The sequence below is a fragment of the Pseudorasbora parva genome, chromosome 18, assembly GCF_024679245.1.
Source record: "Pseudorasbora parva isolate DD20220531a chromosome 18, ASM2467924v1, whole genome shotgun sequence".
Taxonomy (NCBI): Eukaryota; Metazoa; Chordata; class Actinopteri; order Cypriniformes; family Gobionidae; genus Pseudorasbora; species Pseudorasbora parva.
The window spans coordinates 28,547,008-28,619,096 of NC_090189.1; the positions used below are offsets into that span (position 1 = coordinate 28,547,008).

The 72,089-nt window shown below is 43.0% G+C and overlaps 5 protein-coding genes and 1 pseudogene across 5 annotated transcripts; all 6 read right to left on the minus strand.

The window, feature by feature from the left end:
- Positions 1–3,076: 3,076 nt before the first annotated feature.
- LOC137046242 (olfactory receptor 5B17-like) lies at positions 3,077–13,073 on the minus strand (annotated as a pseudogene).
- A 12,004-nt stretch (positions 13,074–25,077) lies between these two features.
- LOC137046248 (olfactory receptor 5B17-like) lies at positions 25,078–26,022 on the minus strand. Its single transcript, XM_067423378.1, has one exon. The coding sequence runs from the start codon at positions 26,020–26,022 to the stop codon at positions 25,078–25,080; it is 945 nt and encodes a 314-aa protein (XP_067279479.1).
- Positions 26,023–27,755: 1,733 nt separating this feature from the next.
- Positions 27,756–28,697, minus strand: LOC137046261 (olfactory receptor 8G17-like). The gene has a single exon (XM_067423399.1). It carries the CDS (start codon positions 28,695–28,697, stop codon positions 27,756–27,758), a length of 942 nt encoding a protein of 313 aa, XP_067279500.1.
- Positions 28,698–34,108: 5,411 nt separating this feature from the next.
- Positions 34,109–35,053, minus strand: LOC137046037 (olfactory receptor 1L4-like). The gene is made up of 2 exons (XM_067423090.1): positions 34,708–35,053; positions 34,109–34,578 (listed from the first exon to the last, which is right to left on the minus strand). The coding sequence occupies exons 1-2, from the start codon at positions 35,051–35,053 to the stop codon at positions 34,109–34,111; spliced, it is 816 nt and encodes a 271-aa protein (XP_067279191.1).
- Positions 35,054–54,019: 18,966 nt separating this feature from the next.
- On the minus strand, positions 54,020–54,946 carry LOC137046260 (olfactory receptor 8G17-like). The gene has a single exon (XM_067423398.1). It carries the CDS (start codon positions 54,944–54,946, stop codon positions 54,020–54,022), a length of 927 nt encoding a protein of 308 aa, XP_067279499.1.
- Positions 54,947–60,058: 5,112 nt separating this feature from the next.
- Positions 60,059–60,988, minus strand: LOC137046245 (olfactory receptor 8G17-like). Its single transcript, XM_067423376.1, has one exon. It carries the CDS (start codon positions 60,986–60,988, stop codon positions 60,059–60,061), a length of 930 nt encoding a protein of 309 aa, XP_067279477.1.
- Between the last annotated feature and the right edge of the window lie 11,101 nt (positions 60,989–72,089).

Below are 72,089 nucleotides of genomic sequence, written 5' to 3' on the forward strand. Positions count from 1 at the left end.
ATCTTTCAAATAATCTTACGAATGTCTATTGATCTAATATGACTTCTGACCTGTAATGTTGCCAGAATCAAAATTATGCATTGTTTGTTTGTTGACCAGAGGAGAACTGGCACCCTGACTGAGCCTGGTTTCTCCAAAGTTTTTTTTCACCATTCAGGCCCTTAATGAGTTTTGGTTCCTTGCCATCGTCACCTTTGTATTTTGTCTTGCTCAGTTGGGGACACTTAAATTTCAACTATATTACCAATCTGCCTGCAATGACTCTATATGATAATTGAAATGAGCTGGATAACATCACTGTTTTGTCATGGCTGTACAGCTGAATACAATTCTGTTGAATTATCTTCCTATTTACAGTGTGAAGCTCCTTTGAAACAATTAGCATTGTAAAAAGTGCCATATAAATAAAGGTGACTTGACTTTACTTGACTTTAAAGGTTCACATTCATTTCCCTAAGAAAATTATTGACATTGTAGAGACCTTTCCAGATGTGTAAGCTGCCAACGCCACATGCACTCAAGCAAACCCCATACCATCAGAGATGCAAGCTTCTGAACTGAGCGCTAATAACAACTTGGCTTCTCCTTGTCCTCTTTAGTCCGGATGACATGGCATCCCAAATTTTCAAAAAGAACTTCACATTTTGATTTGTCTGAACACAGAACAGTTTTCCACTTTGCCACGGTCCATTTTAAATGAACTAATTGGCCCAGAGAAAATGCCTGCGCTCCTGGATCATGTTTAGATATGGTTTCTATTTTGACCTATAGAGTTTTAGCCAGCAACGTCGAATGGAATGGTAGATTGTGTTCACCGACAATGTTTTATCGTAGTATTCCTGAACCCATGTTGTGATTTCCATTAAAATAGTATTCCTGTATGTGATGCAGTGCCATCTAAGGGCCCGAAGATCACTGGCATCCAGTATGGTTTTCTGGCCTTCACCCTTACACACAGTTCCAGATTATCCTACACTTTGGATGATATTATGCACTGTAGATGATGATAACTTCAAACTCTTTGCATTTTTTTCTTTGAGAAAACTCCTTTCTGATATTGCTCCACTATTTTTCGATGCAGCACTGGGGGAATCCTCTGTTCATCTTGATTTCTGAGAGACACTGCCACTCTGATACCCCTTTTCCACCAAGGCAGCAGGTGCTAGTTTGGAGCCAGAGCCTAGTTTAAAATCAGTTCTTTGTGTTTCCACACCCAAAACACAAGCTCCGAGGCAGGAAAAGTAGTTCTTAAGTAGCACCAAAACATTGCTGGGCTCGAAGTAAAAAACGATTACGTCAGGTGCTGAGAACACAAGATGAATACGAACTTGAGATGCTGCAATTTTTAAATAGTAGCTAATGGAGCTAAAAGCTGCTTGCTTGTTTGTAATCATTGTCTATACAAATTACTGCAAACTGCATGAATGCGTTGGGTTTGCTATGTTCTCGCTGTGTTTTAATGCCAATGTTTTACGATGTCGTAAAGCCATGTGAATCAATAGTAACGCACCATTCGCCATTGTTGATGGAAGACTTGTTCGAGATGCATCGGCGCTGTGCAGACCAATTGCCATATGACAACGAGTCCAGCGACAGCATATGACTCCTTATGCTTTTGATTCACTCATGTGTTTTTTTTTATTTCATACACGGGTCTGTCTGCACAGAGTCGATGCATTAGAACATGCCAAATTAATTTGATCTTCATGACAACTGTGAGGGGGGTGATTTTTTTATAACCCATTCGTTTACGTTATATAAAGCCTTAAAATTCTGCATGATTAAGGGCGTGGTTACAGGTGGATAGCCGTCTGCCATCTATAGTTATAGTTTATCTGCCGTCTATAGTTATTGCGTCACCTCAGTTCTGCACACATCCCGCCTTTTTGCCCATTTTCTGTTATCCGGGAGTGACACGCGATGACTCGCTCACAAGGTGGCAACGCCCAGCTCGCCCCTACTTTACGCTTCAGAACGGCTTATCGGAATCCTATGGGTGACATCACGGACACTACGTCCATATTTTTTTACAGTCTAAGGATAAGACACAATTATGTTGCCAATTGACCTAACAAGTCCTCCAGCCCGGACAAATTGGTCCTCCAGCTGTTCCTTATATGTATATTAAAATTTTCCGGCCTGCTATTGCTACCTGTCCCAATTTTTTTGGAATGTGTAGCTCTTATGAAATCCAAAATGAGCCAATATTTTGCATGATATTTCAAAATGTCTCACTTTCAACATTTGATGTGTTATCTATATTCTATTGTGAATAAAATAAAAGTTTATGAGATTTGTAAATTATTCCTTTTTATTCAAACTGTGTACAGTCCCAACTTTTTTGGAATCAGATTTGTACTTACAGTTTAGTTTAAGGGAAATGCATGGGTTATGTTGAGTCTTATGGGTTGGTTCAGTTTATGTCAATTAAACAATGAGTACATATATGTTCATGCGAAACAGGATAGTAAAATAAAGTGCTACCCGTGCCATGTGTGATTCATTTGAGGAGAAATTATGAATTTTATTTGTGAATTGGTTACTAAAGATCCTGAATGATCTGATAACCTATGTGTGTGATTAGTGATTTAACAAAGGTTCTAGTGAGACTTTTCTTTTAGACATAAGTTTGAACAAAATTAAACATAGCTTGGTAAATACATATCAACATTACACATTTTATTTATCTCTTAGAGAAACCTGCAGGTTTAAAATTTTTAAAAACTAAAGAGTGACAAAGATGGTTAGAATAGATAAAACATTGTTTTTGCAAATATAATGTTCTGAGACAGCATTTGACATTACAGTACAATTTTTAAATATCTGTGAATGAGAAATTACTTTTTACAGTTCATAATATATTTATTTGGGATGAAAATAGAAAAACACATGTTAAAGTACATCAGTTAAACTAACCAGATGTCCTGGGTTAATTATTATTCATTTAATTATTATATATTTGTTTAATGTTAATCAGTTAGAAAGAAAATAGTATTATTTATGAGTAGACCAAACTAGATCCAAATAGACCTCAGGAAGTTACTTATGAAAGCCATTTTTCCCATAAGAAAAATAATCACTTTACATTAACTTGCTTTCTACAGCAAAGTTTAACAGTCTTTTGTCTTATCTCTTTGGTTTGTAAACCATATACTAAAGTATTTAGTCCTGGTGGAACAATATGGAACATTATACCAGCTAGTTTCCTGCTGTCGGAGTATTCAGGAAAACGATGGAGAAAAATCATGATGGCACAAGAAACAAACATTATTATATATGCAGCTATGTGTGTGCCACATGTTTTTATGGCTTTACTGTTGAGTGATTTGTTTTTCCTACTTTTGCATACCGCCACAATCTTTCCATATGTTATGAATACAGACCCAAGTGAAAACGTAAAGATAACCACAGTAGAAAATACTCCATAAAAAATTATTAATAACCACACTTTCTTCACAGGACAGTTTAAACAGTGAGGCATTGTCACAGAAAGGGTTTTCAATTTTAGATCTGCAACGAGACAGGCGTACAGTGAGTCCTATCAGAACAGACACTCCAAGTACTGATAGTCCCCACGCTGATGCTGATAGTTTAACCACCATTTAATTGGTCATTATCGCTGTGTATCGCAATGGATTACATATAGCCACATACCTGTCATAGGCCATGATCATTATAGCAGTGTGGCTTACTGTTGCAAATATGTGTACAACAAATGCTTGAACAACACACTCCACATATGTCATGTAGCGCTCTGAGGGTTCCCTTAAAATGTTCTGCAGTAAGCGTGGCAAAAGGACAGAGGTTCCAATTATATCATTGACAGGCAAGTTACAGAACAGAAAATGCATTGGGTGATTCAGATTCTTTTCAGTTGAGATCAGGATTATAAGTCCAATGTTACATCCCATTATAAAGACATAAACCAAGAGAAGCAGGATGAAAACAGGATAGGAAGACTGAGGTGTAACTTTCAATCCTTCCATGAGGAGAACACTGTTTGTGACTGTCAAGTTGTCCATTGGCTTCTCTACTTAAAACCTGCAAAAGAATAATAGGTTACAGATAGTATCAGACATGACAATGCTTCCTCGTTGTTATGATGCATATTTTATGCATAATAAACTTTGTTTGGTGTCTGATCAGTTTTTTACAGTCTGCACTAATTGTTTTGTATTTGAAGCCATACAATCATTCTGAACTGTATTTAACACCACAAGTAATTTGAAAAATCAAATTCACTTATTAAAAGTCACTTAAGTTACAGTATGTAATACCACTATTTAACAAAATTTAACTATTGCTTCACAGATGACAAGTTGTCAAGTTGACCAGTAGTATTCAGTATCAAATATACTTGATTTTTTTAAGAAACCTTGATCTGTCCTTGCCTTTTAATACTGTATGTGGCTTGAAAAGGTTTCTTTGATGATGTCATCACCCAACAAGGGAAAACGGCTCGGGTTATGTATATAACCCTTGTTCCCTGAGAGGGAACGAGCACTGCGTCGAAACGCTTTGGGGATGCTCCCTAAGCATCAGCGAATCTGAAGTCTGAATAAACACTAGTCCAATCCGATTGGTCGTGCGTGATGACGTCATTGTGACGGCGTACCCGGAAGTATAAAAGGGGAGCCGGCGCATAATGGCGGCAGTTCTTTGCTCTGAAGCATGCGCTCCAGGCGTGCCGAGGTGTGGCGGAACGACGCAGTGCTCGTTCCCTCTCAGGGAACAAGGGTTATATACATAACCCGAGCCGTTCCCTTATCGAGGGAACTTCCCACTGCGTCGAAACGCTTTGGGGAACGAGTACCCACTAGGCCACACCGAGGGTAGCGCCTGTCCTAGTGTGAAGCCGGAAACCGGGCACAACTAGGGTTGGAGCACCCTCACGCCAGGCGTCGCAGGGAGATCCAGGCTGTAAAACCTGATAAAAGTGTGTGGGGTAGCCCACCCTGCCGCCTCGCAGATATCCTGCAAGGGGACCCCAGAAAGGAGTGCCACCGAAGAGGCCATACCTCTGGTGGAATGTGCCCTCACGGCTACAGGTGAAGGCAAACTGCGCACCTGATAAGCCATGGTTATCGCCTGGACAATCCAATTACTGATTCTCTGAGTAGACGCAGGCAACCCCTTCTTGGGTGAGCCGAAACACACCAACAGTTGTTGTGATCTCCTCCACTGTGCAGACTTCGATACACCCTGAGTGCCCTGACCGGGCAGAGTAGGTGAAGTCTCCCCTCTTCCGCCGTCACGTGAGGCGGAGGATGAAATGCCTGCAGAACCAAAGACCTGACCACCCTCGATGGGACCTTAGGCACGTAGCCTGGCCTAGGGTGTAAGATGGCCTTCACTCCACCCGGGGCAAACTCCAGGCAAGTCGGCGTTACTGCCAAGGCCTGGAGATCTCCCACTCTCCTCAGAGAGGTAATGGCGAGGAAAAAAGCCACCTTGAGGGTCAGATTTTTCGGTTCTGCTGACTCCAATGGCTCGAAGGGGGCCTCAGCCAGCCCCTCGAGAACCACTGCCAGATCCCAGGTTGGAACTGTGGACTGAGCCACAGGCCTCATCCTCCGAGCCCCACGGAGGAACTGTACAACCAACTGGTGCCTACCCAGAGGCCCATCACCCAGAGGAGTGTGGAAAGCCGCAATGGCAGCCACGTACACCTTGAGTGTGGACGGGGTTAGGCCCGCAGAGAAGCGATCTTGGAGGAACTCCAGAACTGAAGCCACTGGGCAGTTAACTGGGTCCACCTCACGCCCCCTACACCAAGTGGAAAACACATTCCACTTGAGGCTGTACAGTCTCCTTGTAGACGGAGCCCTGGAACTGAGTAAGGTCTCTACCACCTCTGCCGACAGACCAGCCTCTAGGTACCTGGCCCCCTCAGGGGCCAGACCCAAAGGTTCCAGATCTCTGGCCGGGGGTGGAATATCGTACCCGCCGCCTGAGACAGGAGATCCCTCCTCAGAGGAATCTGCCATGGATGACCTGCCAGCAGGGCTATGATATCTGAGAACCAAACTCGAGTCGGCCAACGGGGCGCTACCAGAAGTAGACTGATCCCCTGCCAACGGACCCTCTCCAGGTCTCCCGGGAGCACAGCAATCGGGGGAAATGCGTACAGACGCAGCCTCGGCCACGTCTGCACCATGGCATCCAACCCCAGCGGGGCTGGATGCGTGAGGGAGAACCACAGTGGACAGTGGGACGTCTCTCGAGACGCAAACAGATCCACTTCCACTGGGCCGAACCTCTCGCACATGGCCTCCACCACCTCGGGGTGGAGCCGCCACTCCCCGGGCCTCAGCCCCTGCCTCGACAGGATGTCTGCTCCCTGATTTTGAACCCCCGGGACGTACATTGCCCTGATGGACAACAGTTTCCCCTGGGACCACAGGAGGATAAAATGCGCCAGTCTGCACAGAGGGCGCGACCTTAACCCTCCCTGGCGATTGAGGTACGCTATGACAGCCCTATTGTCTGTCCGCACCAGGACATGTTGGCCGCGGAGGTCCGGAAAAAAGCTCCTAAGAGCTTTGTAGACAGCCATCATCTCCAGGCAATTTATGTGCCAGGAGGAATGACGGCCCTCCCACGGGCCCCTCGCAAAGCGGCCGTCCATGACCGCGCCCCAACCAGTGAGGGAGGCGTCTGTTGAAACGGATTTCCGGCAACAGGACGCTCCCAACACTGGCCCCTGGGACAGAAACCAAGGTTTCTTCCATATGACTAGGGAACGAAGGCATCTGCGCGTTACCCTGATCATACGAAAGGGATTCCCTCTGGGGGAAAACCACCACTGGAGGGGTCTCATGTGCCCCAGCACTCTCTGAAAGTGCTTCACAGTGGTGTGCTTAACAGTGAGGCCGAAGGGAAGAACCCGATATTGGTACGCCTCGCCCCCGAAAGCGAACCTCAGGCCTCCTGTGGGCAGGAAGAATGGAGATATGAAATATGCGTCTTTAGATACATCATGACGAACCAGTCCTCGAACTGGATCTGACTCACGATGGGAAAGTGAGCATCTTGAACCTGAATCTCCTCAGAGAACGGTTCAAGTACCTCCGATTTAATAATAGACGCACCCTTCCATCCTCTTTGGGAACCATGAAGTAGCGACCGTAAAGCCGGACTCCCTGTCTGGCGGAGGGATACACAATATAGCCTCCTTTACCCTCAGGGAGCACACTTCCTGTTCCCTACCTGCCACTGGGCTGGGCACACCACTATTCAGGCCACACCGATGAACCCCGGTGGTGGAACGCTGAACTGCAGTCTCTACCCTTTGCCCAAGGTACACAGGGCCCCAGCAGATATATTCGGGAGCATAACCATGCGCCGAGATATTCTACTAGGGGAACCAGCCTCTCAAGGCTGGTCTCTGGTACCCACCAAACCTCCTGCCCGACCCCCTGAAGCGGCCACCCGGCAGGGCTTAGTCGGGGAGGATTTTCGGTGTGCGAACACGTTCGCTGCCCAGCCGAGGTCTCCCTAGAGGCGGCTAGAGTAGCATGTGTTCGCAGGAAGTCAATGTGGCCCGAGCGTCATAGACGGCGGATCGCAGCATCGACTTCCAGAAAACTCCACAGAGGAGGCGACCTCGATCGCTCCTCTGGAGAGGGGGCTGGCCAGCAGGCCACTGGGCTGGGCACACCACCACTCAGACCACACCGATGACTTCGGTATTGGAACACTGAACTGCAGTCTGCACCCTTTGCCCATGGTACACAGGGCCCAAGCAGATATATTCAGGAGCATAATGACTATGCGCTGATATATTCTACTAGGGGAACCAGCCTCTCAAGGCTGGTCTCTGGTACTCAAGCCCGACCCCCTGAAGCGGCCACCCGGCAGGGCTTAGTCGGGGAGGATTTTCGGTGTGCGAACGCGTTTGCTGCCCAGCTGCAGTCTTTCTAGAGGCGGCTAGAGCAGCATGCGTTCGCTGGAAGCCAATGTGGCCCGAGCGTCGTAGACGGCGGATCGCAGCATCGACTTCCAGAAGACTCCACAGAGGAGGCGATCTCGAACGCTCCCCGGGAGCAATAAATATACAAGCGAACACAATTTGGATGATAGGCTGAAATACCTAACTCCTCAAAGTCAGATAAATCCCATTTAATTGCACAGAATTAAATGCCACCAAAAACACCAAATAGTGAACACAACTGGGATGATAGGCTAATAATCTAACTCCTCAAAGTTAGATAAATCCCATTTAATTCCTCAGAAATAAATGCCACAATAATCACCCATCACGTGAACATGCTGAATAATAGGCTGAATAGACATATCTAACTCCTCAAAGTCAGATAATGTTTAATTTAAATTCCTCAGAATTAAATGCAGCCCTAATCACCAGACCATACTGTTTAAATATGTATTCAACTACTCGTCATCTACACGCTGCCTCAGCAACGCGAGATTCGAATCGTTCCCAACATATTTGGCTTTCATCCCTCGAGATGAAAGACCACAGGCGCGAGGCTGAAACACTCGAAAACGCACATTTCTGTACGCTACGAGACATTTCTCAACGACCACAGCCAGCACCCTCAGGAGCTGACTGCGAGCCTCGCTAAACAGTATCACATGTACACATATAGCGTGTGTTCACTTCTGTTGCAGACCCTTAATGCACGCGCTGCCTCGGCAACGCGAGATCGAGCCTGCATTATGAGGTGGCGAGCTCTCGTTTGCTTCACTCCGTCGACGCTGAGCACATCTAATTCCTCGGAATCAGATCGCTCAAGCATCTGGTTCTCCCTCCCGGGGAAGAGCCGCATCGCGGGCTTCCGCACGGGAACGGAGAACACCGGGTTACTACAGGCAGCCCCCTCGGGGACTGCCTGAGCACCTTATTTTATGAATGAAGCAGTGTGTATGGTGTTTTATTGTCACCCGCCTCGATGCTGAGCACATCTAATTCCTCAGAATCAGACAGCTCAAGCATCGGACCCTCCAACCCGGGGGAAGATGCCGCCAAGCATGCTTCCACACGGGGAGGAAGGTCGTCGGAACTGTCAGAGGAGGATTGGGAAAGTGCCGCGGCAGTCCCGAAACCCTCTGACAAGTCCCGCTGTGAGCCCCATGATCTGCGACGCCGAGCCGCCTCAGCGACCGCGGGTCCAGAACCACGGGGCTCACGAGGCTGGCCGGTCTCATCGAACACGGCCAGCCGAGAGCGGAGCAGTCTGAGTGTCAGCCGCTCGCAGTGTTCACAGGCGGCTCCCTCGAGAGCCGCCCGAGCGTGCTGAACACCCAGACACTGCACACATAACAGGTGTGTATCCGATCCCGAGATGTAACGGGGACACGGATGCACACTGCACTCCTTCTCTCTTCCATACTTTTTAAATAAATCTTTCACACACACACTCGCAACTGGACAGACAACAGTAAATAGACAGACCAAACAGAGAGCGCTATGCTGAAGAGCAATAACTGACGCCATTATGCGCCGGCTCCCCTTTTATACTTCCGGGTACGCCGTCACAATGACGTCATCACGCACGACCAATCGGATTGGACTAGTGTTTATTCAGACTTCAGATTCGCTGATGCTTAGGGAGCATCCCCAAAGCGTTTCGACGCAGTGGGAAGTTCCCTCGATAAGGGAACTAGTATGCTTACATCAACTGATATTTGTGGTGTTTATTTTTACTTGACTCGCCTATAGGGGTCATGTGACTTTGTTACAGTTGTTGGCCCTAGACTTCTCATGTTATCCATTTAAGCAGGCAGTGTAATGTGTATATTGCTCAGTATAGTCCAGTTGGGTAGTAAACATATTAGATAATACTGTTACTGAGGTAATAAAATAATCAAATTTTACATGAAGCTTCTTAGTACCTGCTGAATGATTTCAGCCTAGGAGCCCAGCTGAAATATTTAAATTTAGTGTCAAATAACTTAAAAAACAATATTAATGAAAAACGTTTATTGTTTTTTTCCCCCTCTCAAATAAAACTTTCAGTTAGATCTTCATAATTGTAAGTGTAAAATAGGGTACCAAGACACCTTAAACCTAAAAAAAAAACCCTTCAAAAAGCCCTGTATAACAGGCGGAATTATTAAAAAAGGCAGCAAAAATGTTTAAAACTGCACCCGTAACATTTTGCTGTCACGGTTCAGAAAGAGAAGGATTCAATTTGCAGGGCAAAATGTTTATTAGAAACCAGGAGGGGACAACAGAGGAAGAGTCAGGAGTAATCAATGGCAGAAATAAGTCCATAGAGCAGTAACGCTCAACCCCGAGAAGCCTGTTCCGAAGATCCAGGACGCAGGATGAGACTGGGTGTGTGACAGGCCGAGGTGGCAGGAGAGGCTGGCAGGAAAATGAAGAGGCAGCGGAGGAGCTGATGGTGGCAGTTGGTGAACACCACCCAGCAGCCTGAGTAACTGGAGAACTGGAGTGGAGTGGAGTGGAGAGAGAGAGAGAGAGAGAGAGAGAGAGAGAGAGAGAGAGAGAGAGAGAGAGAGAGAGAGAGAGAGAGAGAGAGAGAGAAGAAAAAACAAAACCTGACCTGAAAGAAGACACAGGGAAAAATAGAAAAATAAAATCCGAAATATATTCTTATAGAAAAAAGGAAAATACTTAAATATCAAGCTGAAAAAATAAAATAAAAATAATATAAAAAAAACCAAGACCAAAAGCTAAGTTTAAGGACAAGCCAAAAACACAAAGAAGGCTAAGCCACAAAGCTGAAGAAATAAACCGCGTTCTAGACAAAAACTAGACTTTCTAAATAGGAGGAGCAAGACGTGACTGACACAAAGAACAAACACGATCTGGCAGGGAACAAAAAACATGAAGGGAATATATATATGGAGTCTAATGAGGGAAGCGCGTGAGTGTAATGAAGAACTAACAGGGTAACAAGGGGGCGGGGCGACAGCTGACAATGCACACAGCACACAACACTAATGACGAAGCACATGGCGAACGAACACAAACACCACACGCAAAAGCGTGTGCACAGAAAAGACGAACAATGACAAGACAAGACAGTTCAAACCGGCGTCCTGACATTTGCACTATAGCAATTAATAAACAGAACTGCATGAGTCTTTTGGAAGAACATTGCAGCTGGATCTACTTCTCTCTGTTTATGTCTATGGCAAGTCACACAGGGACTGTGCTCCTCCGCAGCAGATCCTACCAGACCGGTCTGAAATAGTCCCAATATAAACACTTATTATAAGTGTACCATAATCATTTAGGATAACACAAAAACAAGATTTGGAAAATTGATTCATGTTGTGCATTGTAATTAAATAATTTTTGTAAATCTTGAGCACAAAAAAAGTTAAGGACAGCAGCTTCAAATGTTAAGAGAGATCTTGGTTTTCTTTTTTCTTTTTCTGTTCAACTAGGTAGCCTAATGTATATAGCTTTCTACTTAGTTCATGGTTTGGTCATTAATTTGATGTCAGGCTGCATTAAATCACATTAAATCTTATTTATGTGTGACAATAAATGTACTTTCAGTCATTTTGGTTTCCTATTGTTGCAGGTCAGAATGTCTTGATTCGTTCATTCTTTTATGCTTACATAACATTAGTTTCTGAAACTTCAACATGGAGCTGAACTGGGCTCTATGTATTATTTGCCAGAAAGACAAATCTGAACCCCTGAGATGTCCCTCACAGACACCTGGGACAAGTGGTGATAATTCTGATGCCTATATAGATCATTTCTTGCTATAATGTTAAGCAATAGCCTGACAAGCTAGACCTACATCAAAATGTTGGGTCTGGGAACTCATTGACAGAGCTCAATCCGAGGGGTGGGATAAACGGTTGTCTTTTAAACTCCCTCTGCACACAATTGGATAGCGCTACCACTAACCAGAGCAACGTGAAGCAGGAGCTAGTTGACAGATTAAACTTTTGCCGTATCTGGACGGCAAAACTCTGAACACATCTTCCCTTCTTAAAAATGACTTCAGTGACGTTCTTTGTTCTTTCCTCAAAGAAAAGCTTAACTCCAAGTGTTCCAGAGTCGTGGTCAAAGCTGATTCGAAAGGCCGCTGTTCGTCAGCTTCTTTGTTTACAAGTAGCACACAACTCTGCCATCATTATGTTAAGCCCCACCCACCGACTCTATTCACGATGTGATTGGCCTGACCAGAGATTAGTTTCCCAGCCCTCAAGTCTATTGAGAGTTGCTAGACTACACTCGCTGCAATTTAGATTTGCTGCTGCTAAGGTGTGTCTAGATTCCTAGGCTAGTCAAGCAATTCAGGCTGACAGAAAATCTTCCAACTAAATTTTATTTTGGGAATTATAAAACTGCTAGCAATTTTGCTTCACATTCTGCTTGTTGGCACAAATCTTGACACCTAAAGTTTAACAATTCAAAGCGTATGAAAGCGTCATAGTCTAACGTACAGAATGAATCTGGAGGGGGAAAGCCAATGAAACCCCAACGACTGGATGCTCGAAAAATCTTCTTCTGTGAGGGTGGCATAGATGGCTCTCCACACCCCCTGTTGCGAGTTTTGCAAGTGTGGCAGATACTAATCAGTCTCTTCTATAGTTAACCTAAAAACTTTGCTGGGATTTCTCTAAATTGGGAATATGACAAATGCGATATGCTATTAATAAATACTGTAGTCTGTCAGAGACTTGACGTCTTAGTCTGTGAAAATACCATGTCAGACAGGCTACATAAATATTGATCTTGAAATTGTTAGCCTCTTGTCTTTTGTACATTTTACAGTGTACATTTAATGTAATGCCTTGTTTTATGGGTTTCCTTCCAAATCTCTTCATAAATTACAGTTGGTGCAAAATGCAGCTGCTCGAATTATTACCAAAACTTCCATTTCTGATAATATTACTCCTGTTTTACAAAATTTGCATATCTTGATTTTCTTCATTTACACCTTCCCGCCCTCTAAGATCAACTTCTGCACTTATATTTGCTCTTTCACGCACTCAGACAACTTTTATGTGATTTTAATGATGTTGTCGTCTGTTGCTGTATTGTCTTTATTGTTTTTTGTGGATTTTATAACTTGAGTGCCATGAAAGGCACCTAATTTATAATAATAATAAAAACTCATACTCATTGTAAAAGTATCAGTAACTCATTGCAAAAAGTGCATAAAGAAGACTAATATATTTCACCATAGACCATGTGAAAAATGGGATGTTTTTGGCCAGATAAACCAACATATTCACTTTATCTGTCTTTATTAATCTGCGGATTGGAGTAACTACAACTTTTTCCCCCTTACATGCAACCTATAGGAATGCGCGGAAGAATCATTAGTTGGGTTAGTAAAATAACAACATAGTTTTTAAGTAGAAAATAGTATTTATGTTAAGATATATAGTATCTCGACGATATCATCGTCCATCGCTGGGTTATGTTTTACTGTAAACATTGTCAACTGCCAATTTAGGGAACATCACCCAACCCTTCTTTAGTTATGTAAAAGTTCATAAACATAAATAAACATAATATTTTTACTTAATTTGAAGTTTCATTTGATTCACTTGAATACTTTATCTTGTACAGTATCTTGAAAATTGCAGTTTTTTTAAGCATAATTAATTGAATAATGATATTCTTCTAATGTGACATGTTACAAAGTTTTTTTTTTCGAGGGCTCCTAGGTCAAAATTACACTATAGACCCTAAGGAAACACAATGCAAAATTTGGTGCTTTTATCACCTTGGTAACGGTATTTTCATTATGCCACTGGACTAGTAGTCAGTAAATAGTATGTTAATTTCCATGCTTATGTACATATGTCAAGGCGTCTTAAATGTTCTTGTTTTCACATGCAAGCTGCTCATGACCCAATATTTGCAGTCTCAAAGCTCATTTCACAGTATGCAGTGTACTTTATGCATGACTGAATGTACTATGAGTTTAATAGGCATTCAGGAAATTAGCGCAGCAGTTCCCTATATCGAGGGAATTTCGCACTGCGTCGAAACAACAAATTGGGGGATACTCCCTAAGCATGAACGCGTCTGAAGTATGAATGAAACTAGTCCAATCCTTATTGGTCCTCGGTCATGACGTAGATGTGACGGCATACCCGGAAGCTATAAACGTAGAGCCCGGCGCATTGTAGCGTCAGTTATTGCTCTTCAGCATAACGCTCTGTGTGTGTGTTTGAACATTGTCTGTCTATTTATTGTTGTCTGTCCCAAAAAAAGAGTATATATATACAAGAAAAGAGACCTAGTATTCGAGAAAATATGTATATAAATAAAAGATGTCGAATACTGAGTTTAAGAGGTGCGTGCATCCGTCCACCTCGCGCGCCATCGGGAAGGAAGGAGGCCGGGTTCTACAGCCGGTACTTTATAGTTCCAAAAAAGGGCTTCGGACGATTTTAGATCTGAGGTATCTGAACCGGTCTCTGAGGAGATTCAGGTTCAAGATGTTGACCATCCCCACCATCGTGAGTCAGATCCAGCCCAAGGACTGGTTCGTCACAAAATATTTAAAAGACACCTATTTTCATGTCTCCTTCCTTCTGTGCCACAGGAAGTTTCTAAGGTTCGCTTTCAGGGGCGAAGCGTACCAATATCGAGTGCTTCCCTTCGGTCTAGCTCTTTCCCCTCGCACATTTACCAAATGCATGGATACAGCTCTGGCTCCATTGAGACTTCAGGGCATCCAGGTACTAAATTATATCGACAACTGGCTAATACTGGCCCAGTCGTTCGAGATGGCAGTTCAACACCGAGATCTAGTTCTAGCACATATCCAACGCTTGGGGTTGAGGCTCAACACGAAAAAGAGCGTGTTGACGGCAGCCCAGAAAACGAGTTTTCTGGGGGTAATATGGGATTTGGTTTCGATGCGGGTGCAACTTTCCCCCGCACGAATCAAGACCATTCTGGCAATAGTCTCAAAGATAAAGCTGGGCCAAAGCATCACTGTGAAACACTTTCAGATAGTGTTAGGGATTATAGCAGCAGCGTCCAACATCATTCCGTTCGGCCTGCTACATATGAGGGCCTTACGCCGCATTCACACGGGGCGTAGGCGTTAACGCTTGACGGAGGGCGTGGCTGAAGCTGAGTGCTGACGCGATCGTCATAGTGACAACAGCCAATCACATTAACTTGTCGCTTGGACCAAAACACACCACAAAAAAGCGCCTTTTTTGGTTGTATGTGCGAGTGCGATTGCCCGTGTAGTTGTTGTCAGCGCACTGCACAGGTGCACGAAGCTGTTAAGTACATTAAATCCCGAAAAAGCGCCGACAGCGGGAAGAATATCACGTAGTGGTCCAGGAGCTTTAACGGTCTATGGTCTGGATGGTTCACGGAGCAGTAATGAACGCAATTGGCTAGCGTCTGCTGTAGGATATTTGCATACGGCGATCTGATTGGATGACGCCTGCGCTGGCGCTTGAAAAGTTGAGAATTCTTCAACTTCTGCCGCTTGCAACGCGAGTGAAGCGCCGCGACGGAACCCACAATTCAGTTCGGCAACGGATGATGTCACCCATTCAAAGTAAATGGGAAGCGTTAACGCCTACGCCCCGTGTGAATGCGGCGTTACAGTGGTGGCTGAAGACCAAGGGGTTTTCCCCCAGAGGGAACCCATTCTGTATGATCAGAGTCACGCGCAAATGCCTTCGGGCTCTAGGTTTATGGAAGAAAGCTTGGTTTCTGTCCCTAGGGCCAGTCTTGGGAGCATCATGTTGCCGGAAAATCGTTTCAACAGATGCCTCCCTTACTGGCTGGGGCGCGGTCATGGAAGGCCGCTTTGCGAGGGGTCCATGGGAGGACCGTCATTCGACCTGGCACATAAACTGCCTGAAAATGATGGCGGTTTACAGGGCTCTCAGGAGTTTCCTCCCGGAGCTTCGCGGGCACCATGTTCTAGTCCGTACAGACAATATGGCAGTCATGGGGGCTTGAGATCGCGCCCACTATGCAAACTGGCGCATCTCATTCTCCACTGGTCACAAGACAAACTGTTATCCCTCAGGGCAATGTATATCCCAGGGATACAGAATCAGGGGGCAGATATACTATCGAGACAAGGGCTGAGGCCCGGGGAATGGCGGCTCCACCCAGAGGTGGTGGAGGCGGTTGTCAGGAGGTTCGGCCCAGTGGAAGTGGATCTGTTTGCATCTCGAGAGACGTCCCACTGTCCACTGTGGTTCTCCCTCATGCACCCAGCCCCGTTGGGGTTGGACGCCATGGTACAGATGTGGCCGAGGCGGCGTCTATATGCATTTCCCCCCGTCGCTCTACTCCCAGGGGTCCTGGAGAGAGTGCGGCAACAAGGAGTCAGTCTCCTTCTGGTAGCTCCTCGTTGGCCGATTCGAGTATGGTTCTCGGACATAATAACTCTGCTGGCGGATCACCCGTGGCAGGTCCCTCTGAGAAGGGACCTCCTGTCACAGGCAGGGGGCACAATATTTCACCCCCGCCCCGAAATTTGGAACCTCTGGGACTGGCCCCTGAGGGGGCCAGGTACCGAGAGGAGGGATTGCCAGCAGATGTTATAGAGACCCTACTTAGCTCTAGGGCCCTGTCTACTAGGAGATTGTACAACCTCAAGTGGAATGTCTTCGTCACTTGGTGTAGAGAACGTGAGGTGGACCCAGTTAACTGCCCAGTGGCTTCAGTATTGGAGTTCCTCCAAGATCGTTTCTCTGCAGGGCTTACCCCGTCCACACTTAAGATGTATGTGGCAGCTATTGGAGCTTTCCACACTCCGTTGGGTGATGGGCCCTTGGGTAGGCACCATTTGGTAGTACATTTCCTTCGTGGGACACGGAGAATGAGACCTGTAGTGCGTACCAGAGTTCCAACTTGGGATCTGGCAGTGGTTCTCGAAGGCCTGGCCGAGGCCCCCTTCGAACCACTAGAGGCAGCAGAACCTAAAAATTTCATGCTTAAAGTGGTGTTCTTCCTAGCTTTTACCTCTCTCAGGAGAGTGGGAGATCTTCAAACCTTGGCCATCACGCCAACCTGCTTGGAGTTTGCCCCGGGAGGAGTAAAGGCCATACTGCACCCTAGGCCAGGCTATGTGCTTAAGGTTCTGTCCAGTATGGTCAGATCGTTGGTTCTTCAGGCATTTCATCCTCCGCCCCACGTGACGGCGGAAGAAGGGAGATTGTTCCTTTTGTGTCCAGTTCCAGCCCTAAGGATTTATCTGGAAAGGTCAGCTCAGTGGAGGAAATCAGACCAGCTGTTAGTGTGTTTTGGCTCACCCAAGAAAGGGCTGCCTGCATCAACCCCTACTATTAGTAATTGGATTGTGCAGGCAATAGCTTTGGCATATCAGGTGCGCAATCTGCCTTCACCTATTGTCTTGAGAGCCCACTCGACCATAGGCATGGCTTCCTCGGCGGCCCTTCTGTTCGTAGTCCCTATGCAGGACATCTGTGAAGCGGCCGGTTGGGCTACTCAGCACACGTTCATAAGATTTTACAGCTTACACCTCCCTGCGACCCCCGGTGGCAGGGTACTCCAGTCCTAATTGTGCCTGGTCTCCAGCTCACAATAGGGCAGGCGTATGCTTGATGTTGCCTAGTGGGCACTCGTTCCCCAATTCGTCGTTTCGACGCAGTGCGAAGTTCCCTCGATATAGGGAACGTCTCGGGTTATGTATATAACCCTTGTTCCCTGAGAGGGAACAAGCACTGTGTCTCGTCGCCACACCGCATATTGCCTGAGAGCGTTTTGCTTCTTCGCGATAATTGACGCTACAATGCGCCGGGCTCCCCTTTATAGCTTCCGGGTATGCCGTCACATCTACGTCATGACGTAGGACCAATAAGGATTGGACTAGTTTCATTCATACTTCAGACGCGTTCATGCTTAGGGAGTATCCCCCAATTCGCCGTTTCGAAGCAGTGCTCGTTCCCTCTCAGGGAACAAGGGTTATATACATTACCCGAGACGTTTTCCTTTTTCCCTTTAGCAAATTTTTCAATATTTTTGTAAACAGATTATTATAGCCCTTTATTTTTTCACGCATCACATGCCTTTTTAACATTATTTTATGCTAATAAATGTTCTACTTTATATTCCAGAAATGCGATTATAGAATGATTTATTAAACCGCCAGCTTATTGTAATTTTATTTTTAACTAAGCAATAGGTACATCAGACCTTTGGCTCATTAATAAGACACAGCTTGGTATTGAAGTAATTTATTCATGTAATTGTAAATATTGGTAAATATCTTTAAAAGGAACTGCAACATGATTTTTATGGAACTGTTGGAATGACTGTCTGAACCTTGGCAGTGAACTGTCACGTTTAACACAAAGGAAAATGGTGCAAGGACTCAAGTGCAGAGAACTGATAATTTATTTTAAATTAAATCATAAATTCCAAACAAAACCCACGAGGGGACAACATAATAGCTAGAAATAACTAAACTAACTGAAACCATACCAAAGCGGGAACACGGGGAAACCGGGAGACGTAGACATCTCAATGATCTGACAAAGACTGACAAACACAAGGAGCTTATTAAGGGATCAAATCAAGCAGGGAATCAGGGAACACAGGTGGGGCAAATTAAACCAATAATCAGATAACAAGGGGGAGGGATCAGAAAATTACAGGAGCACATGCTCAACATAACAAAACCCACATGTGTATACAAGACAGGACAGGCATGTGACAGTGAACTTTTCAAATTGGCAAGCATTCACTACATACTATGTTGATTGTGAATTTGAGTATCTTTTACTTTAGGGAATTTTAGTTCAAATGTTTTTTTTAGACATTCATCTCCAGAATTCCAGTGATCATAATGTAAGATATCCCCTCATATCCTCTCATTAAGCAACAAAACGGCCCTGAAGAAGGGAACGGAGACGTACGTCGGAACTGAACTGACGAATTGGGATCTGATCTCAGAGACCTATCCACTTTGAGTGTTTAAAAACGAGCCAATCGGAGATTGGCATGTGATCCGCACATCCTACGCTCCACCCCGCAGCGTGGGTATAAATAGGAAGTGGAATGGCAGATCAATGCTTTTTTTCTGCTGAGGAGCCGAATTAGTGACTGGGCTTCTAGCGAAAGCACAGCACCTGGGAGGTCAGTCACTGCTGTTTCTGCAAGACCCACTTAGAGTGACTACTGAACGCTGGGAAGCGTGCCCGTCTCGGAAGAAGGTACGCTGCAGGGCCACGTCCTTCAGAGAAGGCTTGGTGACAGAATACACATAAGGACTAACCTGGCAGGGTAGTGCAACATATGGCAGTCTCTGGGGTGATTCCAACCTGATTGTATGGGGGAAAGAACACGCCCAGAGATGACAGAGCGGGGCTCTGTCAAGGGAAAGACACGGAGCTAGCCGCTCCGTAACAGACGAAGAGTTGCTCTGAGGTCCGATCAATGTAAGCGCGAAGAGCGCGGACCAGACACAGCAAAGCCAGGGCTGGGTCTGCCTCCTCCGAAGGCAGCGCTTGCAGGTTCACCACCTGATCCTAGAGGGGAGTGGTCGGGCCGGGCCGGGCCGGAGTCTCAGGATAACGTGAGAGTTACCAGGCCCGAACTCTAGGCACGATTCGCTGACCGAAAGTGCGTGCAGGTCCCCTGCCCTCTTGATAGAGGCCAATGCAGTCAGGAGCATTGTCTTCATTGACAAAATTTTAAACTCAATTGACTGCAAAGGTTCGAAGGGAGGGCTCTGAAGTGCTCTGAGCACTAGAGCTAAGTCCCAAGAGGGTATCGAGGTTGGGCGAGGAGGATTTAGTCTCCTCGCACCTCTGAGGAACCTGACGATTAGGTCGTGCTTCCCTATGGACTTACCTTCGACTGCGTCGTGGTACGCCGCTATTGTGGCGACGCACACTTTGAGGGTGGAGGGAGACAGCCTTCGCTCCAACCCGTCTTGCAGGAAGGAAAACACAACACCAATCGAACACCTTTGGGGGTCTTCCCGGCGGGAGACGTACAGGGAATAGTACCACTGGCAATGGGTCGAGTCCGGAGAGGCAAACAGGTCTACCTGTGCGGCTCCGAACTGGCCCCATATCAGCTGGACCACCTGGGGGTGGAGTCGCCACTCTCCTGGAGGTTCTGGCTGCCGAGAGAGCTCGTCGGCTGTCTGGTTGAGCGCACCAGGGACATGAATGGCCCGAAGCGACCTCAGCTGCTTCTGACTCCACAGGAGCAGGAGACGGGCGAGTTGGAACATGCGACAGGAGCGTAGACCACCCTGACGGTTGACGTACGCAACGGCCGCCATGCTGTCCGTACAGACCAGGCTGCAGATGCCATATGCCCTAGGAGCCTCTGAAAAAGTTTCAGTGGGACCGCTGTTCTGCCCTTGAATGTATTCAAGCAGTTCAATACCGACCAGACTCGCTCCTTCATGAGGCACGCAGTCTGGCTGACCAAATCCAGCTCCATACCGAGGTAAGAGATTCTGTGAGTAGGACAGAGCTTGCTCTTCTCTCGGTTGACCCGAAGGCCCCACAGGCTGAGGTGACTGAGCACCATGTCCCTGTGTTCACACAACTGCTCCCGAGACTGGGTGAGAATGAGCCAGTCGTCGAGATAGTTGAGGATGCGAACGCCGCTTTCTCGGAGTGGAGCAATGGCTGCCACCGCGATCTTCGTGAAGACGCGAGGCGACAGGGACAGCCCGAAGGGCAGGACCTTGTACTGGTATGACTTTCCCTTGAACACAAAGCGTAAGAACGGTGTCAAGGGAGGATAGAGACAATAAAGTACGCGTCCTTCAGGTCGATCGCTGCGAACCAATCCTGGGGACAGATGCATTGAAAAATGCGTTTCTGCGTCAACATCTGGAACGGGAGCTTGAGCAGGGCCCAATTCAGGACATGCAGGTCCAGGATTGGCCATAGCCCACCCCCTTTCTTGGGCACGATGAAGTAGGGGCTGAGAACCCTGTCTTCATCTCGGCTGGAGGAAACGGCTCGATCGCGTCCTTCGCCAGTTGGATCTCGATCTCTGACTGCAAGACTTGTGCGCCGCTGCTTCGCACCAAGGCGAAGAGGACACCTTTGTACTTGGGTGGCTGACGGCGAACTGAATTGCATAGCCGAGTCTGATGGTACGGATGAGCCCACGAGACGGTCGAGAGGAGGGGCAGCGCAAAGGAGTGCTTTGGCTCGACTCGGGAGGCCCGGAGGCGGCCCGAAGTGTCGCGGGAGTACTCCTGGTGTACTCGAACATCACCTCCCCCTGAGCAGCTCCTGTTCTCCCTAGCCTGTCCGTCTCAGGGCCGCGTCCCCTTGCGCTTGCCTGCCGGTTAGCGGGACCCTGGATGGGTTGGGCGCCTCCCTCGCATCCGGCACTCTGCTCCTCCAGTGGAGGCTGCTGCTCGGCTTTAGCAGGGTGGAGGCAGACGCAGGAGGGGATGCCCTCGGCGACAAGCCAGCAGAGGCGCTGTGACCGACGACCGAGCAGCTGGTCGTCGGCACCCTGGTGCAACGCCTCCGTCTGCTTCTGGGCCACCAAGAACTGCTGGGCAAGTTATCAATGGCGTCGACGAGGAGGCCAGCCAGACAGACAGGCTTTTTCTTACGCATATCTGCCAGGTTAGCCCCCTGTTCCTGGACCATTAGTGTGGACATCGCCTGGCCCAGGGAGCGTTGGGTGATTTTCGTCGCCCCTAGGGCGAGGTCCAACACCGCACGCAGTTCCTGCACAACCCCTGGGTTGGGACTACCCTCATGCGTGCAGGGCAGAGGGCAGTGAGAGAGGGAGAATTATTTTTTTTTAAATTATGGCCCTTTTGGCGTTCCATATTTCCCCCTCTCCGATGCAGCAATTGACATCTGTCCTCTGCCAGAGCCCAAAATGAAACGATAAGACCCTTTTTCTTTTAGGATCAGCAATTCCATCTTTAACTACCAGCAGGCATGCGAGACAGTGAACGTGGCCGTCAGAACGGCACACAGCGCACTGAACGCTCAAGCCTCTATGAAGAAGGCAAGGCGAACAATGCCCTGACGTGGTCATGTTCTCATGAGAGAATCCGAACCACCCACAAACAGATTCTCAGCATGCTTTTGATGCAATAGAGGAGTGGGGGCCCGAAGGGATTTATCACCAGAAAATGAACTAGATCAGGGGATAGGCGAAGGGACTCGACCCCATCTGAGGTTTCATAGTCTTGACCGCGCATCTAGAGCACCGACTAACGCGTGCTGGTTGCTGTGACAACCACCGGATGTGTCAGCCGGTCGCTCGACGGCACGGTGCGCTGAACACTCAAGCCTTTTATGAGAAGGGTGAGACGAACAACGCGCCGACATGACCATGTTCTTCTTTGAGAACATGAATCACCCGTCAATGGCCGTCAACGAGGACAGGAAACAGTTGCATACCAGGAATACACAGTTTGAATGACATCTTGAAAAAGACGCAGGGTCAAACCGTGTTGCTCTTTTTAGAATGGAAAAACTGCTCTTTTAGACGTGCTGAAGCACTCAGGGAGATGATCGCGGTCAGCACACAGTCCACAGTGCAAGCCTGTGTGTGACACTCTGATTGGAAAACGCCCAGCGAACCAACAAGCTCTTTTTGAATGCAAACAATTGCAACTGTCGATCACTCGCTGAAGCGCCGTTTCACCCGCACTGGCAGTTCTCCTTCTCTCACGAGACTCAATTCTTAAACACTCTTTGTGGAAACAGCATTAGAACTGTTAGGCTCCGAAGTAAAAAGCATTGATCTGCCATTCCACTTCCTATTTATACCCACGCTGCGGGGCGGAGCGTGGAATGTGCGGATCACATGCCAATCTCTGATTGGCTCATTTTTATACACTAGAAGTGGATAGGTCTCTGAGATCAGATCCCAATTCGTCGGTTCAGTTCCGACGTACGTTGAACGTGACCGACTGAAAGGGAAATCAAGTTATGGACAAAATAATGAAAATGCTGTAACCTTGGTTCCCTGAAGAGGGAATGAGCATTGCATTGATTAACCCTATGATAAACGGAATGTGTGAAGATGTCTTGAAGCACATCAATCCAAAAGTGTGACGGGACATCAGATCCGGGTGCCGTCATGAACCAGGAAGCTATAAAGCCAGGCACATAGGAGATATGGCAGGGTGATGCAACCCTCCTTCCCTCTTAAGTAATGACCTAGGCATTCTCTTTCAAGGGAACTCCCATTGCTTTTATTGATGCTATGGGAATGTCTATTCCAAAGCCACCATAGCAAGAAGTGACTGTTGAGTGTGAATCCAAGACAGCAGCACTAGGACAAGAGCACCCAGGACCCTGGTGTAGAGTCCAAGTCCAGAGAGTAAAATCTCACAAATGTTTGCAGTGAGGACCACTGCACAGGTGGATCACAAAGTCTTGCAGAGCAACTTTGGCCATTCTCCCAGTAGAGTCGGAATGGACAGCCATAGGAGAAGGCTGTCCGACTGACTCATAAGCAAGTGAGATTAATCACCCACTTGCTCATTGCATTCTTTGCTTAGATGGCAGGACCCTTTGTTAAGGGGTCCAAAGCACATGAACAGTTGTTCAGATTTACGCCACTGGGCAACTCTGTGGACATACGCTTCTAAAGCCCTAACAGGGTACAAAAAATTACTCTTTTCCTGGTCTGCATTTTGAAAAGGTGGAGGACAAAAGGCTTATAGATCTAGCTACATTCGTAGGGACACTGGCCTCGGATGAAGGAAAGCCTTAACCATGCAAGGTGCAAATCCCTGAGAGACAGGTCTGTGGTCCTGCGTAATTCACAAACTATGTCAGGCCTATTACACCCCCCCCCCCCTCCATATATCCTAGCAACTCAGACTGGTAGGTCTGCATCAGTGACATTGTTTGAAGGCATGATAAAGCCTGATCAGCCCCTGAGTATGCTTTCCCACTAGTGATGGCATTGTTCTAACTGGCTTAGTGTGTAATGTTAAAGCCTTTAGGGAAGATGCCGATTCAGGGGAAAGATAGTTGGCTAACATTTCCTCTACTTTCGGCATCTCCCCAAAACTGTGTTCTTTGTAGTGTGATGTTTGTGCACTGTACACTCAATACATTAAAAAAATATCCCATTATCTAGCCACCTCGGTGTGGAGATCAGGGAAGCAGTTAGGCTTCCGTATATGATTCCCTATATTTCTATCTGCTGGCCAATCAATAAGTAATTTTTCAACTGCTCTGGTCACAACCTATACCAGCTTCTCACGTGCTTTAGACTGATGTGGCGAATCCTCAGTCCTTCTCACAGTGTCCAGCTCCTCAGAACTGGAGAACTGGTTCTCTGATGCCTCAATCAGGGCAGAAGAAACCACAGCATGTACTTCCAAACCCAGAGAGAAGGCACTGAATCTACCAGGTGAGGGTAGAGATAAGGCTGGGCCTGTTTCTAACCCTGCTAATAGATCCATTTGCGAACCCCATGACTGTGATCGCCGCTGTGCCTCAGCAGCAATGGGACCAAAGCCATAGGGAACACGAGCCTGAGCGTCCTTGCGGAAGAACACCATACAGGGATTTGAGTGTCTGCAATGGAAGCACTTCACAACTTTTGCACTCTATACTTTAGTGCTGTTTCATTCAGCATGGAAAAATATTCTTATTTCTTCTCTTTTAAAGCATCGTGACTACAACACCGGTTATGAACAAATTCCCATCTGCCAATTGGCGTAAAATCTAAACTTTTACTAGCTGGTGTTATCAGAGGGTTTAAAATTACACCCCACACAATAGATCTTATCTGAAGTTGTGAGTTGGTAAAGATGTTGAACTATTTTTCATGTTCTTGTCAAAGATTTAAACAAAAATGAGCCCATACCATAAATATCATTAGTTGTGTTTTATACGTGCACTTTCAATGTACAGTGTAGTTTAAGGGAAATGCATTGGTTATGTTGAGGTTTATGGGTTGGTTCAGGGTTAGTAGCTAGTTATTACCCAGTTAATATCATTACTACAATGAGTACAAACATGTTCATGTGAAACAGGATAGTAACAGTGGGACAACATTTGAAATTAAAAGTGCTAAATATCTGTGTAAAAAAAAGAAGATATATTATAATTTAAGACTATATCAAGCTAGATCAAAATAGACCTCAGCAAGTTACTTATGAAAGTATTTTTTTTTTCTAATAAGAAAAATAATCACTTTACATTAACTTGGTTTCTTCTGCAAAGTTTAAAAGTCTTTTGGCGTATCTCTTTGGTTTGCAAACCATATACTAAAGGATTTAGTCCTGGTGGTACAATATGGAACATTATACCAGCTAGTTTCCTGCTGTCGGAGTATTCAGGAAAACGATGGAGAAAAATCATGATGGCACAAGAAACAAACATTATTATATATGCAGCTATGTGTGTGCCACATGTTTTTATGGCTTTACTATTGAGAGATTTGTATTTCCTACTTCTGGATACTGCCACAATCTTTCCATATGTTATTAATACAGACCCAAGTGAGAAAGTAAAGATAACCACAGTAGAAAATACTCCATAGAAATTATTAATAACCACGCTTTCTTCACAGGACAGTTTAAACAGTGAGGCATTGTCACAGAAAGGGTTTTCAATTTTAGATCTGCAGCGAGACAGGCGTACAGTGAGTCCTATGAGAGCAGACGCTCCAAGTACTGACAGCCCCCACGCTGATGCTGATAGTTTAACCACCATTTTATTGGTCATTATCGCTGTGTATCGCAATGGATCACATATAGCCACATATCTGTCATAGGCCATGATCATTAGAGCAGTGTGGCTTACACCTGCAAAAACGTGTACAACAAATGCTTGAACAACACACTCCACATATGTCATGTAGCGCTCTGAGGGTTCCCTTAAAATGTCCTGCAGTAAGCGTGGCAAAAGGACAGAGGTTCCAATTATATCATTGACAGGCAAGTTACAGAACAGAAAATGCATTGGGTGATTCAGATTCTTTTCAGTTGAGATCAGGATTATAAGTCCAATGTTACATCCCATTATAAAGACATAAACCAAGAGAAGCAGGATGAAAACAGGATAGGAAGACTGAGGTGTAACTTTCAATCCCTCCATGAGGAGAATGCTGTTTGTGATTGTCAGGTTGTCCATTGGCTTCTCTACTTAAAACCTGCAGAAAAGTAATAGGTTACAGACAGTATCAGACCTGTCACTGCTTCCTCACTTATGATGCATATTTTATGAGAAACATTGTTTGCTATCTGGTCTTTTTTTTTTTTTTTTTTACAGTCTGCAATAATTATCTCATTTTTGAAACCATACAATCATTCGTAACTGTATTTAACACCACAAGTAATATTGATACCAAAAGATCTTGGTTATATGTCATTTAAGTTACAGTATGTAATAACTTGCATTTTTATGAATAACAAAACCAAAATACTTGCATTTGATGTTCCCCACTTTTTAACAAAATTAAATGATTGCTTCACAGATGACAAGTTGTCAAGTTGACTGATATCAAGTAGTAGTCATAGTCAGTATCAAATATACTTGATATTTTGAAGAAACCTTGATCTGTCCTTGCCTTTTAATACTGTATGTGGCTTGAAAAGGTTTCTTTGATGATGTCATCACCCAACAGGGGAAAACTAGTATGCTTACATCAACTGATATTTGTGGTGTTTATCTTTGCTTGACTTGCCTATAGGGGTCATGTGACTTTGTTACGGTTCTTGGTATGCCTCAGGGAAAGAGTAACTAATCTTACTCTTGGAGATCTGCCTTCCTTCTAAAGAGAATATATATATATATATATATATATATATATATATATATATATATATATATATATATATATATATTTTTTTTTTTTTCTTTATGACATTATATATTATTATAATCCACAGAATGCCAGCCAGATTTTTGCTATTACCCTAGACTTCTCATGTTATCCGTTTAGTAGGCAGTGTAATGTGTATATTGTTCAGTAGTCAGTAAATAGTATGTTCAGTTCCATGCTTATGTACATATGTCACAAATGTTATGAACATTTATGTACTTAAATGTTCTTGTTTTCACATGTGAGCTGCTCATGACCCAATATTTGCAGTGTCTCAAAGCTCAGTTCACAGTAAACACAGTGAACTTTATGCATGTACTGTGAGTTTAATAGGCAGTCAGGAAAACAACATGCAATAGTTTTTCCACTTTCAATTTTTTTTTGTGAACAGAGTTTTATAGCCCCTTATTATTTCACACAAATTTGTAATAAGTATAATTTGTAAATCTGTTGTCACATGCTTAAAACTCTTCCTGCAGTTTTCCATCAAAATAAAAGCTTGAAGGTTTATTAAGTTAAAAGTATTATAATTTTACTAATGTAAATTAATATATATTTTATTTGTATTACAATAGTAGCACATTTTTTGTCTGTTTTTTTTATTAATAATGTTGTTATTATTATTCCTATTGTTATGTAATCCCAATCAGAGCAGTCAGGCCTGAGGAAACTGAGTTTTGCTAAACTGAAAGTGGGACTATTCCTTTAGCATTTTTGAGAGGTGCAATAATGATACATACTCGCTTAAGAAACTTCCTTTTAACTATTTATGAAGTAAATTTTCTAAATGAAAAAGTGTACAAGAAATTCTGTTCAGTACAATTTTGGGTATAAACATAAGATCCTTTACTGTAAATAATATATTGTAACACCTTACCATGTAAGGATGCTGATATAGTACTAAAATAATAAATTCTCAAGTTACAAATAAGTTACTGAAGACCTATACTGATACCACTGCTTTGAATGCATTCCTAAATGGGAGTTACTGACTTGACACATTAAGTGCTGATACCAATGTACCATATAGTAATTTAATAAATTAAGACATTCTTTTTTCTCTGCACCAAAATTTTACAAACTTCTGTCTAATTTCTTTGGTTTGTAAACCATATACTAAGGGATTTAATCCTGGTGGTACAATGTGAAACATTATACTAGCTAGTTTCCTGCTCTCAGAGTAGAGAGGGAAACGATGAAGAAAAATAAAAGTGGAGCCAGAAACAAGCATGATTAAATAAACAGCTAAATGAGTACTGCAGGTTTTTATGGCTTTGCTGTTGAGTGCTTTGTTTTTGCTGGTAATGCATACAGTAGCAATCTTACCATATGTAATAAATACAGACAAAATGGAGAAGCTAAATAAAACCACAGTATAAATGATCCCATACACATTATTAACAACAACACCTTCCTCACAGGACAGTTTAAACAGTGAGGCATTGTCACAGAAGGGGTTTTCAATTTTAGATCTGCAGTGAGAAAGGCGTACAGTGAGTCCTATCAGAATTGATACCATAAGTACTGACAGCCCCCACGCTGATGCTGATAGTTTAATAACCATTTTATTGGTCATTATCGCTGTGTATCGCAATGGATTGCATATAGCCACATATCTGTCAAAGGCCATAATTATAAGAACATAGTGACATGCTGCTACAAAAATATGCACAAAATAGGCTTGAACTACACACTCCACATATGTGATATAGCGTTCTGAGGTGTCTTTTAAAATGTCCTGCAGTAAGCGTGGCAAAATGACAGTGGTCCCTAATATATCGTTTAGTGGCAAGTTACAGAACAGAAAATGCATAGGATGATGAAGATTCTTCTCTGTTGAGATCAGAATTACAAGTGCAATATTGGAAACCATTATAAAGACATAAACCAAAAGAAGCAATATGAAAACAACATAGGTAGACTGAGGTGTAACTTGAAGTCCCTCCACTAGAAGAATGCTGTGTCTAAATGTCAGGTTGTCCATTGCTTGTTCTACAAAAAACCTGCAAACAGAGTAACAGCCAGACATCTAATGGAAATATTGTTCATGAGCTTTAGGCAGTAAAATTCATTGCCCAGATACTTTGCATTCTATTACTTCTTTGGGCTCATGTAAACGTGTACAGGTGTATGACATTTTACATAGAGTGTTTGTTATCCGATTAAGTTTCACGGTCCACACAATTTTACATGTGCTATTAAGTACAATCAATCAGAATTTTAGCAAAACATGGAAACAACTTAATGTATTATAAACAGAACATTGTAAGGTTTTGAAATACTTGGTAGTTACCTAGCAATAATTGAATATCTAATAAAGCGACACATACTTACTGTAGATGGATTCTGTTATTACTAAGCTGATTTATTGCTTTAAAGATCTGATTCATATGTTGTCACAGTCAATTCAGTTTTCAGTCTTACCTAAATACAAACTTGCACTTCTCCGAAGAAATGTTTACTGGCCCTTACCTTTTTAATATGTGGCTCATAGGTGTTTCCATGATACTATCGCCCCAGGGAGGAAAACTTCATATCACTTGTTGTCATGATCACAGCCACTGATAAAATTGTATGTATATATTCCTAAACTTATATTCTTTCATATTTGCATTTATTTATTTGTGTTTCAGAATGTATGTCTCCAATGGCTAATACTAATCAATAGCTGCACATGGAATGTACTGTATAACTACTGTATATGTATGTGCAATACCAATCAAAAATATGATTAAAAAATCTATATTTGATATATATATTTTAATCTATATTTATAGTATTATAAATCTTGGTTAACCAAAATACATTAATTTATTGACACATTTTATGATTTTTTATGGCCCTCTGTTAACCAACATTCAGTGATACACTGTTCCCTTTCAGTCAGTACACTGCGAGTTACGTCAGTACTGACAAAATGGGGGTTTCGCGTAGAAAGCCAGTTGCGTTGCGCTAAAAACGGCGTTGCACAGCAGTCACGCATTTATGTTTCTGCTTCGGAGCCGAGTTCAACTTGCCTACCTTAAAGATCGTTCTCTTCAAGACGAGTGGCTCCCCAGAGTGTTGGTGTGACGGCGCATTTCAGCGGGTACAGCATTCCTGTCAGTCTGTGCAGTGATCTGTGCAGGTCTGTGTGTTCTCCCTGGGCGTCTAAGCGCTCTGCCTGAGTAAAACTCCTCACAAAAAGTGCTGAACGTGGCACGTCTTTTTAAAGATGTCTCGCCCGTGCTCCGTTCCTGGGTGTGGTCAGCAGGTTAGTCCGCTTGATGGGCATGAGCGCTGCTTGGTAGGCTTGGGTATAGTGCATGCTGAGCGGGCGTTCTTAAATGCGTCATGTTCTCACTGCGGGAACATGACCATCGCAGTGTTGAGATCAAAACTCAGTGAACTCCGTGCTGGAAGGAGAGTCCCCTCTACCACACCCCAATCTGATGTCTCCGTGAGAGGCAGCAATTTGGCTGGTGGTCAGGGTGATCTAAAGGGTAACGGTGTGGAACAACCTGCTGCACATGCCTCGGGTCGCACCCCCCTCCGCAACACTGCCCGTGGTGCTTCCGGATAAAGGCGCTGGTGTTTCCCGGCCTGGGCCCAGTGTCTCATTCGAGGTGCTGGCGGATGACGCCATGTCGTTCACCGCTTCACAAGGCAGGATTGATTTTTCTGGAAGTGAGGATTCGGCTGTATTGCCTCCTTCGGGAGTGCTAGCATTGTCTGAGTCTGATCCAGAGCTAAAGGCCATGCTAGCTTAGGCAGTCGAGAGCATCGGGCTTGAGTGGAACCCTCCACCATGTCCCGAGTGCTCAAGGCTCGATGATTTGTATCTGGGGGTGGCCTGTGCCGAGCGCGCCCGCCTGCCTCCAGTGCCTTTCTTTCCCAAGGTGCATGAAGAGGTGTCGTGATCGATTATAAGTTCGATCAGAACGATATTTTAAAGATTATCAAACGCAAGTTATTTCTCTCTCGTCCGCAGCAGCTCAGCTGTGTTCACACAGATCGCAACAAACAGCTTTAAGTTTAGCTCTTAGTTCAAAAGTGCTCAAATTTGGAGAAATATTGACATATTATCATGTTTGCAATATATTTAATAATACAGAATACCATTTCTATTACTTTCTCATTGAGACATGCACATAAGCTCTCTCTGGGTCTCCTCTTAATGGTATGCGTCAGATATGAGCCATCAGGCGTTCATTTGCTCACTGAGCTGTCAATAATATGACATGCTCAACTGCCCTCCGCATGACACGCTCCTCCTGTGTGTTTACGTCCTCATTCTGGCTCTGTGAAGAATGAGCCTATTCTACATTTTTACGTGTGAACTAAGAAGCTAATAAACACACGATAACTACGGAATAAGGGTTTTGTGTGATTATTCATGTGATTTCGGCTATTTTATATCAATAATTGATGTTTACATTATGACTGCTAATATGTGTAGTGATTAGCTCTATATAAATGATAAATATAACATGTTTGAACATCACCATATGAATGAAATCCCCATTATATCGTGACAGGAAACTAATTAGCACTTAATTGTTTCATTAAGTGTGAAACGATTGTCAAGTGAGCACACTGAAGCAATAATTGAGCTGTTCTCCTTGGCAGACATTAGACAAAAGACTGCAAATGTGTCTTCAGGCCAACAAAGTTATTTGATAAAAGCATCTAAAAAAAATCCAGACATGGTCTTAGAAAATGTTTCATAAAATTCATAGTTGTTACGGGTGTCGGATGCAGCAGAGAAGAGGAGATCCAAGACTTCCAAACAAAATGGGCTTTATTCAAATCAGACTCAGAACATCAAACACCATAAACTTAACTTCAACTCGGGGGAACTTAATTTAAGACCAGACAAGGAAGTAATGAACACGAGATAACTAACGAGGGGAACAGGTGACACAGACTGACTACACACAACTGAACATAACTAGACGAACAAGGGTAACTATGGGAACAGAAAAGTGGTGGGAAAATAAACAAAGGAACATGTGACCAATGAAAACAAGAAGCACAGGGAGAAAAACACAACCAACTCAGACTGAACATGTAACAATAGTTTGGACATAACAGCCTCAAATTTTAAATAATGCATGACCACATTTGTGCCTTTAATTTAGTTGTAGGTATAAGTCGTTATACTACATTCACATAATATTTTTATACATGAAGAAAAATATTTTATTTTTATGTTTTAATAAGTGTCACTGGCCCACCGGTGGGCCGAACGGCATTACATATTTAAAGGTCCTGTTCTTTGCGATTCCATCTTTCAATCTTTAGTTAGAGTGAATTGTTGCTGTTGGAGCATAAATAATACCTGTAAAATTATAACGCTCAAAGTTCAATGCCAAGCGAGATATTTTATTTAACAGAAGTTCCCTTTCAAAGCCTACAGCGAACGGCCGGTTTGGACTACACCCCTGCACTTCCTTGCTTGAATGATGTCACTAGAACCGTTTGTTGACTAAAGGCTTGTTCGACTTCACCTAGCGATGCGCAAACCGATCGGCGGCTGACTTGAAGCAGTGCATGCCGGTTAGAAATGTTGTCCGACTTGAGACAGCGCCGACAGCACGTGACTGTGACGTATGTCAACAAAGTACCGCGAGAGCGATTCGAGAGCAGCCGGCTGATGCAGCCGCTGCAGATTCTCAAGGGGGACTGCAGGAGGATGCAAGAGCTCTGATGACGACACAGCTGATCCACGATTGGCCGATTCACCGCATGACAGCGAACACGTGCGTTTCGTGTTTATTCTAAAACCTTACGTTATGCTAATGCTCACAAATTATTTATTTATAACAGTAAAACCTCTTTTCGTGTAGCCGCGATGTTATATCATCATGTTTATCAAACTAAAACTGATAAAAACCGTTGACAACACTTCATTGATAGTGTATGTTTATATGTTGAACATTAATCTTGTCCAAATAGACGCTTTATTAAACAGTACATAAAGTATTGAATGAAAATATCATTTGAAACATCTGTGTATTTGAGAAATATTGCATTTATTTAACTTCAGCTGTGATAAAATTTGCAAACGCAGTGCAAGCGTCACCACAAGAAGCAGAAAGTGTCCGACTTCACGTCTCCGTTTGCAGCTCCTCTCCGCCTGCACTCGACTACTCTCGCCGATCGCATGCACCCAGCCGCAGCCGATGTCGAACACACCTTAACCCTCCGCCCACAAGTACACGCAAAATAGGGGGCGTGGTCTTGTTGCTCTCTCACATGGAGAAGAGCACACATTCAGCGCTTGCATCTCCCCGTTATGGTATGAGGCGGGACCTTTCAGGGCAAAATGCGCTAAGCTGCTGTCCAATCACAACACGGGAAGCGCTGGCCCAATCAGAACTCCTTACGTGTTTCTGAAGGAGGGACTTCATAGAACAAGGAAATCATCAGGCCGTTAGGACAGAGAAAACAGCACTGTACAGATAAGTAAATTGTGTGAAAAATACTTTGTTTTTTTACACGCGAAACATGAACATGAACTCTATGTTATATTGCACACTGTAAACATAATCAAAGCTTCGAAAACACGCGAAGAACGGGACCTTTAAACTGTAATATTCTATATTAAACCTAAACTAATCTTGACCAACTTTATATCATTGGAGACCTTATAGATTTTATTTTTCATATTTGACCTCTGTTTTATATTTAAAATTATGTAGTGACAGTAATTCATTAATTTGTGACAAGAAAATTTGGCAAAAAAAAAAAGCTAAATTCCTGTACAATGTGGTTTCAGTAGTAGTTGTTTTATTGTATATGGTCATATTCAATTTTTTATATATCATTTATGGTTTAAAAAATAATTTACAACCTATCTAGAATGTTTTATTGCTATTTGAATAAAAAAAAATCTAAATCAAATCAGTCGTCCATTACAAATCATACAAGGAGCATGACTAGGTACTAGTGGACATTGTTGGTATAGTGACTAAAAATAACACAGAAACCTCATTTTTTGTGATATCCTTTTGCCTCCGTCTTAGATATTTATTATAATGATGTGGTCAAACAGTTTGACTTGTAGCACACTGAATACATTTTTAATGACCATTACCTTTTAATGTGTGATTTATATTCATTTCTGTGACATTGCCATCATCCCAACAGGGAAAACTGACCTCATGACCCCATTATATATTTGCTCTTAGTATGTGCTGTAGTATGTGAAGTTCATAGTAAAGTGTGACACTTTACTAGTAAGTTCTAAATACTATTGTGAAAGAGTAATATAAATGCTGCATTGCACTATTTACATGAGTATGTGAAGGAAATTAAATTTCACAATACAATTAAACAATACATTTTTGTATTTTATTCAAAAACTAAGTGCATCTAAGCATAGACAAATATGCTATATTGACACAATATATATTATGTATTAGAATTCCCTATTTTTCTACAACAAACTTTAACAATCTTTTGTCTAATTTCTCTGGTTTGTAAACCATATACTAAAGGATTTAATCCTGGTGGTATAATATGGAACATTATACTACCCAGTTTTCTGCTTTCAGAGTATTCAGGAAAACGATGAAAAAAAATAAAAATGGCACAACAAACAAACATGATTAAGTAAACCGCTAAATGAGTACTGCATGTTTGTATGGCTTTGCTGTTGAGTGCTTTGTTTTTGCTCCTTATACATACAGTAGCTATCTTTAAGTATGTTATAAATACAGATACTGATGACAGACAGGCTACAATTATGGTATAAACAAGTCCAAACATGTTATTAATGCTTACATTTTCACAGGATAATTTAAATAGTGAGGCATTGTCACAAAATGGATTTTCAATTTTATATCTGCAGCGAGAGAGACGTAAAGTGAGCCCTATCATAACTGACACCATGAATACTGACAGCCCCCAGGCAGATGCTGATAGTTTAATAACCATTTTATTGGTCATTATAGTTGTGTATCGCAATGGATTACATATAGCCACATATCTGTCAAAGGCCATGATCATCAGCACATAGTGGCATGCTCCTGTAAATACATGCACAAAATAAGCTTGAATAACACACTCAGCATATGATATAGTGCGCTCTGAGGTTTCCTTGAAAATATCTTGCAGTAAGCGTGGCAAAATGACAGTTGTCCCTATTATATCATTAACTGGCAAGTTACAGAACAGAAAATGCATAGGATTATGCAGATTCTTTTCTGTTGAAATCAGAAATATAAGTGTAATGTTTGATACCATTGCAAAAATATAAGCCAAGAGAAGCACAATGAAAACAGGGTAAGAGGACTCAGGTGTAACTTTGAGTCCCTCAACGAGAAGAATGCTGTTTCTAAATGTCAGGTTATCCATTGGCTGCTGTACACAAAACCTGCAAACAGAGTAACAAAAATATATCACTTTGATTACTAATATAAAATTATATTGAATTATTTAATTGTTTTATAAACTAATGATTTGCCATTGTTCTCTGGCTCTGTCATTGTTTTGCAACATACATTGTTTACTGTTACTACATTACATATGTTAACACTACACAAAAACAATTAACTAGTTAACATGATTTATGTTGACAAAGTACCTGATTTATAAATGCACAATACAATACAATTCATTTGATAGTAGTATGTATACATTATGTTACATGTAAACGCTGCATCTTGCCTTAGTCTCTTTAATATCCTAAGTATAATGATTTAGTCAAACAGCATGACTTGCTTACTGGTTCACTGTTCTTTTAATGTGGGGTTTATATGAGTTTTCTCTTTCATCAATCCAACAGGGGAAATGGGTCATATAATGAACAGGCAAGGTTGGTGTTTTTGTTTTGTTTTTTTGCTAGTGGCAATAAGTGAAGTTACTACAAATTCTAGAATGTGATCTCTCTCTCTCTCTCTCTCTCTCTCTCTCTCTCTCTCTCTCTCTCTCTCTCTCTCTCTCTCTCTCTCTCTCTCTCTCTCTGGTGAGCTGGGCAGTGAATCTGGAGTGTTTGAAGGAGTAAGTGAACAACAAGTACAAGTGAATCATTGTTTCTCTTATTTTTTCCTTCTTTTCTACATTTTTTGTATTTGTTGTGTTTTTGGGTGGGTGGTTTGTCTGCGTGTTTGTTGGTGAAACGGTTCGCTGGGCTGCTCCCAGAGCATGCCAACTCCAGGTGTGCAGAATCTTGGGTTTTTAACGAGACGACGTGGTTGAAATGATTCTGTTTTTGGTGTTGAAGAATGTGGTTTAGTTATAGGTAAGTTAATCGGTTGTGAGAATATCTTGTCAGTATCGAGGATGAATGGGGCTGTTGTTGTTTTTGTTAAGACAATTAAATTGGCGAATCAACTGGTGGAAACTGGTGTTGAAATTCGTGGCATTTTTGCACAGGTGCTTCCTCTTTCTACACCTTCGAAAAGGGTAACGTTTTCTAACGTACCACCTTTTATTAAGAATGAGTTTTTAGGGGAGATGCTTTTCAGATATGGTAAACTATTGTCAACAAGATGATCACAATTGGAGGAAGTCTTCTCTACTAAAACATGTGGTGTCTTTTAGAAGATATGTCTGCATGATTCTAAAAGATAACATTGAAGAACTGGATTTAACTCTAAATTTTCATCACAAAGATTTGCAATTGAAGCTAACTCTGCAATTGAAAAAATGCTTTTATAAAACAATGTACAAAGTATTATGATATTGTGATTCAGAGAGTCTTTTATTATTGGGGCGAGATTTTAATTGTACTGAGAAGGTTTTAGATATAAATCATATATAAATCATATAAATCACATATATATATATATATATATATATATATATATATATATATATATATATATATATATATATATATATATAAATCATATATATACCACATATGCAGTCACGTAAGAGGGTTAGTTCACCCAAAAATGAAAATTCTGTCATTAATTACTTACCCTCATGTCGTTCGTCACCCATAAGACCTTTGTTCATCTTCGGAACATAAATAAAGATATATTGTTGAAATTCGATTGGCTCAGAAAGGCCTCCATCGACACCAATGTCATTTCCTCCCTGAAGACCCATAAAAGGCACTAAAGATGTCGTTACAAAGTTCATCTCACTACAGTGGTTCTACAATCATTTACACTGTACACTGTGACACGCTGAACGCTTTGTTGCAATGCAACAGAGTGCTTTAACCTAGCGTTGTAATCCTAAGCACCCCTCCAAAGCCTGTAGATTCTCATCTTCCATGGTGGCAAAATCCTACAGAGCTGCTGGGCAGGCTGCTGCTTCTCTGTATGCCATGGCAACCCTACAGGCCTACCAGGCCAAGTTGCTGTGTGACATGCGTGAGGGTGGAGCTGACCCAGGGCTCAGAGATGAGCTACGTACCACCACCGACCTTGCTCTCCGGGCGACAAAGGTTATGTATGCTCCTTGGGCCAGGTTATGTCCTCTGCCATGGTCCAGGAGAGACACCTATGGCTCAACCTGGCCGATATCCAGGACACCCAGTGGACACATTTCCTTGAACGCCCCATATCCTAGGATGGGCTATTTGGTGGTGCGGTTAAGAGCTTTGCCCAACAGTTCTCAGCCGCCCAGAATCAGACTAAGGCCAATAAGCACATACTGCCCGGCGGCCAGCTGCTGCACCTACCCTGCTCCCCCGCTCCTGCACGGCCCCAGCAGCAGCCTTCATCCAGGCCATGCCGTATAGCACACCACCGGAAGGCGCCCCAGTCCGCTCTAGGCCCGCAGCCTGCTGAACACCAGGCTAAGCAGCGCTCCTGATGCGGACAGTTCAGGGATCAACATTTCTTTCAGGGAGACATTAGCCAGAGGAGGGCCAGGGAGAATCTTTTGTTCAGCTGTGGGCCCACGGGTCAGCAGTACCCTTATGTGGTTAAAGAAAGAACTGACACCCCATCCCTAAACACCCACAGACCAGTCACAGCAGTGTGCGCCAACTCGCTAGTCTCCTCTCAGAGCAGACCCAAGAAGAACATGCATCCTTCCCTGGTCTCCTCTGTCAGGACACAGCTGTAAACCATACCCCCACATCGGGACGCTACGCCTCCCATGTCCGGGCCGGTAACGCTGCCTCGCTGCCCCACCTGGGATACATCTGTGGTCTGAATGACCCTGCTGGTGCAGATCTTGGGAGCCTGGCTACAGCTTCCGGGACTGTCCCACTGGTTGGCGAGGACCATCAGACTTGGTTACATGATTCAGTTTGCGCATGCTCCTCTCCGTTTCCGGGGAGTCCGCTATACCACAGTGGGGCAAAATGCCCCCGTCATGTATGCAGGGATTGCCACTCTACTGGCGAAGGGTGCAATCGAGCCTGTCCCTCCAACCAAAATTGAACGTGGGGGAGAGGACGCTGGCGTTGTCTGTTCGCCGCTTCTCCACCCACAACAAATCATGTTAATGTACTATTAGATTTACATTTTATTTTATTTCCTTATGTTTGTGACTAGTCTAACAGTCAGAGCTACAATTGGGACTGTTGCTGATTGCTGGCAGCCACTGAGAGGTCGTTGTTCGTCGTTTCGCCGTTTTCAACCGCTTCTCTAATGTTTACGTTTGAATTGCTGCGGTTGGTTTCTGGTTTGGAGGACATTTGATGTTTCTCGCCGCGGGTGCTCACTGGTGGTCTCCCTTGGGCTTAAGCTGCATGGTGGCTGAAGTTTGCACCGGGCTAGCGTCATCCCGGCTCTCGTCGTCAGCGTCCGGCATGATGTTGGGATGTTCTGCTTCTCGGCTGCGCCGCTGTTCCGTCCTGCATTGCGACCGTGGAGCGACATCTGCGCCGGCCCCGGTGTGTCCACAGAAGTGCCCGGAGGAATGTTCTGCCTCCTGCATGGTGCTGCAGCGATCCCCATCGTTTGAATCATCATGAAGAAGACCCATAATCTGGTCTTCAGCTGTCGTGCCTCGGCGATGTCATCAGGACACTGCCGCTGGGAGAAATCTGAAACATGGAGTGGACCACAGTGTGCTGCGGAGCTAACAGAGACTTCCACCATCAGCTGTTTTCTGTCCACCATCAGCTCTGTTTCTGTTCACCATCAGCTCTGTTTCTGTTCTGTTTTCTGTGTTGGTTGATTGTTTGTAGTATTCTATATTTTTACTTGTTATTCATTTTTTGTTGTTATTCCCCCCCCCCCCTTGTTGCACTTTGAGATTCTTCGGAATGAAAAGTGCATTATAAATAAAATCTATTATTATTATTATTATTATTATTATTAAAATGAAGTCAGGCTTCTACAGCCCCTACTTCACTGTACCCAAGAAAACCGGTGGGTTACGACCAATCCTGGATCTGCACGTCTTGATCCCTTCACCGGCTTCCATTCAGGATGTTGACAGCGAAACATTCGAATGCGTTTGTCCAGCCGATTGGTTTGCAGCGATCGAGCTGAAGGATGTCTACTTTCATGTCTTCATCATTCCTTGACACAGACCGTTACTACGGTTTGCTTTTGAGATGTTGGCATTTCATTACACTGTCCTCCCATTCGGGTTAGCTTTGTCCTGTCGCATCTTCATGAAGATTGTCGAGGCAGCCCTTGCGCAACTCAGGCAGCACGGGTTTCGCATCCTGAACTACCTCGAGAGCACTCTCGAGAGCAGGTGTGCGAACACAGAGATCTGGGCACTTAGCCCATCTGGGCCTTCCGTTCCACTGGGAGAAGAGCAAACTCTGCCCAGTGCAGAGGATCTCTTTTCTTGGCATGAAGATCGACTCATCGCCATGTGCGCACAGCTTACCAGCGAGTGAGCGCAGTCACTGCTGTCTTTCCTTCGACAGATCGAGAGCAAGAATGCGGTTCCACTGAAACTATTTTAGAGGCTCCTAGGCAATCTGGTATCTGCATCCATGGTAATGCCACTCAGATCGCTTCATATGAGTCTGCTTCAGCACTGGCTTCACGATTGAGTCCCGAAATGGGCATGGTAGTCTGGCACGCTTCCGTTCCCACTGACTGTACCCTGTATCCTTAGCTTCCAGGCATATTGTTGTATCTCCAGATGCCTCTACCAGAGGCTGGGGTGCCATGTGCAATGGACATGCTGCCACAGGCTCCTGGACAGGACCCCAGGGCCTTCTGCATGTCAATTGCCTCGAGTTGCTGGCAGTACAGTTCGCCCTGCACCGCTTCCGAGTGTTGCTGAGGGGTCACCCGCGTCTCGATCTTTGGAACCTCCACATCTGATTTGAATAACCTACCATCTCCGGTGGTGGCTACCATCACATCCGCTAGGGTAGAGTCAACTCAACACAGATATGCGTTAAAGTGGAACCTCTTTGTCACCTGGTGTTCTTCTCACCAAGAAGACCCCTGGAAACGTCCAATCGGGTCTGTGCTCTTGTTTCTCCAAGCAGGGTTGAATTGAAGGCTGTCTCCTTCCACCCCCAAGGTGTATGTGGCAGCAATATCTGCCTACCACAAACTCTTGGAGAAAGTCTCTGGTTACGACTATAACCTTGGTTCCCTGAGAGTTCGCTGTGTCAGCTGACACTACGGGGAATGCCTCCAGCGTGACAGATGTCTGAACTATCGAATCACAGCAATCCTATTGACCGGCAAGAGCCTATGATGTCATCAAGGTGCGACCAGGAAGTATATAAGGACTCCTTGCAAACATGACACCAGGGACTGTTCGCAGGCAGGCCCCGAAGCATGGCACCATGACGCAGCATCTCTTTCCCTGTTCTCAGGGAACCAAGGTTACAGTCGTAACCAGAGATGTTCCCTTTCGAAAGGGAACTCATGCTACGTCAGCTGATGCTATGTGGAACAATATACCCACGCTGCCATGCCGAGGGGAGTGCATGCCTACTGGCAGTGACAACTGACAGGACAAGCAAATTCAACTGAAATGCCTCAACCAATCCCCCTCTGGTCACACTAAGTTGTCAGTAAAAAGCCTTCCCTACGGTTATAGCCTGAGCTATAGCCTTGGGGGGCACCTTCGTGTACCGCACAAAGTTCTACCCTGCACGCTCAAAGGCCTGGAAACATCCCATTCAACAGAAGGAGTTCCTTTAAGGAAATGTGGCTAGGGGACCCGAGGGTGCCCCAGCCAGTGACTATTCGGGAAAAACTTTGGGAATGCCACCAGGGAGGCCTGACCTGGCGTCACTATGTGGGACAGACTGTTGAAAAACAGAGCCTCTGGAAACTCGCCTCTGAAAAACAGAGCCTCTGGAGAGGCATGCAGCTGAGAGACTGCAAAACTGGCAGTGTCAGGCCGAACCTCAGAGATGCGCTATCCTGGAAAACAGCGCTCAGTGTAGTGCTTTCCGACCCTTGCTAGCGAGGGGAGTCTGCTGCTTGATCCTAGGATCTACCGAGCATATACATTACAGGGGTGCTCAGGAGGCCTGAGGAGGCCTATGGGCTGATCTCACAGGGAGGTGAGTCTAAGACAGACTGATCAGGCCCAGGCGGCCTTAAGCTCACAGACGACCCTCATAAGAGGGGTGTACTTAAGCCTGCCTGGTAGGTACCATGCTGTAGGCAACCTATGCAGGTCCCCGTCCTGAAGGGACCGCATAGCAGCAGTGTCATCTCGTCGTGCTAGGGTGTGCAACCACCATCAAGTGCTGCCGGCTAGGACCGAAACCTGATCGCAGGAAACCACTAGCTGTCAGCATGAGCCAGTTATGTGTCTCTGTCCAAGAAACTTGTTCCCTCCAGGGAGGCCCGAAGGAGCCTCTACCTGGCACCGTTGAGTGCTGCTAGCGGCTAGCTTGTCATCAAGACCGAATCTGGGAATCCCTTCTCAGGGAGGCCCAGAGGGGGCCCCTAACAAAGCCTGTTAGGGGTCCAGGCTAGCTTGTCACCGAGACCAGATCTGGAAATCTCTTCTCAGGAAGGCCCAGAGGGACTTATCACCTGACAGCACATTATACTGGCTAACCGAGCATCCAAGCTCGGAAGGCTCACACACAAAAAGGCCTGGAGAGGCCTGCTACCTGCTCGCCAGATGTGCAAATGGTCAGAACCCAGATAGCAGACAAACAGTGAATCAGCGTTGAATCAATGTTAATGCATCAACTAAAATATCATTGAATCAATCTTGAGATGTCAATGTTGAGAATGTTGATTTTTCATCAGGTTTGCACCCTGAAATAATGTTATTTCAACGATGAAAAATAGATCAAGATGGGCTTAAAATCAATAGTTTTCCAACTAAAATTAAACCACTTATTTAAGTGAATCAATGTTGAATCAATGTTAATGCATCAATCAAAATATCATTGAATCAATATTGAAATATAACATTGATTTTTCATCAGGTTTGCACCGGGAAATAATGTTAATTCAACAATGAAAAATAGATCAATCTTGCTTTATGTACAGCAGGATTCTATGCCAGTTCATTTGTCTCTTTATTTTATTCATTTTAATCAGAGACCATGTGTGGCTGCAGTCGATATGATTTTGCATTAAAAAGTCACTCAAAGTAAACAACATCCTTCAGTTTAGATGCAAATGTCTTTATTTATGCCCCCACAGTTAAAACAGGAAATCTCACATTGATTTAAAACAATTACATCTAAATTTATAACACAAATGAGAAGAGCCTGGAAAAACACGACAACCTGCATCTGCAAAATGGAAGTAAATACAAATGTAAACTTGCCAATAAATACAGAAATGACACAGTACTACTGAAAGAAGGTAGAAGAAAGAATAAAATACTCCAAACTCAGGGGGTTCCACCATGAGCAATGCCCCGAAGCCTTTCAGGTTGTAATGGAGCCAGTTGTGCACCGTCCCAGCAAAGATAAACTCTGATGCCTCTTTTTATCAGCATTCACGGCATCTAAAACAACAAGAAGTTAGTAAATATTTGGAAATGTGATTAATTATACATTACAAATATAGCCTACTACAAAATGAAGTGAAACTTGAAATTTTATCAAAATCTTGATATCCCAGTTAAAACGCTAACATTAAATTCAGGACTATTAATGCATTTTAGTATAGACTTTAAAGGACCTGCAGACACACACTGAATGAAAAAGCAAAGTGAATATATCCGGTGTTTTATCTAATAATATTATTGTATTTAATAGTAAATAAATAAAGTGTGAAAATGAAACAAGTAAATGAATGACCAAATAGCTAAAATAATAAAATAAAAGAGGAGCTGTATAGGCTACATGGTGGTTTGGAAGAGATTTTTTTTCCATTTACAACACGAACTGGAGGCACAACTGTTTACTAAATTTCTGTAGTTTGATATAGCTGCCTACAGAACTTAAAGATCTCACTCTTTTCTTTTTTTCTTGCTGCATTAAAGATTAAACTGTAATGATGTCATTGTGATCTGCTCTCGTGATGATATCTCGCAGCTGAGGCAGATCTACGAGCTGATTGTATTTACCCTCACCATGCTAACAGGTCAATCAGTTCTAGTTCTGCTTCAGCTGTGAGATACTCTCACGAGTGGCGAACACAATAGCTGTGTCCCAAAGTGAAGTGCGCGCACTTCGAAGGCCGCATTTGAAGTGCGATTACGTCATACCTGCACTACGAAGACTGTCCCAATGTGAAGGCTGCACCCTCTGAAGGCCGCATTTGAAGTGCGATTACGTCACAGCGGCACTACGTAGGCTGTCCCAAAGGGAGAGTTGCACCTCTGAAGGCCGCATTTGAAGTGCGATTGCGTCACAGCGGTGCGACGAAGGCTGCCGCAATTCATGAGCGACTTCAAAATGCGCCCTTCGGTTCTCAGGCAAAGGAAGGGTACAGCAGATGGGACCTTCACATAACTTCGCAGCCTTCCCTATCCCAGAATTCATAGCACAGTGGTGACTACAGGATTTGACTGGTCCGCATTCCCGCGGCACTCGATCAGATTCCAGTTAAAGACGGTAGCGGTCGGTAACTCAAGTGTAGCCTGGGTAGCCTACTATTGAACACAACAGCGCAAGCGCTAGAAGTAAATAAAACGTCCAACGTTAGTGCATTCACACAGTTCCCAGTTCCCTGCCCTGAGCAAGATAAACTTTAATTTCCCAATTTTTAAATGCTATTTATTTCTCAACCATTATCTCAAGAAGAGGAATCAGTCCATTATTATCACCCTTTTCGCTGTTTCTTTTTTTCCCATACAAAATTTCTTTAAATAGCCTTCAAAATATAATCTGCGCGGGGCTGTATTTTCGTCCTGCTCCCGCTATGCACCGCACCATTCCACTCGCGCAAAATTCACTCCGTGCTCACCCGCTATAAATTATTTTATTCCCGACCCAGCTAAATTTAGATTTTGTTTCCAGAATCTATCTTTTAAATTTCCCTTACAAGAGAGACACTGGATAGGAATTGTCCGTGCAATCATTTATTTTTCTTACAGCCTAGGCTGTAGCCTATGTCAACACCGTAACTAAAACAAATATCACAGAAAAATAGGCTAAATCAAATGTGACATCTGTCACTCAGAATTATAAGAAAAAATACAAACAAACGAAAACTGCTGACTTAGCTACTAAAATAAAGTATATATATATATATATATATATATATATATATATATATATATATATATATATATATATATATATATATATATATATATAGGCTATATATAAATGAATGAATGAATGAATGAATGAATGAATGAATGAATGAATGAATGTTCACTGACGACGGTCAACGAAACATCGATCCTCCAAAGGCTGAATACGTGGCCGACACAGAACAATTTAAATGGCTAGCTTATTATTTTTTATGCAAGTTATTTGTAAATTACACGAACTGCTGTCTACGTAGGCTAAATTAAAGAGAAGTGGTTTTTCTAGCTATATTGTTTATTTTTGTAATGCACGTTATAATTTGTAGCTACATTAAACACATTTATGTTTATACATATATTTTCTTGTCATGTAATTTAAAATGTGTAAATGAAAATAAATTGGTCTATTAGCCTACGTAGGCTTTTTACAACTATAGCCTATTTATAGACCAATAAAATAACTTAAGTTTAACATTAGAAACAACAAATTTTTATTATCAGCCAAACCAGAAGAAAACCCTTTTCTACACTTTCATTGCGCTGAGCGGGAGAAGCTGGAGCTGGACCGGGATGGGGAATAATGCAGAATACAGACTCTGGTAAGGCCTGAGCGGGACATCATCTTCTGGGATGAGCAGGGCATATTTCCACTGTCCGCAGCTTTGCGGGGCCGAATCGGTCGACGGCTGCATGGCATGCCATAAAAAATGCATCTGAGATGATGAGTTGAATAAAAATAAGTAGGCCTACTTAAAAAAAAAAAAAAAACTTGGACGTATATAGGCTAAATGTTTAAAATATATTGTAACAGTTACATTTAACATAAGAAATAAACTGTTAACTAATATTTGCAATTTGACCATATTTAACCGGCTACATATTTACATGCTTATGGTCCAGCCCATCGTCGCAGGCTTTGAAACATGTCAAAACCCAATAAAAGCTCAAAAAAGTATATATATATATATATATATATATATATATATATATATATATATATATATATATATATATATATATATATATATGCTCCATTTCTCTTTTTAAAATCTCCTCACGAACGTCCACTGTCAGTTGTCAGAACCTGCTAGTCCATTAACGACGCTTGGTTCATTGTTGGCGCGGGCAGTAGAAATATTGCTTAAGTAAAGACAACTTAACCTGTGGACTATAGGCTACAAACACCCCAAAGCAACAGTAGCCTAAATGCAACCCCATTCCAGACTTGGCAAAAATGAACCAAGCGCCGTTAATGGACTAGCTGGTTCTGACAACTGACAGCGGACGTTCGTGAGGAGATTTTAAAAAGAGAAATGGAGCATATATATATATATATATATATATATATATATATATATATATATATATATATATATATATATATATATATATATATATATATATACTTTTTTGAGCTTTTATTGGGTTTTGACATGCTTCAAAGCCTGCGACGATGGGCTGGACCATAAGCATGTAAATCTGTAGCCGGTTAAATATGGTCAAATTGCAAATATTAGTTAACAGTTTATTATGTAACTGTTACAATATATTTTAAACATTTAGCCTATATACGTCCAAGTTTTTTTTTTTTTTTTAAGTAGGCCTAGGCCTACTTATTTTTATTCAACTCATCATCTCAGATGCATTTTTTATGGCATGCCATGCAGCCGTCGACCGATTCGGCCCCGCAAAGCTGCGGACAGTGGAAATATGCACTCATCCCAGAAGATGATGTCCCGCTCAGGCCTTACCAGAGTCTCTATTGTGCATTATTCCCCATCCAGGTCCAGCTCCAGCTTCTCCCGCTCAGCGCAATGAAAGTGTAGAAAAGGGTTTTCTTCTGGTTTGGCTGATAATAAAAATTTGTTGTTTCTAATGTTAAACTTAAGTTATTTTATTGGTCTATAAATAGGCTATAGTTGTAAAAAGCCTACTTAGGCTAATAGACCAATTTATTTTCATTTACACATTTTAAATTACATGACAAGAAAATATATGTATAAACATAAATGTGTTTAATGTAGCTACAAATTATAACGTGCATTACAAAAATAAACAATAGCTAGAAAAAGCACTTCTCTTTAATTTAGCCTACGTTTGAAGTTAACGAAAATGAACAATAGACAGCAGTTCGTTTAATTTACAAATAACTTGCATAAAAAATAATAAGCTAGCCATTTAAATTGTTCTGTGTCGGCCACGCATTCAGTCGTCGTCAGTGAACATTCATTCATTCATTCATTCATTCATATATATATATATATATATATATATATATATATATATATATATATATATATATATATATATATATATATATATATATATATACTTTATTTTAGTAGATAAGTCAGCAGTTTTCGTTTGTTTGTATTTTTTCTTATAATTCTGAATGACAGATGTCACATTTGATTTAGCCTATTTTTCTGTGATATTTGTTTTAGTTACGGTGTTGACATAGGCTACAGCCTAGGCTGTAAGAAAAATAAATGATTGCACGGACAATTCCTATCCAGTGTCTCTCTTTCTGTAAGGGAAATTTAAAAGATAGATTCTGGAAACAAAATCTAAATTTAGCTGGGTCGGGAATAAAATAATTTATAGCGGGTCAGCACGGAGTGAATTTTGCGCGAGCGGAATGGTGCGGTGCGGAATAGCGGGAGCAGGACGAAAATACAGCACCGCGCAGATTATATTTTGAAGGCTATTTAAAGAAATTTTGTATGGGAAAAAAAGAAACAGCGAAAAGGGTGATAATGGACTGATTCCTCTTCTTGAGATAATGGTTGAGAAATAAATAGCATTTAAAAATTGGGAAATTAAAGTTTATCTTGCTCAGGGCAGGGAACTGGGAACTGTGTGAATGCACTAACGTTGGACGTTTTATTTACTTAGCGCTTGCGCTGTTGTGTTCAATAGTACCCAGGCTACAATTGAGTTACCGACCGCTACCGTCTTTAACTGGAATCTGATCGAGTGCCGCGGGAATGCGGACCAGTCAAATCCTGTAGTCACCACTGTGCTATGAATTCTGGGATAGGGAAGGCTGCGAAGTTATGTGAAGGTCCCATCTGCTGTACCCTTTCTTTGCCTGAGAACCGAAGGGCGCATTTTGAAGTCGCTCATGAATTGCGGCAGCCTTCGTCGCACCGCTGTGACGCAATCGCACTTCAAGTGCAGCCTTCAGAGGTGCAACTCTCCCTTTGGGACAGCCTACGTAGTGCCGCTGTGACGTAATCGCACTTCAAATGCGGCCTTCAGAGGGTGCAGCCTTCACATTGGGACAGTCTTCGTAGTGCAGGTATGACGTAATCGCACTTCAAATGCGGCCTTCGAAGTGCGCGCACTTCACTTTGGGACACAGCTAATGACTGACAAGCCAGAAATCCATCTAACCTTCCGATCGCATCTCGTTTATACACTGGACAAATATAGGATGATTCAAAATGATTCATCTGTGTGCAACGAGTAAGATACGTTTGTGGATCCGCGCCGCGCATGCATTGACTTGTGAGTCGATCCTATATGGCCTCAAAATCCAAATGAATCAAATAGGATCGACACACAAGTCAATGAATGCATGTGCAGCACCGTTTCAAAAAAAAAAAAAAAAAAAGAGTTGCACGAGTCAGAATTTGGACACAATTCATAGTGTATATGCCAATCTTAAGAAAAAAAAAAGATTACAAATATGATATGGTTTGGTGAAAAACAAACTGGAACTCAATGTATTAAGATTATCCTGGCCGTTGGTTGTGTAACTTACGAGGGCGCTCATGTGACTATTATTAACATTGCAGTTCACTCTAACTAGCTCAGGAGAAGCACACAAGTTGTAAAACATAAAGACGAATAAAAACACTAAATTAAAATTGAGATGAATTTTATAATTATATTTTTGTAGGCCACTTACCTCTAAAAAACATGGTCATTGTCCTGTGTCTTTTTCGCGATTGAAGTCTGTTCAGCTGCGCTTGCTTTGGTTGATTGGTGGATGTCTTGAAGGTGCATTACCGCCACCTGCTGGATTAGATTGTGGCGCATTCGATATTCGATAGGGACACATATTCTAAAGTCTTTATTAACTCTGTATTCTTTAGATAAATAATGAAATGCATGTACATTCTACATGATTTAAATAATAATAATAGGCTACATTTTTATTTATTTCAAACTGATAGACTAAATTTATGGTAGTAGTTATTTGGGTTTTTTTTATTTGTTTTTTACATTTTTTATTATAATAACATGAAACACAGAATGACAACATTACATGCCAGTAAGCAGGAAAATAATACCTTTTAAAAAGATTCATAGTTTTTTACAGCTTTCTTATTGGAAGAGTCAGAAATCAAACATGCATACAATTTTAACTCTTCCAGAAAAATTTAAAGAAAGGCTTACAATTACAAAATTTACATTTATGTATTCTTTGTTAATCCACACACTCGTTGGTGTACTCATCGTATCTTTTGAGGATAATAAATGTGCTCACATTCACACAAATGTAGCCAATTGATTTGGACTTGCCTAAACATGTTGAATAATGTGACAGATAGATTGACCGTAAGCCTCACCGGTGGAGAATTAAGCTGACCAAACATCAGCATTGATTCAATGTTTGTCTTTTCAACACTGAAAAGCATGGAATTATCAACATTGATCCAATATTATTTAGCAGTGAATTTTCAACATTGGTCCAGTATGGTGTTAGAATTGAATTTTCAACATTGATCCAATATTACTTAGCATTGAAATTTCAACCTCAACCAAAATGATGATTCTGATGGAATTTCAACATTGAATCAATGTCACCATGCTATCTGGGAAGTGACTGTGGTCCCGGAGTTCGCCTCCAGGGAGGCCTGTTTGAGGCCTCCCGCACAGTAGCGAGTCTTAGGGCATCCTGGAGAGGCCTATTGCTGAATGACGGCCCAGTGTTAGAGCCCCGGTGACAGATGGTGCTACCCAACGGCAAAACCCCCAGGGAGGTCCTGCCGGGCCTACGACCTGACAGCTACTCGTAGCCGGTACTGGGGCCGGGGAACGACCTCAAGGAGACCTGGTGAGGCCTGCCACCTGATAGCAGACCATGCTAGCCGCCCTGGCTAGCAAACATGCTCACTGTCACTGGAACTGGGAACCGAGGGCTCACCCTCCAGGAGGCCTGGAGAGGCCTACTTCCTGTCACCCAGTGGCTGAGGCCCTGGAGCACCCCCTCAGGGGAAGCCAGATGAGGCCTGCTGTACCCAAGTACATTGCTGTACCCTACTGCTACCACAGCAGGCCCTCAGGGAGGCCTAATAACTGGGCTTGCAGCCATCCCAGCGACAAATGGTACAAAGCTCGCTGGCCGGTTGGATGAATGCTGGCTCCGACTCGGGCTGAGAGTGGCTGTCTGCTTGGCTGACAAAGAACTAGACATCCAATTACCCATGGGGACTCATCCCCAAAGAGGCCATGAGGGGCCTACTTGTCGACTAGATTCTGTTGAAGCTGACTTCATTGAGGAGATTCCTCCCAGGCGCATGTGGGCCCAGATGTTGAGACTCCCCCACAAGGAGGCCTGCTGAGGCCTCCTGCTCAGAGTCCACTGCCTGGACTGCCCAAGCTGGTTGCTCACAGCCAGCTGGCAACACATGCCCCTCCCGGGGCTGGCTTCATCCCAGAGGCTCATAGGGTCCTCCATGCAATGGCACAGTCCCATCCGGCAGTGCCTACAAACATAGTCCTAAACACATTGCCAATAGCAGTGTACTCAGCAGAAAGTGCCTTAAACCCTCTAAGTGAGGGGAGTACAATTTACGTCACCTGCGTCGGGGTGCCGATGATTTTATGGCCAGTCTAAACGAGCGATCTCTCCTTTAATGCGCCCACATGACAGCCGCAGCCAGCATGCAGCGCACTCATAACAGTCATCGCCTCAGCATACACGGTCAGGATGGCTGTGAAATGAATTTCCTTTCATCCTTAAGAGCACTTGAGATTAATCTCGTCAGTCGCTAGATCGCCGGAGGGAACAGCCCTCTCCTGCCGATCGGCGAGCCCATCCGAGGAAATGTGACGCGCATCTGCACTCAGCCTTGGCGTGAGCAGGACAACAACACTAACCTCAAATCTCAGATGCAAAACGCTCTTCCCTCAGGAAGAGCGCCAGATGAGAATGGAGTGATCTCGGATTGAAAAAACGTTCACATTGCACACAAACGAACAAACAACTCCATAAAAGATTGATTGTGCATGCTCTTAATCCCAGGCAGAAAAACAAATGAATTTGGATTACATTTTGACTTGAAGCATTCAGACAAAACAGTCCTTGAAGACGAAGAAGCTGGTGTCATGTTTGCAAGGCACCCTTATATACTTCCTGGTCGCACTTTGATGACATCATAGGATTGTCGCGATCAAAGCGCTATATAAATAAAGTTGATTGATTTGATTGATTGATTGATTGATTGATTGATTGATTGATTGATTGATTCGTGCTTACTTAGACAGGATGCAGTGTTTCAGGACCTCAATCCAGCTCTTTGTCTGTTATGGTGGGAAGCTGAAAGGGAAGGCATTCTCGAAGCAGAGGTTGTCTTACTGGATAGTGGACGCCATTGCGTTGGCTTACCAGATGTTGGGCTGTCTGCCCCCGTGGGGTTAGGGCCCTTAGCGGGTCATATTTGTATTTCTAATTCATCCCTACGGGTAGGCGTCTTGGCGCATATCTCCACCTGGAATATGCTTCCGAGTGTACCATGGTATTCCTGTGATAAGTGGGAGTCCTTCGTCTGAACTAGTCTTACGACAGTAACTTGCACTTACACAGGGCACTGGAAGACACCTGAGTGGCATGATTAAATTGGGACCCCCATTCATTAGTCACTGACTTTACTTGGACTGACTGAACGAAAGGGAACGTCTCCGTTATGTATGTAACCCTCGTTCCCTGAGGTGGGAACAAAGACGTAACGTCCCTCTGTCACATCCGCTGTACCGCTGGACCGCTGGAATGGCCTAGAGTTCAGCCTTGGCTCCTCAGCAGGTAAAAATAATGTGATCATGTCCAGCATACTTTGTAATGTACCCATGTGGGTAGGCGGAGTTACGCATGCAAATTCCACATGCCCATGGCCCACTTTTTGTAAGATCTTGAAGATATAATAGGCTTCTAAGCGAAACGTCAGTGACTGACAAATGGGGGTTATGTCTCCAATCCTTCCTCAGGGAAAGAGGGTTACATACGTAACTGAGATATTTTGCATAGAACAGAAGATGCATAGATTATGCAGATTATTCTCTGTTGAAATCAGAAATGTGTAATGTGTGATACCATTGCAAAAAATGTAAAGGTCCCATGGCATGAAATTTTCATTTTATGAGGTTTTTTAACGTTATGAGTTCCCCTAGCCTGAAAATTGTGCCCATGTGGCAAGAATTTTCAATCAGTGCCATTAAACCGAGTTATGTCTGACTTTCTCTGCCTTTGAGAAAATGAGAGCTCAGACAAGCCGATCTTGAATTGACTGTTATAACGCCATACAAGGAACGGTTTCCTCCCTTTCCTCCGTCCAGAGAATTTGGCACGCCCATGCGAGCAATATATTTGTTTGTCCTCGAGAGAGCATGGCAGTTGTTCAGTGTTTGGATTTACAAATGAAAACAGAAGTCTTTTTTTATCATTCATCTGAGCCTCAGTGGGTAAATTTTTCCCCCTCAATTTTTACTTCAAGTTCACACAGACTTTCTTTCTAAATGGTTTAGTTCAGTTTATGCATCAGTAAATCAAGCTAAACAATAGGGCTGGGCAAAAAAATCGTTAAAAAATTAATCGTTTTTTTTTTTTTAATTGTAAAAAAATAATGAACGTGTTTCTCATGTATGAAAAGTAAATGCACACATGATGAGCGGCAAAATCGCAAGAAAAGCTTGTTGTGTACTGAAAATTGCTAACAAATCATCCAATATTATTTTTATGTTTTAGAATAAATGTATCAAAACAACCATAAAATACTTCTCAGATATTTTTTTTTTTAGAATAAAGTTGCATCAAAATTGTATTTAACAATTGTATGGATTTGAAATATAGAGATGCGTTCTGTTTTAGTGTACCTAAAATAAAGTTTAATATACAGGATTGTGGCTCTTCATTTCTTTTTAATTACCCAATTATGTTCACTGTTCTTTTTTATATATACCTATAGTATTTGTATTAAATCTATATTCATTTGAGTTAAATCGAGAATTGAAAATCAAATCGAAATCGAAAATCGAATCGAGAATCGAAATCAAATCGATTTGAGGGCTTGTGAATCGAAATCGAATCGAATTAGAACATCTGAATCGATACCCAGCCCAACTAAACAAACAACTTCACATCGTTTCTGTTATTAGTATTAAACAAATTTGTTATTTAAATGATGAAACTACAGAAAGTGGTCAAAGAACACTCTTTATAATGTCTAAAGCTGTCAATCACACCTCACGAGTATATCTGCACACTTGTCCTAACTGCCGTTATAATGAATGATGCTGTTATGCTCAACAGAAGCTCTTACTGTATTCATATCGATGTTGGGTTTGCTGTTAGTTGTGGTCAAAGCATTTTGTGAGAGAAATAACATTGCAATCAAGAGATTGTTCACTGAACAGACTGCCTGTGTACTCAAAGAAGGAAGAATACAGGGTCGCCATGACTGGGACTTGTGTTTATTCAGAACTCTTAGATACAAGCAAAATAAACTCGCACTCACACCGCTCTCAACAACTCAGTAGAATATAACTTTCTCAGCAATCTTTATCGTCTCTCTAGTCCACAAGTGCTCTGCTCAGTCTGCCTCTCTCTGGCCAGCAACACTTGCACGCAGCTAGGCCTCTCTAAACTACTCCCCCTTTGCACTTATGGCGTATTATACGTACGAACCCCCTACCCCACCCCACCGTCCTAATCCTGCCCAAGAGCGTGTCATATGCACGCCATAAAGTATGTATCATATCCTCCTGAAAAACTGCGTAGCATTTGTATGCCAAAACTCATTTTGGCGTATCCCTTCCACAAGATTTCACACTCATACTATTGATACCCATTACCATGAGATTGTGTTGTATTTTCTAATGAGAGCCACTGATCAAAATGGACAAAATCCATAGGAGAGTCACATTTACCACAAAGTATCACTATTTATTACATCTGGTAATAAATAGACTGTTTGCTTCTCAATCTGTCATCGCTGAAAAGATCAAATATGCAAAGCGATAAATACAAAGATACTAGATAGAGTGTATGCATAATATATTTTTAATGTAAACTTTCTTTTTGTGCTGTCAATCTAAAAAAAAAATTATAATAAAAAAATATCTGTGAGTAATCACTTAAAAACACTTATGATTTTAATATATTTTATAATGTTATAATTTCACAGTACATCACTAAATGAATGTAGAAAAAGACATTTTAAACATTTATTTAATGGCATCTTTTTATGAATCCCAGTTTCACTGATACTAATACATCTACAGAAGCCAATTTTAAACATTGTATAATAAAAATAATAATAAAATGCACTGCATACATTTTGAAATAAATATAGATTAATCCTTATTAAAGCTACAAAAGTGCAAAATGTGCATACAACTTAATTTAAATGAGTTATTGAACAATTCTCATACAAAAACTTATAAATACTGAAAATGATTTGAGTACAGAACAAAGTTAAAATTTGCAGTCTTACATTACTACAGTTATTCTTTGCTAAAAATTATTTTCATATACACAAAATGCTTTAAAATAGTATTGACTATGTTATGAATACATAATTTTTATTTTCCCCACCAATTTTTTACAATCTTCTGTCTTATCTCTTTGGTTTGTAAGCCATATACTAAAGGATTTAATCCTGGTGGTACAATGTGAAACATTATACTAGCTAGTTTCCTGCTGTCAGAGTATTCAGGGAAACGATGAAGTAAAATAAAAGTTGCTCCAGAAACAAACATGATTAAATAAACAGCTAAATGAGTACTGCAGGTTTTTATGGCTTTGCTGTTGAGTGCTTTGTTTTTGCTGGTAATGCATACAGTAGCAATCTTGACATATGTTAAGAATATACACAACGCTGACAGACTGAGTACAATGATAGTATAAACAAGTCCAAACACATTATTTATGAGCACATTTTCACAGGACAGTTTAAACAGTGAGGCATTGTCACAGAAAGGGTTTTCAATTTTATACCTACAGTGAGATAGACGCAGAGTGAGTCCTATCATAATAGTGACTAAGAGAAGGGCCAGGCCCCAAACAAATGCTGATAGTTTAATAACCATTTTATTGGTCATTATAGTTGTGTATCGCAATGGATTACATATAGCCACATATCTGTCATAGGCCATGATCATCAGCACATAGTGGCATGCTGCTGTAAATACATGCACAAAATAAGCTTGAATAACACACTCAGCATATGATATATAGCGCTCTGATGGTTCCCTTAAAATGTCCTGCAGCAAGCGTGGCATAATGACAGTTGTCCCCATTATATCATTCAGTGGCAAGTTGCAGAATAAAAAATGCATTGGGTCATGCAGATTCTTTTCTGTTGAGATCAGAAACAGAAGTCCAATGTTTGATATCATTGTAAAAAGATAACCCAAGAGAAGCAGAATGAAAACAGGCTGAGATGACTGAGGTGTAACTTTAATTCCCTCCACGAGGAGAATGGTGTTTGCGAATGTCAGGTTGTCCATTGGTTGCTGTACACAAAATTCTGCAAACATACAAACAAATGGACATTAGTAATTACTTATAGTCTTAAAATTCACATCATATTTACTGTTGTGTTTTCTTATATACAGTATAGCACACAAAAGAGCTTATAAAAAAAGTTTTATAAAAATGTAGATAAACAAAGGTAAATTTGCCTAATGTGAAGTAACAACCAGCTTTATCAATACTGAGTTTTACTTTAAATGTAACCACAGCATCTTGCCTCACTCTGTCTACAATCCTCCCAATAATGATTAGACCAAACAGTACGACTTCTTTTTGCCTTTTAATGTGAGGTTTATATTGTTTACTGTGACAGTGTCATTACTCCATTGGGGAAAAAAAAAAAACTAAACACTATGCATATAATTCGTTGCCATGAGCATCAAGGCTGGTGATTGTGAGTGTTTGTGGCAAAAACTGAAGTAACAACAGTTACAACACAGGACACTTTCAAAAAGGAATTTATATAAAATAAAATAAAATAAAATAAAAAAGCACCTTTTTTTTGGGGGGGGGGGGGGAGCGCCTTACACAGTGCCACTGAAATGAATGGTGTTTATTGATGGAATTATTGGTCACTCGTGACATGCGCTCTGCATTCCTCAGTTCCTATGGAAGTGTCCTAATCACTGATCTATATGAGTTATATAGATATATGGAGTTGGATATATAGAGAGAGCTATAGATATATAGTTATATAGATTTATATAGATCAGTGGTCGTAACTCTGTTTTTCAGCGGCACTGGCCAAAACGTGATTGGTTGGACCGAGAACGTGCTATGATTGGTCAGCACGATATGCCCGTGATCTGATTGGCTTAAATAGACGGTGGGTGGAGTCTACGTATTTGTGGATTTTTTTGAGTCTAGACGCTAGAAATGTTTCAAAATCCATGATCTGTGCTGCGATCCACAAATGCGCAAGACGAGATCCACAAATGCAGAGGAAGCCATCAACAAATGCACAGGAAGCGATTCACAAATAAATGCAACTTATGCAAGGCAGAGTTGTGTGTTTTTGACATGTGTGGATTTTTTTTTGTTACTCACAAATGTCATTGTATTTATTTGTGAATCTAATTTATTTTTTTGAAACTCCTGCATATATTTGTGGATCTCATTCTATTGATTTGTGAAATTATTTATTTTTTGTGAATCGCTTTACATTTATTTGTGGATAACAATATATTTGTTTGGAATAAAGCAACAATATTACCCCCATACTCCACAAACATTTAAAATTGAAAGTATATATATGACAATGTCATTCCGTCATTCCTGTACAGGGTCCATGCAGTTTTAGTATAAACATATTGCAATGATGTGGAAGTTTCAAATTTCAATATTTTATTCATAACACAACAGAGATTACATATCACATGTTTAAGCTGAGAAAATGTATCATTTTAAGGGAAAAATAAGTTGATTTTAAATTGCATGGCATCAACACATCTTACACTGTGTGGCATCCCCTCTTCTTTTTATACAGTCTGCAAACATCTGAGTACTGAGGAGTTACTCAAGTTTAGAAATAGGAATGTTGTCCCTTTCTTGTCTAATAAAGGTGTAACGGGGTTCATAGATGGAAGGAAGGAGGCGGGAACCGGCGAATGTTCATCAACTTTAATTCAAAACAATAAACAAAATGAAAATGAGGCAGGCAGCCCCTCACGGACGACGGCCTGCACACAACAAAACATAAACAAAACTCAACGTAAAGTCCAGCCCTGGTCCTCTCTCATCTTCCACTGTCTTTGCTCCTCCTTTTATACTCCCGTCACTCCGCCGTGGTGAGACGAGACTGGTGTGTCGCTCAGCTGGCGCTCATTATCACTCGCCACCGGCCCGCTCTCAGGGTACCTCGCCTCGCTGCTGTCTTGGTATTCTTTGTCGCATCTTCCTCTTTATGATGCGCCAAATGTTTTCAATGGTTGAAAGATCTGGACTGCAAGCTGGTCATTTCAGTACCCAGATCCTTCTTCTACACATCCATGGTGTTGTAATCAATGCAGTATGTGGTCTGGCATTGTCATGTCGGAAAATGCAAGGTCTTCCCTGAAAGAGACGACATCTGGATGGGAGCATATGTTGTTCTAGAACTTAGATAAACCTTTCAGCATTGATCATTCAGCAACCCCATACCATCAGAGATGCAGGCATCTGAACTGAGTGCTGATAACAACTTGGGTTGTCCTTGTCCTCTTTAGTCCGGATTACATGGCGTCCCAGTTTTCCAAAAAATAACTTTTGATTTTTGCAAAAATACATTTTGATTTGTCTGACTAAAGAACTGTTTTCCACATTGCCACAGTTTATTTTAAATGAGCCTTGGCCCAGTGAAAACGACTGCATTTCTGGATCATGTTTATAGATGGCTTTTTTTTATCTATATAATTTTATATACTAATTTGGCCTTATTCCATGCTTTTGGGCCTCCTGGAACCTGTCGGTGACGGTAGTAACGGCGTCACCGAACAGGCCCTCAGGAGACAGCAGCGCATCAAGCAAAAATATTTTGTCCTTCTCCTTGATCTCGGTCAGATTTAACCAAAGATGCCTCTCCGTGGCCACCAGGGCTGCCATAGAACAGCCAATACATCTGGCCGTCTCCTTAGTGGCACGGAGGGCTAAATCTGCCGAGGATAGGAGCTCATGAATTATATCAGCCCCGATCTCATCACTTTCCCCCTGGTCCTTCAGCAGGTCAGCCTGGTATGCCTGCATAATAGCCATAGTATGCAGACATGCGGCGGCCTGACCTGCTGCCGAGTATGCTTTACCCACTAAAGCAGATGTTGACTTTAATGGCTTAGTGGGCCAAGCGGGAGCTTTAATGGCCGATGCCAAATCGGGAGAGAGATGGCTCGCAAGCGTATCTTCCACCCTCGGCATCGAACCATAACCATGCCTTTTCAACCCAGAGATATTACTATAAACTGCTGTGAGGGGGCTGAAAACACGAGATGACATGGGCTGCTTCCACGATCTCGACATCTCGGTGTGGAGATCCGTGAAAAATGGCAAGCTCCGCCGTGGAAGCTGAGCAGAACGGGCTAGCAGAGAGCGCTCATCAAGCCTGCTTTTTACTAAGGCGCGCTCCTGCTATTCATTTGGCCAGTCAATAGTTCATCTAGCCACAGCCCTGCTTAGAACCTCCACTAGCTCCTCACTCGCCGGGGTTTGAAGTGGCGAATCTTCAACCCCAGTGTCGATACTGCAGACATCAACCTCCTGGGAGGAAGATAACTGAGCACTGCGACCACACCCCAGGCGGTAGAAACCGCAGAGCGGGCTCCCGAACCAGGAGAAACAGCCGTGGATCTAATGGGTAAAGGCTGAGAGAGGGCGGGGCCTGACATATACCCGGGCAATTCCCAGGGGTGAAGTGGTTCCTTTTCTGACTCATTCTATATCATTTGGCAACCAGGGCACTGCAGTTTCAGCCACTCTCTTAATCCATTCCTGGCCACCACACATAACTCCTGGCAAGGGCCTTCATTTTCACCACGCCAAGATAACCCTTATGCAGCTCATCCTGCACATCAGGTCTTAATCTGGTGGACATGATGGTTTGCAGTCCCCACATGACGTACCCAGCATTCAGGAGAGGTCATAACATTTTACATAGTACACAGGCAGAGATTTGTGTTTGGCCATTCAACCTTGCAGTGCTGCTACACTTGCGACAGAATCTTGTCACATTTGGTATCTGTTTTCACTATATCTGATGTGACAGGCAGGTCTTCAGTCTGGCTGATGGAGAACATATGCAGAACCTCCTCCTCTCAATATTCTTCTTTTGCCATTTCTGATAGTAATCGAAACAGTCTTTCTGCATTTTCATGGCATGCAGTGCGTTTGTATTCAATCTTGTACCAATGTTCTCCCAAGAACAATGCCACAGTGAACAGGGATACCTTTCTGTGGAATGAAGATCATGGAGATGAAGAAAATGAAAAAGCCAGCAGTTGGTGGTCTGTAACAAGTGTAAAGTCTCTGCTGGAAAGATAGTGGTAGAATCTTTTGACAGCCCACACTAAACTCAATGCCTCGATCTTCATTCAGTCAAATTGGGCTGATGGAGAACATATCCCGAACCTCTTCCTCTCAATATTTCTCTTTTGCATTTCTGATAGTTATCAGTACAGTCTGTTTGCATTTTCATGGCATGCAGTGCGTTTGTATTCAATATTCCTATTTTGCATTTCTGATAGTTATCAAGACAGTCGGCCTGTATTTTCATGGCATGCAGTGCGTTTGTATTCAATCTTGTACCAATGTTCTCCCAAGAACAATTCTGCAGTGAGCAGGAATACCTTTCTGTGGGATGAAGATAGAAGTCAGCAGTTGGTTGTCCGTAACAAGGGTAAAGTCTCCGCAGAAAGGATAGTGGTAGAATCTTTTGACAGCCCACACTAAACTCAATGCCTCTCTGTCAATGTGGGCATAGTATCTCAGCTTCAGACAAGGACCGTGATGCACCCCCACTGGCTTCTCACTGCCATCGTCCAAACATGCTTCTGTCGAAGAGCCTTCCCTGATTTTATTTGAAGAATACAATTACTTGTATTTCTCAAATATGTGTTGTTTACCAGCCTTCATGTTTTAACTGGTTGAATTTTTTTAAAAATCGTTATTTTATAACTTGTATTTGATTGTTGTAAAGCATGTTGTACTGTTAGTTTTAAAAATGCTTTATAAATAAAGATTATTATTATTATATTATTATGATTGGAATCAGCCTAAATGAATGTACTCTTTTCTTTCTTTCTTTCTTTCTTTCTTTCTTTCTTTCTTTCTTTCTTTCTTTCTTTCTTTCTTTCTTTCTTTCTTTCTTTCTTTCTTTCTTTCTTTCTTTCATCCTTTTCATTTATTTTCTTTTGTCCAGGTAAGATATGCTTACAATTTAATTTTAATAAGTTTACATTTTAAGTCAACAATTTCTATACAAACACTGATAAATACTGAAAAGGATTTGACAAAATTATAGTTTTTGCATCTTACATTACTACAGTTGTTCTTAGCTAAATATTATTTTTACATACACAAAATCCTTTAAAATAATATTGACTATGTTATGAAGATACAATTCACTTTTTTCTCCACCAATTTTTTACAATCTTTTGTCTTATCTCTTTGGTTTGTAAACCATATACTAAAGGATTTAATCCTGGTGGTACAATGTGAAACATTATACTAGCTAGTTTCCTGCTGTCAGAGTATTCAGGAAAACGATGAAGTAAAATAAAAGTGAAGCCAGAAATGACCATGACTAAATAAACAGCTAAATGAGTACTGCAGGTTTTTATAGCTTTGCTGTTGAGTGCTTTGTTTTTGCTGGTTACACATACAGTAGCAATCTTGATATAAGTTAAGAATATACACAGTAAAGACAGACATAGTACAATGATAGTATAAACAAGTCCAAACACATTATTTATGAGCACATTTTCACAGGACAGTTTAAACAGTGAGGCATTGTCACAGAAAGGGTTTTCAATTTTATACCTACAGTGAGATAGACGCAGAGTGAGTCCTATCATAATAGTGACTAAGAGAAGGGCCAGGCCCCAAGCTAATGCTGATAGTTTAATAACCATTTTATTGGTCATTATAGTTGTGTATCGTAGTGGATTACATATAGCCACATATCTGTCATAGGCCATGATCATCAGCACATAGTGGCATGCCACTGTAAATACATGCACAAAATAAGCTTGAATAACACACTCAGCATATGATATATAGCGCTCTGATGGTTCCCTTAAAATGTCCTGCAGCAAGCGTGGCATAATGACAGTTGTCCCCATTATATCATTCAGTGGCAAGTTGCAGAACAGAAAATGCATTGGATCATGCAGATTCTTCTCTGTTGAGATCAAAAATAGAAGTCCGATGTTTGATATCATTGTAAAAACATAAGCCAAGAGAAGAAGAATGAAAACAGGCTGAGATGACTGAGGTGTAACTTTCAATCCCTCCACGAGAAGAATGCTGTTTGTGAATGTCAGGTTGTCCATTGGTTACTGTACCCAAAATCTGCAAACATAATAACAAATAGATATTTCTAATTACAGTCTTATACATATCACCTTACCACTTTGTGTAAAAATAATGGTTTTTTTTTGCTTGTTTTTGTTTGTTTGTAAAATATATATATATATATATATATATATATATATATATATATATATATATATATATATATATATATATATATGTGAAGTAACTACCAGCTTTATCAGTGTTCAGTATTTTGAGTTCCTTCCAATAATGATTAGACCAAACAGTACGACTTGTTTTTGCCTTGTAATGTGTGGCTTATATTATAATTGTCATTACCCCTCTGAAAAAACAACAACAACTATTTATAGAATCGTTGCCATGAGCAGTGAGGCTGGTGATTGTGTCTTTGTGTCAATATGTGAAGTTACAACCTACAAATGCTGCAAAATTATGTATGACCCCATGATACATTTTTTAAATTAAATTTTGGCAGATAGGCCTACTTTTTTAACATCTTATGAGGATGTAATTTATATATATATATATATATATATATATATATATATATATATATATATATATATATATATATATATATATATATATATATATATATATATATATATATATCTTTTTTCCACATTTTAAAGTAGTCAATTTCAGAAAGAATATATGAAGCCAGTATGACAGTAGCCAAATTTGACAGTACATCTATGAGCTATTAATGCAGAATAGCACTGAAGAGAGTCAGAATGTCCTTTGGCCGCATTGGACCACATGGACAAACACAGAGACAATTGGACCATTTGAACAGCCGCTTTGGCAAAAGTAAAGGTTTTTTTTGTTTTTGTTTTTTTGCTGGGCCACAAGGCTACTAAGCCACACTGAATGAGGCCAACGAGACAAAAGCCACTAGGCCACATTTAACCATGCCATTAAGGCCACAAGACCACGAGACAAGGCCACATTAGGCTACACGGTCACAGTAGACCACATATAACATGAATATTGCATTAAATATATGAATTTATTTATTTATTTTAATTTATTCATTTATTTATTTAATCGAACATGTAACGAAGGCACAACGGCTGCTACAGCCACATAGAGACGAGGCCACATTGAACAGAGCCGCTAGGCCACACATTAGATGACTAGAGAGTCGTTGAGGAGTGCTGGCTAGAGTAATATAATGGGATGAATAAATAACGACACCACCACCAGTAGTTGCATAGAAATTTACCTTATAGTTACTGTAGAGCTTGCTGAGCTTGAAGAATGGTGTTAGAATCTGGTCTTATGTATGATTCGAAGGCCGAGGAAGACCATCTACCCAGAATCTTGATGGCTGACGTGGGGATTCCTCGTTCAGCTGCTGTGGTAGCTGCCCCACTTCTGAATGAGTGGCCGTTGTAGAGAGAGGGGGATAGACTGCAGCTTTTAACGACAGAGTTTAAATGGGTTCTGAACCAGCCTTTTGAAAGAGGTGCACCGTTAGGTAAGATAAAGAGAGGGGCAACATTAGAAGTTTTAGTGCGGATTTTAAGAAATTTAACCATGGATGTAAATGGGCAAAAATTGTTATTGATTTTAGGGAAAGATAAGGTGACGCCGGAGCTTTGAGCGTCGGTTTTTGAATGCTTAAGAATTAGAGTAAAGCAATTAGGAGAGAAATGGATATCAGAAAAGGAAATACCGCGAGAAGGATCGAAAGTATTAGTATCTGAAGAGAATTCGCCTGGACGCATGAAGCCGTAAAAAGCAGCTAGAAACACTGCTTCTAGCAAGATATTGATGTAAAAGGAAAAGAGACCGTTGCCGACGGAATTTATGAATTTATGCAACAACGGCAGAGTAATGGGTAGACGTTTATCGATCTGTTTAATAGAGGATTTAGCTAAGCCTTTAAGGAGTAAACGAATGGAAGTTTCGGAGAAGAGACTTGTAAAATTAGGATTATTTATTTTTGCATAGAATTGAATGCCTGCGAGGAGTCGGGAAAGATGGGAAATACTGGAATTTGGAAGGCTAAACAGAACATAGAAAAAGCTGACCATGCGGACGTGTAAGCTTTGAAAGTTGAGGGGGCGACACCTTTAGACATATATCTCCTAGCCGATTTGAGCAGATCGTTTAATCCAGAATTATTGCTGCTAGGGGAGGGCAGGGTACTGGGTCCGGCTTGGCTAACGGGCAGATTCGTCTGAAAGTCTGAAACCGAAATCGAGACAGCGCGTCAGCAATAACATTACAATGGCCAGAAATGTGTTCAGCTTTGATGATAAAATTACAAACAACGGATTGCCAGATTAACCGTCTCACTAAAGGCATAATGATAAGGCAAGACGATCTGCCTTTGTTGATGATGGCAACTGTGGCTTCGTTGTCGCAGAACATCAAGATGCGTTTGCGAGACCATGAATGGCCCCAGATCATGCTAGCGACGGCTATGGGGTAAATCTCGTAGAGCGCGGATGAAATTGAACCGGATAGCGTTTTAGGAAAATCGTTTGGCCATTTCTCTGCAAACCATTCTCCTTGGAAGAAACCACCGAACCCGATAGAGGGGGCAGCGTCTGTGAATAAATGTAAATCGACGGACGATTCGAAAATATATTGGTAGAAAAAGGAAATACCGATCCATTCGCTTAACAAGCGCTTCCAAAATGTAATGTCAGACAGACACCCTTCGTCTAGATAAATTTGGTTGCTTAGTTTTTCTACTGAATGGGTCAAGGTAAGCAATCGAGAAATGAAAGCTCTGCCTTGGGGAATGATACTCATGGCGAAATTGAGGTGGCCGAGCAGCGAGAGCATGTCACGCTTAGAGACAGTTTGTAGTGATGAAAAAGATTCGAGGAACGATCTAATTCTTACAAGCTTTTCAGAGGGAAGAGAGGCTTGCATTAAAACTGTGTCGAGGGAAATTCCTAGAAATTCTAATGAAGTGGAGGGACCCATTATTTTTTTCGGAGGAGAGGGGAACGCCGACGTCGCTGAAAATCTGTTTGAGTACGTCTAGAGTTGAAGAATGTTGAGACGGAAAATCGATCAGCAGAAAATCATCGAGTAAATGTAAGACGAATGGAAGCTTACAGGCGTTCAGCATGATCCAGCACAATGCTTCGGAGAGGCTATTAAAGATGTGAGGGCTACTTCCGCAACCGAAAGTGAGCCGTACTGCGAAATAAAATTTTGAATTCCATTTAACGCCGAAAAGTGGCCAGTCAGAAGGATGTATTGGCATCGTTTTAAAAGCATCGGTAATGTCAGCTTTAGCCAACCAAGCTCCTTGGCCAGCGATCTTGATTAATTGTATAGCGTTATCTACTGAAGCATAATGAAGGGAAAAAGGTGTTAGTGGTATACATTCGTTAATGCTCGCTGTGGAGGCAGAATGCGGAGAGGACATGTCGAAAATTAGACGGAGAGGATACGCACCAGAAACCCCTGTGACAAACCTGTGATAAGGTAATCGACAAAAGTCGGGTCAGGGTGAGAAGAGAGATAATTAGAGAGTTTAGAAATATTAATGGGGGTTGAAGGGTGCTTTTTTAGAATTTTCTCCCCCTCCCTCTGATTGGAGGTTTGTACCGGCGAGGGCAGACCGATTTCGGGTGAGGATCCTTGCAAAAGCTGCAGATGTGAGCAAATTTGCATTGAGAAAAAGGACAAACAGATTCATTGAAATTAGCACAAGGAAAACCATAGCTAGCTGGAGCGTAGCATTTCTTGATCTCTTGTGGAAACCTTACGTTTTCAGCACCCAGGACAGCACCTGGCACTTGACTCGCAAATGCTTTCGGGCAGAGTGAGGCCGAATGTCCGTGAGCGCTACAAATGGAACATGCCAGCATTTTTTGGCCACCGAAATGGCGAACGAGCAAGTCTGTGTCGGTGACGGACCAGTCTAGTCTGGAGTTGTAGAGCGAGATGAAGGAAGCGGATTTGGCTGAGAAAGATTTATGATATTCATAGAATAAGGTTCCTCCGTACCTTTGGCTAAAGTCAGCCATTAGAGCTAGATACAGATCTAACTCTTCGATCCGATCAGGAAAAGCCTGGCACAGTATATCTCTGTAAAGGCTGAATGCGATGACGAATTCGCCGAAAGAAAGATTCGTGTTTAATCTGGGATCGGAAGTTTTGAGAAGCACTGCCACGTCACCACAGTCTACCATTTTTCTATCAATGGCAGGTGAGGGAAGCAGAAGTGAAGCCAAGTTAATGTCCTTACCTTGGACAATGTTCGCTCTAATGAGAGGGGACACTGTGGCTGCGGCTGGAGAAACGAAACGCTTACCGAAAGACTGAGCTGGGACTGCTGAAGCAAGGTTGAAGGAGGAAGTTTCGGGTGTTGGGGAAGCTTCCTGAAATGTTGACTCTGTCGGCGGGAGAAAAGTTGGAAGGGCAGAAGTAGAAGGCCCGTTTGATGTGTTGCTTGATCCGATGGCTGGTTGAGGGAGCTGGGAGGTAGCAGAGACGTTTGTAGCTGAGACCGAGCTGTTGGAGTTATTGAAAGAATGTTCGAATTTCGACATCTTTGATTCCAGTGTCTTAACGGTTTCAGAGAGACTTTGGGCAACTTGAAGGATTTGGGCATTAACTCCGGCGGGCTCGGTTGGATCCAGCGAAGTAGAAGCTTGAGGATGGTACGTGGCTCTTTTTGTTGGGTGTGGCGACGAAGATTTAGTGGTTCTCTTCCTGCCGACTTGTTTCGTCTGGCCCGGTGCAGGAGCCGTTGCTGGGTTGAGAGAGGCAAGTTCTGGTGGATTGCCCAGAGTATTAAAGGCCAAGACAGTTATCAGTTGCCTGAAGTCATTTAGCTCATTGTGCAGTCTGTTGTCAATACCTCAAACCATTTCACATGGTAAAACACAATTTACAGATCTCACTTAGACTTTTCAGAAAAAACCCGTGATAGGTGTGGCGATAAGATGCAGTGTCTCATTCCCTTAGAGGGAACAAGGGTTATAGTCATAACCCGAGACGTTCCCTTTACGAGGGAACTCACACTGCATCCTCGACTGACGACACTCTGGGAACAAACTACCCACTATGCCACACCGTGATCATGCTCGTCCTAGTGTGAAGCTGGAAGAACAGGCACACTTAGGATGCGAGCACTCGGGCGCCAGGTGTCGCCGGGAGTTGCAGACTGTTGAAACATATGAAGGTGTGCGGGGTGCCCAACCCGGCCGCCTTACAAATCTCCTGAAGCGAGACGCCAGAAAGGAGGGCCACCAAGGAGGCCATGCCCCTGGTGGAATGAGCCCTCACGAAAGCAAATTGCGCACCTGATAAGCTGTGGCTATAGCCTGGACAATCCAATTACTGATTGTCTGTTTTGATGCAGGCAGCCCTTTCCTGGGTGAGCCAAAGCACACCAACAACTGGTCTGACTTCCTCCACTGGGAATACCTCTCCAATAATCTCTTACAGCTCTGACTGGCAAAGCAGGTGAAGTCGTCTCTCTTCTGCAAGTCTTCTAGAGGTGGCTGGAGCAGCATGCATTCACCTGGAAAACGATGTGGCCCAAGCGTCTTAGACGGCGAAACGCAGCATCGACTACTAGACAACTCCACGGAGGAGGCGACGTTGATCGCTCTCCGGAAGAGGGGGTTTCACCTAACTCAACAGGGCTCGCAATGGCTTACGGAGGCCACTGTGAGTCCCTTTTAGATGAATATATAGACAAGTAAACACAATTTGGATGATAAGATGATAACTTCTTAATGTCTTCTCAATGTCAGATAAATTCCATTTAATACAATAACTTCTCAATGTCAGATAAATTCCATTTTACTTCAGAATTAAATGCCACCATAATCACTCATCAATGAACATGGTCTGAATGATAGACTGAATAAACATATCTAACTCCTCAAATTCAGATAATATTTCATTTTAATTCCTCAGAATTAAATTCAGCCATAATCACCAGACGATACTGTTTTAATATTTATTCATACGGAATCATCATCTACACGCCTCGGCAAACACGAAATTCGAAATTCCCTCGAGATGAAAGTCCACAGGTGTGAGGCTGAAACACTCGATAAATGCACGGCTATACGCGTCGAGATATTTCTCAATAAACACAGCCAGCACCCTCAGGAGCTCACTGCATGCCTCGCACCAAACTGCATCACCGGAACACCGAACATGTGTGTTCACTCTTATTTTATTGCATGTAATCTATGCGCTGACACGGCAATGCGAGATCGAGCCTTGCATTATGAAGTGGCAAGCTCTAGTTACTACTTCACTCCCTCGATGCTAAACACTTTTGATTCCTCGGAAATCAAACAACTCAAGCATCTGGTTCTCCACCCAGGGGAAGAAGCCGCAACGCGGGCTTCCACATGTGGACAGAGAACACTGGGTAACTACAGGCAGCCCCCTCATGAACAGCCGAGCGTCCTTATTTTATTAAAGAAGCGTTGTGTTGGTTTTGACTTTAACGTCACCTGCCTCGATGCTGTGCACATCAGATGGCTCGAGCATCGGGCTTCCACACGGGGAAGGAGAATATCTGAGCTGTCAGCGAGGACTGAGAAGGTACCTCAGCAGTCCCAAGACCAGCTGACAAGTTCATTTGCAAGCCCAATGATCTACGCCACCGCACTGCCTCAACAGACGCCGGACAGAACCATGGGGCTTAAGAGCCTTCCGGCTTCACAAAATATTATTTTTGGACAAACAACACCAAATAGACAAAAAATTAAAACACAGTGTGCTTCGCTGAAGAGCAAAAAGCTAGTGTGTGTGTGTCAGCATTGCTTTGTATCTTCCGGTTATGCCATCATCTACTACGTCATGATGCAGCACCAATCAGAGTTGGATAGATTTTATTCATGCTTCAGTTGCATTATACTGGGGGCATTCCCAGATATGAGCGAGTTCCCTCGAAAAAGTTTGATTTTACAAATATCCCATGTGCAGGGTTTTTACTTGGTCAAAATGGTCTTTGGTGGTGGCTGACAGACCTAGTTATGCACACACACACACACACACACACACACACACACACACACACACACACACACACACACACACACACACACACACACACACACACACACAGTAAAAAGTACCTTATCTATGTGATTTGCGAGCTCAATACTGACAATACATTTTTTTTTTTAAATGCACAGTCATTTTTGCTTGTCTTATTTTGATATATCATATATTTTATCTTGATGTTTCTTTTGTTCCTCATTTTTACATTATTTACAAATAATTGTTTTGGTATATAATCATATCAATATTAGAAATAGCATTAACAATCAACAAATAGCCAAATTGTCTGCCATATACAATTCAATAAAATGATCAGCTAGCTATAACAAACAACTTTGTTCTGTTTTCACATCACTCCAGTCTAAAATAAATTATTTTAGACTATTTATTTTACTACACATTGTGAACATAAATAAGCTGAAATACTGTGGATAATTAAAGCTATCTTTTTTTACCATCAACTCTTTCTAAATTGGGTGAGCACACTTGTGTTCTCATTTCTGTGGTGTTCTAAGTAAATGATTAAACTTATTCGTTCAGTTCAGAGTTTGACAGGTCAGTTGTTTTAACCAGTTGTTAAAATCGTTGATTCATGATTCGGATCGCGTGTCAAACTGCTGAAATCACGTGACATTAGTGATCCGAATCATGAATCAATCCACTGATCCATTACCATTTGAATCTTTTTATTTGAGGATCTTTTTATTTTATTTTAAAACCAAATGCGGAAGAGAAGGCAATGCTGAATAAAGTCATGTTTTTTGTTATTTTTGGACCAAAATGTATTTTCAATGCTTCAAGAGATTCTAATTAACCAACTGATGTCACATATGTACTACTTTGATGATGTTTTTATACCCTTTCTGGATATGGACAGTATAGTGTGCATACACTTGGATATGCTCTCGAACTAAATATAAAATATCTTAAACTGTGTTCCGAAAATGAACGGAGGTCTTACGGGTGTAGAACAATATTAGAGTGAGACATTAATGACATAAATTTCATTTTTGGGTGAACTAAACCTTTAACTCAAGTCTTTTGTAGACTACCCTCTACACCAGTGAGGCCAGCTCCAGCCTATGAGCCCATAGCTCCAGCCCCAGCCCACGAGCCCATAGCATCAGCCTGCTCTGGCTCCAGCCCATGTCCAGGCTTCAGCCCACGAGCCTGCTCCAGCCCCAGCCCACGTCCAGGCTACAGCCTACGAGCCCGCTCAGGCTCCAGCCCACAAGCCCATAGCTCCCATGTCCGCCAATGTCCACGCCTCAGGGTCCAGGTCTGCCTACGCTACAGGGTCCAGGTCTGCCCACGCCACAGGGTCCAGGTCTGCCTACACCACAGGGTCCAGGTTTGCAGGTGCCCACGCCCCAGGGTCCAGGTCCGCCCATGCTCCCAGGCTTACGCCCAGCGTATACAACGTTTTTTTACCTGTTCGCGAAGAAGTGTGTTTTTAGTTATGAGGGAAAGTTATTTTCTCAAATCTGGGTCTGCCACGATCGTCTGTTCCCTTTCGTTCAGTCACTCCAAGTAACATTAGTGACTGACAAATGGGGGTTTTGCCCAGAAGCCTACGGAATGTGCATAGCGTAATTACGCCCCACCACGTGGGTAAATAAGTAAGTACGCTGGCATGATCACATGTTTCTGCTTCAGTGCCAAGAGATCTCTTCACTCCTTAAGCCTAACTGAGTTGTCAGCTTCTTTGAGGAGAACGGCTTTACAGTCAGTGTTGGTGTGACGGCGCATTCCAGCGAGCGCATACTTCCTGCCTGCTGATCTGTGCAGTGGTCTGCATTCAGCTGGTGTGTGTTTTTGCTGGTGTGTGTTCCCTTATCGAGGGAACTTCCCACTGCGTCGAAACACTTTGGGGATGCTCCCTAAGCATCAGCGAATCTGAAGCCTGAATAAACACTAGTCCAATCCGATTGGTCGTGCGTGATGACGTCATTGTGACGGCGTACCCGGAAGTATAAAAGGGGGGCCGGCGCATAATGGCGGCAGTTATTGCTCTTCAGCATAGCGCTCTCTGTTTGGTCTGTCTATTTACTGTTGTCTGTCCAGTTGCGAGTGTGTGTGTGAAAGATTTATTTAAAAAGTATGGAAGAGAGAAGGAGTGCATTTAGGCAGTGTGTGCATCCGTGTCCCCGTTACATCTCGGGATCGGATGCACACCTGTTATGTGTGCAGTGTCTGGGTGTTCAGCACGCTCGGGCGGCTCTCGAGGGAGCCGCCTGTGAACACTGCGAGCTGCTGACACTCAGACTGCTCCGCTCTCGGCTGGCCGTGTTCGATGAGACCGGCCAGCCTCGTGAGCCCCGTGGTTCTGGACCCGCGGTCGCTGAGGCGGCTCGGCGTCGCAGATCATGGGGCTCACAGCGGGACTTGTCAGAGGGTTTCGGGACTGCCGCGGCACTTTCCCAATCCTCCTCTGACAGTTCCGACGATCTTCCTCCCCGTGTGGAAGCCCGCTTGGCGGCATCTTCCCCCGGGTTGGAGGGTCCGATGCTTGAGCTGTCTGATTCTGAGGAATTAGATGTGCTCAGCATCGAGGCGGGTGACGTTAAAACACCATACACACTGCTTCACTCATAAAATAAGGTGCTCAGGCAGTCCCCGAGGGGGCTGCCTGTAGTAACCCGGTGTTCTCCGTTCCCGTGCGGAAGCCCGCGATGCGGCTCTTCCCCGGGAGGGAGAACCAGATGCTTGAGCGATCTGATTCCGAGGAATTAGATGTGCTCAGCGTCGACGGAGTGAAGCAAACGAGAGCTCGCCACCTTATAATGCAGGCTCGATCTCGCGTTGCCGAGGCAGCGCGTGCATTAAGGGTCTGCAACAGAAGCGAACACACGCTATATGTGTACATGTGATACTGTTTAGCGAGGCTTCTCGTTGAGAAATGTCTCGTAGCGTACAGAAACGTGCGTTTTCGAGTGTTTCAGCCTCGCGCCTGTGGCTTTCATCTCGAGGGATGAAAGCCAAATATGTTGGGAACGATTCGAATCTCGCGTTGCTGAGGCAGCGTGTAGATGACGAGTAGTTGAATACATATTTAAACAGTATGGTCTGGTGATTAGGGCTGCATTTAATTCTGAGGAATTTAAATTAAACATTATCTGACTTTGAGGAGTTAGATATGTCTATTCAGCCTATCATTCAGCATGTTCACGTGATGGGTGATTATGGTGGCATTTATTTCTGAGGAATTAAATGGGATTTATCTAACTTTGAGTAGTTAGATTATCAGCCTATCATCCCAGTTGTGTTCACTATTTGGGTGTTTTTGGTGGCATTTAATTCTGTGCAATTAAATGGGATTTATCTGACTTTGAGGAGTTAGGTATTTCAGCCTATCATCCAAATTGTGTTGCTCCCGGGGAGCGCTCGAGATCGCCTCCTCTGTGGAGTCTTCTGGAAGTCGATGCTGCGATCCGCCGTCTACGACGCTCGGGCCACATTGGCTTCCAGCGAACGCATGCTGCTCTAGCCGCCTCTAGAAAGACTGCAGCTGGGCAGCAAACGCGTTCGCACACCGAAAATCCTCCCCGACTAAGCCCTGCCGGGTGGCCGCTTCAGGGGGTCGGGCAGGAGGCTCGGTGGGTACCAGAGACCAGCCTTGAGAGGCTGGTTCCCCTAGTAGAATATATCAGCGCATAGTCATTATGCTCCTGAATATATCTGTTGGGCCCTGTGTACCATGGGCAAAGGGTGCAGACTGCAGTTCAGTGTTCCACCACCGGGGTTCATCGGTGTGGCCTGGATAGTGGTGTGCCCAGCCCAGTGGCCTGCTGGCCAGCCCCCTCTCCAGAGGAGCGATCGAGGTCGCCTCCTCTGTGGAGTTTTCTGGAAGTCGATGCTGCGATCCGCCGTCTATGACGCTCGGGCCACATTGACTTCCTGCGAACACATGCTACTCTAGCCGCCTCTAGGGAGACCTCGGCTGGGCAGCGAACGTGTTCGCACACCGAAAATCCTCCCCGACTAAGCCCTGCCGGGTGGCCGCTTCAGGGGGTCGGGCAGGAGGTTTGGTGGGTACCAGAGACCAGCCTTGAGAGGCTGGTTCCCCTAGTAGAATATCTCGGCGCATGGTTA

Excerpts from the sequence above, each read along its gene's own strand:
- LOC137046261 (XM_067423399.1), bottom strand. The coding sequence starts at position 28,697 with ATGGACAACCTGACATTTAGACACAGCATTCTTCTAGTGGAGGGACTT.
- LOC137046248 (XM_067423378.1), bottom strand. The coding sequence starts at position 26,022 with ATGGACAACCTGACAATCACAAACAGCATTCTCCTCATGGAGGGATTG.
- LOC137046260 (XM_067423398.1), bottom strand. The coding sequence starts at position 54,946 with ATGGACAACCTGACATTCGCAAACACCATTCTCCTCGTGGAGGGAATT.
- LOC137046245 (XM_067423376.1), bottom strand. The coding sequence starts at position 60,988 with ATGGACAACCTGACATTCACAAACAGCATTCTTCTCGTGGAGGGATTG.
- LOC137046037 (XM_067423090.1), bottom strand. The coding sequence starts at position 35,053 with ATGGATAACCTGACATTTAGAAACAGCATTCTTCTCGTTGAGGGACTC. Across the intron at positions 34,579-34,707 it reads AGGAGCATGCCACTATGTGC|TTATGATAGGGCTCACTTTA; the intron begins TGATGATCATGG and ends TCATGGTGTCAG.